Source organism: Tripterygium wilfordii, chromosome 23 (assembly GCF_013401445.1).
Source record: "Tripterygium wilfordii isolate XIE 37 chromosome 23, ASM1340144v1, whole genome shotgun sequence".
NCBI classification, from domain to species: domain Eukaryota; kingdom Viridiplantae; phylum Streptophyta; class Magnoliopsida; order Celastrales; family Celastraceae; genus Tripterygium; species Tripterygium wilfordii.
Genome location: NC_052254.1, coordinates 6,241,493 through 6,313,581, shown reverse-complemented (window position 1 = coordinate 6,313,581; position 72,089 = coordinate 6,241,493). Strand labels below are relative to the sequence as shown.

Sequence of the window (72,089 nt, the reverse complement as noted above, 5' to 3'; positions counted from 1 at the left end):
AACTTGACCATTTGGTGGAAGGATGATGGAGTTGCATGATCCTCATGAATCCATGGCATTTCCAACAAGCAGTTGTAACTAGATCGAATGTTCGTAACTATGATCATGACGGAGAAGGGTATGCTAGCTATTTTAATCATAATTTCTATTTTTCCAAGTGCATCCTTCTGAGTCCCATTAAAGGCTTTCGCAATCATTGTTGACCTACGTAAGGTAGACACATGAATTGACAATTTATCATAGTTCTCATTGGAAAACACATTCATGGATGATCCATTGTCCATCACAATGTTAGCTAACGCAAATCCATAGCATATAGCCAAAATATGTAGAGCTTGGTTATGTCTTGGATCATGCGATTGGGATTTCATTATCCGAGAAGGAGATAAGAGGCCATGATGTTTCCTACTTACTCGTCGAAGGACTTCACCGGTGGTGTTCTGTTTAGTTGATATACTATCGAGTACTGGCTCTGGCCAACAATCTCTTCTTCTGTAATTTCTCTCGGATTCTGTATTTCTACAAACTACCCTAATTCTGTTGTTACCTCTCTCATTTTCTCTTTCCCTTTATTTGTTCCTCTTTCTTTGTCCCCATTGCTTCTACTACTTTAACTTCTTTTTTCCATGTACTTTGTTCTCCTTCAATATTTCTATATTCGCTCTGCTTTTCTTGACTTTCCTCTACCTATTTGAAACTCTTGTTGTATACAGGCTCATAGCATTATCCAGTTCTTGTGAAACCACTAGGACCAGTTATGTTCCCAACTTGCTCCACTTAATAGTTCCGCATAACCATTCAATTGCCTCTAGATGTAATTGGAGTAGGAGGCAAATTGGAGAGTCTCGTCTCCTATTTCTTTGTAGGTTAATGGACTGTCCATCATACATGATTCAAGAATTAGTTCTAGGTAGTGTTTGAGGTCCCGCATTTAGTCATGAGCATTGGAGCTCTAGGATGCCAAGAAAAATCTTATGTTCACAACCTTCCACTAAGGATATTTGTGAGTTTCTTTGAACCATTCTTAGGGTTACTTTTCTAGAGTATTGAGCTGCATATTCAGTTTATCTAGTGAAGAATTCAGGTCGTGCATGGCTTTGCAATATTGGACCTGAGTGTGACTTAATTTTCCAACATTGTTGCATTATGCATGAAGATTTATTTGGACCATGTATAAGTTGAAATTTACTCAAGATTACTTCTAGTAGGTGTCTCTAACATTGGAGGGAAGAAATGAATCAATTTGATTTGGAAGGAAAAAGTGCAGAGCCAAAAGGCTTGGAAGAGAATGAGCCACATCAATTTTTACCTAAGATGGACCACCATGTGGGACCAACCTTGTACTCTCTACCAGAAAAGGTATGTTCTTTGTTTGGCTACATTTGATGAAGATTTTGAGTTACATGGAAGACTTAATTGGTGCAACTAACATGGCCTATGTTGGAGATATTATGGAGATTTCTTTGGAGCCAAAATTAATGGACAATATTGAGTAGTGCATGTCATTCTATGGTCAGAATTTAAGGAGTACTTTGATGGACCATATTTGAAGATTGATTTTAATCTAATGGTTAACATATGAAGTTCCAAATCTCTCTCATTGGAGACAAGCCCCAACGGCTACATGTTGTGTGACTAAGATTTTATGAAGTTATATCTTTCAAAGTCCAATAGTAGAAGCTACGTGGATGGTTAAGAAGAAGATTTGAAGAATATCCAATGATCAAGATTGAAGGAGAGTGTTTCTCTTAGAAGGGGTCTTTCTCTCATTGAAAACTTGGAGAAGTTATTGTGAAACTTTAAAAGACTACTCACTCTCATCTTTAACAAGCATTCAAGCCTACTTTATCCATTGATTCAAGCTTCTACCCGAGCCATACTCAAGGCTTTCTCATCAATTTGTTTTTACAAAGAGAGGGTGCTTCTCTACTTAGGCTCTACTTGTGATTTATCAAAACGCCTATTCCTCTTCACCATATATCCTACCCGTGATGTTGTATTTGAAATACTTGAGTATTCTTCACTGAAGTAACTTATTTCTACCTTCTCACCCATTTGGAAACACTTTGTGAAAGTCCCCTTGTTAGGGTATTGTAAACCTTGGAAGTTTGAGGGAGTTCTTAGAAACCCTTGGTGTATTGAGTTTTGTGGAGCTCTTAGCAAAACCACACCTTAGTTGAGTTGGAAAAGTCCTAGGTTGGTGAACGTCTGTATTGGATGTAGGAGAATGGTCTCTGAACCACTCTAAAATCAATTGTGTTGTCTTTGATTGTATGCTTGTTTACTTACTTTCAAAACTTGACTTTTGTCATTGTGGACCTTGCATCAAAACTTTATTTTCTACCTTTTTGTATTGAGCATGTGTGTGAGGTTATCTATATGCTTAGTGGAGATCCTTTGGATCACTAGGGTGAATACTTGATAGCTTTACTTGCCTTGTCATTGAACTTGTATAAAAAATCTACAATTACTTGTCACTCACAACCAAGCTGACTTTTGGTGTGATTCTTACCTCCATTTTGATATATATTGTTCATTATAGTGTTATTAGCTTGCACATCAAATTTTGTTGTATTTGGAGTTAATTTACTAGATGAATCAAAGTCTATCGGATTCTAGGTCTAGAATTATGCATTTGGTGATTGTTCCTAAATTGGTGACATTAGGTTGCTTAGACATTTAATTTGACATATCATATATTGTGTGAGTGACTTGGCATCATTTTTAATACCCTATGGTTTGAGCCCTAGTAAATCCGTGAGCATACTTGTCATTTTGGTGAAATTTGCATCTAAGTTAAATTGTGTTCTGAGTGTCGTTTTGGTGTATTAACTTGATTATCTTGACATTCCCTACATTTGGTATCACATACTTGCATTGATTGATATTGATTACGAAAATCACTAGAGACCAACCTTGAGTATGAATTGATTTTTGGTGATTATTTATTTAAATTGGACTAGGGGATTCCCATTTGAAATTTGGGGATACAATTCAACCACCTCCTGTGTTAGCCAAGATCCCTCAAACTACCCCTTATCGATTCTTTACGAGACCTACCCTTGGTTAAACATTGACTCTCAGTATGGCCTTTACAACAACACGAGTCCCCTTAGGCACTTGTATCTTTTTCTAGATGGGTCCCTTGGTCACATTCGCAATCTCTAAAGATTGAAAAGAGCTTAGTATTCCCTCTATTGGTGCATCAATATGGGGGTAGTATACGACTAGCCACTAGAGAGTCATTCTGGCTCTTTACAGTGTATACCTTTCCTCTATGCACGAACTTGACCATCCTGTGGAGGGATGATGGAATTGCCTAATCCTCGTGAATCCATGGCCTCCCCAACACGTAGTTCTAACTAAGTCGGATATCCATGACTATGACCGTGATGGAGAAGGTTATGTTGGCTATTTCAATCATAATTTCTATTTTTCCAAGCGCTTTCTTCTAAATCCCATTGAAGGTTTTCATAGTCATAGTTGACCAACGTAAAGCAGACATGTGAATTGGTAATTTATCAAATATGTCATTGGGAAGCACATTCAAGGATGATCTATTGTCAACCAGAATGCTAGCTAACTCAAATCCATGGCATATAGAAAAAAATAAGCAGAGCTTGGTTATGTCTTAGATAATTCGATTAGGATTTCATCATCCAAGAAGGAGGTGAGATTGGAGGCCATGATGTTTTCTACCAACCCGTCGAAGGACTTCACAGGTATCTTCTCTCTAACATATGCCTTTTTAAGCATCTCCAATAGGACCCTTCTATGAGCTTATGATTAAACACATGGTCAAAATCTTGGACTAACAATGCTCAGACATGCCTTAATCTCTTCTTTTATAACTTCTCTCGGATTCTATAGTTCTACAAACTGCCCCGAGTGTGATGTTGCTTCTCTCATTTTCTCTTTCCCTTTCTCTGTTTTTCATTTATTTGTCCTCATTGCTTCTTCTGCTTTAACTTATTCTTTTCATGTTATTTTGTTCTCCCTCAGTCTTTCTATATTAATTCCGCTTTTCTTCACTTTCCTCTGCCTATTTAGAACTCATGTTGTATTCGGGCACATAGCATCGTCCAGTCCTTATGAAACCACTAGGAATAGTTATGTTCATGGCTTGCTCCGTTTGATAGTTCCAGGACCGCTCTGTTGTCTCTGGCTATAATTGAAGTGAGAGGTCGAATAATCAATTGTTCCCAAATGAATCTGGACTTCAGAGGTTCGATGTTGAGTGGTCCTCTCGGGATACTCGCCACTAAAAACGAGAGTAGAAGCTCCACAAGACTAGAATTCGATTGCATTTACCCCTCCATCTTGGTGATTGGGCAGGGGATTTTTGTTGACATTTGGCTTAGAAAACTAACTAAAGTCTGGAGGCCCATCGTTACTCAAATGCTGTACTTTTCTCTTCAAACTTCGGCACTATTAAATTGAATGTCCGACCATGTTGTTGTGGTACTAACACGAAGCATTAGGATTACAGGCTCAACCGAAAAGAGGTTTTAGAACTCTACTTCGGAGGCGAACAATCACTTTGGCATTCACTAGCTATGGGCAAAGTTCTATATAGAAAATGGGAATATGAGCAAAGTATTAAAGTTCTCTCCTAGACCTGGGGTTATTATTTTAGAAGTTTTGCTATGGTGCTACTAGTTAATTTTGTGGTTGTGGTTGATAAGCTGGTGGTGATAGTGTTTAGTATGTGATTTAAGGTAGTCTAGGCTAATAAAGGGTTAAGGTGCTTTCGCTAGCAACCCAGCACTTTCACTTCCTTCTTCTTGGTTATCGTAGCCTTCCCAGTTGCACTGGTCATGAGGTTCTTTTTATTGTGGCATTCCACACTCTCTCTTGACTTGATCACCTTGTTTCTGGCCATCATGCTAGCATAAGAGTCGGATAAAGTTTCTAGAAAGATTTACATCAATTGGAACTTAAGGAATGGAGGCGTCAACTGGGAGACCAAGTGTAGTACTTGAATTTTGTTCGGGTCAATTTTTCATTAAGTATTTTTTTCCCTTCTGTACATATATATACATTATGTGATTTATATTGGTTCAATTTATACATTCAATTTTCTCTTAATTAAAGTCAAAGTAAAAAATCTAAAGCCCTTTCAATTTTAGACAAACCCAATTCCTTTTTTTCTTTTAAGCAAAAAATACCGAAAGCCCAAACCTCAAACCAAGCCCAATTCTCAAACAACAATACCCAAAACTCAATTCTTAAACCAAGTTCAATTCACAAACCCAAACCTAAGCCCAAGCCGAACCCACAAAGCCCACAACCCAAACCCTAAAATTTTGTCTAACCCAAGAGAATAAAAAAAGGGAGGCAGGTTGGAAATAAATGGGGCGCAGGCAGCAGCTACAGTAAGAAAGAAGATAAGAAAAACGTGAGAGAAGGAGAAATAAGAGAGAAAGAAGAAAGGAAGAAGGGAGAGTTTTATTGGTTTCAAGTGGGTGTCTCCTCTTCTGAGATTCTGTCTCCACATAGAGGAGATGCTCTTTCCATTTGTATCCGCCTTGGGACAAGTCTATTTAATACCATTTCTGAGAGATAATGCGTATGTTGTAGAGGTTTTCTATTGATTTTTTTTGTTATTCTGAAATACCTACTGGTCCATGGAATACCTATATATGTTGCGTCATTGTGCTCCATTTTAGCTTGAATTAAGGTTGAGATGAGACAAGAAAAGGGGTAGAAGAAAATCCAAGTTTGCTACGGTGTGGTTGTTAGGGAGAAGATAGGTGATTGGGTTAAGCTAAAGGAATTGGACTATGTTATCAAATGAGAAAAATAGATTTGCTCTCTTTTTGGACCGTGCTTCATGTTCACTTGGGCCAACATTTGATCTTGATCCAATATTCATTTTTTGGGCTTCTCTCTTCTTATGCCAATATTTGTTCTTTTATCCAGCATTCATATTTGGGCTTTCTATCATTTGTGCCAATATCTGGTTTTTGTCCAATATTTGTTGTTTTTTTTTCCCTCTTTTAGACCAACATTTAATTCAATAGATTTGGACACATTTGGTTATATATATATATATATATTTTTTATTTTTCTAAAATCGAGATAGCTGCCGTCCCAAATAAAAATGATTTCGACCTCCCATTTGAGAAATGATGATTTTAATCGAAATGATTATTGTCAAATTTGAAAGTGGGACATCAAAATAATTTTTCAAAAAACACTTTTTTTTAACAAAAGTTTGTGAACTCTTTCTTCAAGGTATTTTATACTCATGCAGGAGGAGTTTTCAAAATAATTTTTCAAAAATATACATTTTTACAAAAGTTTATAAGCTTCTTCTTCGTGGTATTATGTACCCATGTAGAAGGAGTTTCCAAAATATTTTCAATAAATTTTCAAAAAACCAAAAATTATTTTGGAAACTCCTCCTACACGGGTACATAATACCACATGAGCGGATGTTGTAGGGTGCTAACACCTTCTTTATACTCAATTAACCCCGAACCCAATTTTTTAATAGTAGGCCGGTATTTAAAAAGGTGGTCAATTGCCCCCCAATAACAATTGGTGGCGACTTCTTGGGGTTTAATGGTTTGTTCATTTTGTAGCATTTCATGGACATTTGTTGTATATAGATCTGGGCAACAGTATGGCAAAGGTTTGGTTGGTAAAACCTCTCGCACACATTGTGCACCTTTCTACCACACGTACACACATAGCCCCCCACCCAGGCTTCACTTTGGATAGGAAAGGATGAACTATTACCTTCGTGGCATTCTGTCCCCGCATAAGCAGTTGGTATAGTCTCACTGGCTAAACTCCCTCAATGCGTTGAGGGAGGAACTTTGTTACCTTACGGGACTACGTGGTACCTTGCCAGGACCTCGAGAGATTAGATAGAACCTTCATCGTACAATTTAGTGCTAGAACACCGAGAGGACATCTCTTACCCTTACTGTTACTCTCTCCATATTATTTTTGTCACATTTTATTTATTTATTGTTACCCGCTATATTGCCAAAATTTTCGTGTACTTCACTATACTTGATGACTGTTACTGACCACATTTGTTTCTTTGTGTTTTTTTTTTTCTATTTCACCATCCATACATATAGGCACGGACTCGCGGTTTGGTATCAGTATTATTGACATCACTTCTTTTAAAAAAAAAGGGAAAAAAATGACATTGTTTTTGAAAAATGACATTAATAGAAGGTTGTTTGTTACAATATTATTTTCAAACCACAAAGTCCAATAGAAAAAATTTATATCATGCACATGTGCATACCTATACATACATGTCATAGAAAAAAAAAGAAACAAGAAATAAAAAAGATAATAATGGTGAATGATGACCAACTAATAAACATTTTGTTCTCGTTACAGAAAATACATACATCATTGATCACCACAACCCATATTACCCACACCATACATGCTTGAGAACTAAAGTCATGGATGAGATGAATCAAAAAATGATACAGATGCAAGAATAAATGGAACGAGACAGATTGGCCCATGAGCAAATGGCAGTTAAGATGAGGGATCAAATAGAATCTTTGATTCGATAGCTGGCTGCGAAAGGGAAAGAGTTAATGGAAGAGCCTAGCTCTTTGAAGAAGCCATTGACCCAAAAGACCCCCTTTGGTATCCTAAGGACACCTCTGAACAATAACAACAGCCAACCAATGCACCACCTATTTATCCATGGGATCCACAAAAACTTTATGCCAACCTCTTCTACCAATCCTACTAGTACTCTACCTGTCCAGGCATTCCCATATGACAACGTGTACCATTCTAGGCTGCTCGTTCCAAGTCCGCGACTGACTTTCAACAACAAGGAATTTGAAAAGAAGAAAACTACATCACCAATGACAGAGGATCCACTAGAGGCTGTTAAAAAGTTAGAGAACAAGTTACGTTTCATTGATGGATTTGAGACATCCAAAGTGCTATACCCACAAAGTTTAAGCCTGGTGAAAGACCTGAAAATGCCAACAAAGTTCAAGATGCCAGATTTCCAAACATATGATGGAAGAAGAATGCCACTAGATCACCTTACCATGTATTGTTGGCGTATGCACCCATATCTTGACAATGAAAAGTTGCTAATCTATTGCTTTCAAGACAGTCTTGATGAGTCTTCAAGAAGATGGTTTAATAGTCTGGATCTAGCAAAAGTTAGCACTTGGGAAGGATTTGGCAGAGTCTCTCATGGCTAAATACAGGCACAACCAAGATGCAACACCCACCAAATTCTACTTGCAGAACACTATAATGAGGGAAAGAGAAGACTTCAGAGAATATGCCATACAGTGGACGAAGCTATCAGCACAAATAGTCCCCACCATACCTGAGAAAGAACTTGTCAATTTATTCATATGATTTTTAAAATAATAATAATAATAACAAAACAAAAAAAAAAGTAAATGGGTGAGGGCTGTGATGCGCCCTCACCCGATGCTCTTTTAAAAGAAAAGCTTAAAGCTTCGCTTCTTTTCTCTAACCACATACTCACACAGTAGAGGCTTTATCGAACGAAGCTCCAGCGAGTTTTCTGGCCAGCAAGGGTGCTCCAAAGTTGAAACCTGCACACACTTCATTGTTTACAAAAAGAGAAGGATTAAGGTAAATTCTTGGCTCTAGGGTTAGGAGTTAAATGGGTTTTGGGGCTTTTGATCCAATGAGAGTTTTATTTGTCCAATAACTCAAAATTAGGTTCTAATATTCTTATATTACTATATTCTTAAAATACACATATATTTTGCACGCAATGAAAATCTATCGAGTTTCAATTCCATTTGTCATATCATTCATTTTTTTGTTTCCTCTTCTAATATCATCAGCTTCTCCCCAAAACCAAAATTGATGACAACAAGAGTGATGAACTTGATGAACCAGACTTTGACACACTTATTAGTCATGTTGAACTTGACCATGACACTGATGAAGAATATGGCATCTCATCAGAATTATTAAGGCAAATCAATCAAGAAGGAAAGGTTGAATTGCTGCAAAAGTACAAAGATGGTGGTTGCATGGTCTTACCAATGACATGCCGACTCTTGATACAGATATAGTGGTCCACCATTTGTCGCTAATACCAGAATATACTTCAGTAAATCAGAAATCGAAGAGAATGAAGCCAGAATTATTGTTGGGAGTAAGGGTTGATATTAAAAAATAATTTGATGTTGAATTTTTGGCAGTGGCCCACTACTCCAAAAAAAAGAGAGAGAAAAGGAAAAAAAAAGTGTCATTCCAGCTCCAAAGAAAGATAGAAGGATCAAAGTATACGTCGACTACCACGATCTCAACAGGGTTGAAATCCCATCTCTCCGGGTTGCCATAGAAGCTGGTTGTCAATGCAGGATACGAGAAAATGAACTTGATCGAAGAACAGAGAATGGAAGCACTTGCAAAGGTCAATCATATCAGAGATGTATGATGAAAGCAAGTGACAAGAAAGTTCACCCCCGAAATTTTGAAGAAGGTGATTTGGTATTGAAAAGAATTCTCCCCCCCCCCCTCAAAAGAATTATTGTGGGAAATGGACAAAGAAGCTAACATCATGTACACCAAACACAAGTAGGATAACCACACCACACAAGATCCTAACTTCGCCCACCGACATCCCTATGTAAATCGGGATCCTAAACAGCCCAACGACATCATCGCATGGTGCTTCAAGCACATATGGAATCCTAACTCGAGCCACCGGCATTTCCGTACTCATAGGAACCCTAAATGGCCCAACGGCATTCCACATTTCACATCAATCACAACTAGGAGATATATGGGTTCATACTCGACATCTACTATGCAACTACAATGCATGTCCAACATGCTTATACAATAGGGTATATATATGCAACCTACATATATATATTACTACATGATGCATGTTCAAGAGTAATTCATGCTCAATGAAAGATTGAACAAGTAGGGTATGCAATATAACTCAAATCATACAACGAAGAGATCATAAAGTGGAGTTGCTCTCCCTTAGATGCAATTATGGCGAGAACGAATCATAATGAACAATGAGAAAGATAAATGTTCTTAATAGGAAAACATATTCAAAGAGAATAGCAAAGGGTGGAATTTCCCTACCTCGCACTTCAAAAACTAGTTATGTAAACCAATACTCAACCTTGAATTCTCCGGCCTCAATCAACCTATTATTCGGTAAGCCCATCCTCCAATCAATACAAAACAACTTCCATTTCATAAATCTAACACAAATTAACCCAATAAATCAAGAAACCATTACCTTCTCTTACCCAAAACTCTCCAAGTTGTTGAACTTCACCTACTCAAGCCTACTACTCCAATCAACATTAGAATCTAGAAATACAACCATAAATAAGTTTAAATCAACCTATTAAATCACTAATTTCAGCTAATTTAAAGATTTTCCCCCAAATCTACAAAACCCATAAAACCCTAGAATCCCAAATCACCCAATCTCTAGATATTAGCTTTTAGGTTTAAGAAAACTTACCAAGGTTGTAGAGACAAGTAAAATGAAGGGATTCAAGCTTCCTTTAGGCCTCAAATGATGTAGGAACTCATGGATTTGAATTTGGATTCAAACCTTGAAAGATTAGTACAAAGAGAGAAATTTAAGAATATGTAAGCTAGAGAGAAAAGTCATTAATCCAACTTGAAACAACTTGAAAGAGGACAATCTTACCTTGGTTGATGATCTTAGATTGATGAGAGGGAGGAAATTTGAGAGAAAATGGGGTTTAGGGTTTGTTTAGGTCGGGTATTTTAAGAGAAATTGCGAAATGGGTGTTTTAAAACCATTCTCAGCTGTTTTTTTGAAAGAGGTGTCTGGACACCTTGGAGGGCTGTCCGGACACCTCTACCTATTTGGTAGGTCTGCACCATTTTGTTGGACTAAGACTTAGTGTCTAGGTCAACATTGTGTTTTTGATGATTGTGTATGATTGTATACTAAAATGTGTGTGAGCATGCTTGACTTGAACATATCCTAAAATGCTAGAAAACATGCTTAAATGGTTATTTGGTTAATTGTTTAAAATCTTAATTGTGCATATACACTTAAATGAAGGCTTATGCATATCTCTATGTGAATTTGATATCTATATATTTTTGAGATAGTGCTGGAAATTAAGTTTTGAAAACAAACATACATGGACTAAGTTAGGGCATTAATCTTCTAATAATCATAATTTATCTTAACCAACTTAGGTCCAAATGACTTGAAACTTGAACCACATGCACATAAAGGTCTAATATATGTTCTAGGACTATAATCATGATAAATTAAGTGCATCACATATATATTTGGTCATATGCTTAAATTCCGCCAAAACTAGGTTTTACCTAATTTTGTGCATATGTGTTCTTTGTGAACGTGGTGAACCAAATGAACTCCGATTTAAATGAAATTTCGTGTGCATCTTAGTTTCATCACTATGAACATATTTGACTTAGTAAAGTTCAAGATAAAAGGTCATTTACACTGAGTTTGCAAAATAACATTGAATTTACACTTAGAATTTATCGGTTTCACTATTAGTGACTTATTTGCTTGGTTGAGTGACCAAACGATTTCCGATTGTTATGAAATTTTATATGGACATTCTAATATATATAAAATGATTTATCATGCAGTAATATGAATTTTCTGGGTTGTTTTTCTAATGTAATTAACCTATGCGCTGTATATGAAGCTCTTTGAGCTTACATGCAATTGGGGAGTTCTACCTCCTATTTCTTTGTAGGTTAATCATCATGAGGATGTTATATCACTCAGAATTCAGTTTGCTCAAGTGAATTGAAGTCCGGTTTTCAAGTATGAGCTTGGATCTCTAGAAAAACCAAGAAAAACCTATGTTCATCAACCTTCCACTAAGGTATTTTGATTGATGTTTGGAATTAGCCTTGGAACTGTATAATATAGATATATTGGTGCTGTCAAATTCAGAGTTTGAAGTCAAGATTCAGACATGGACATTAAATGTTACACAAGGTGTCCGATTTAAGCAATATATGCCATATGAAGACATTTGTGCATGAAGGCTATACGGACCAAGTATATGAAGTCTAGAGCAGTTGAAATTAATTGATTTAATGTTCTAGAAGATGTCTCAAGCTTTGGAAAATGTCTCTACACATTTGAAATCAAGAGACCAAGCTTGCTTAAAGATTGCAGGAAATGTTAAAGAGCTCATTTGAATTCAAGAGAGATACATGTTTAAATTTGCTTGGCTATGAAGTTGCCAACAAGGACTTTTCAAGAATGTTATTGCAAGCACGTGTGAAGGGTCAGCCTTGCTATTGGGACATATTTGGTCACGTGAAGGATCTCTTATCTTCATCAAACAAGATCTTGCACATGCTTCCTTTATTGAGGTCAATGATCAGATTTTTGTGAGAAGACAATTGATGAAGCTAAAGGACAAATGCAATGGTTGAAATTTGTAAGAGATGAGAAAGTATATTTTGCAACTAGACAAGACTTAGATTATGAAGATATTCTTGAAGACTACAAGCTCCAATGGTACACTAATCTATGGCTGAGATTGAATTGTTTTGAATTATGAATGGATCAGATTACAACAAGACTTGAAGGGTTAAGATGACCATTTAAAAGGTGAATCCAATGGTTGTGCATAAGACCATATTCTTGCTTGCAATTTTTGACTTAAAAGAAGATCTTACTTGATTTTTGGAGTCAAAGATGGTTGCAAGTTGCTACACATTTTGTAGGAAATCATTGGAGATACCAAGGCCAAGATTTGGTGTAAGATGACAAAATTGTTGGAGATACCAAGGTCAAGATTTGGTGCAAGTTTGATCAAATTGTCAAAGATGGCTGCAAGTGCACATGACAACTCAAATCTTGGAAAGTTAGACTTGGAAAATGATGCAAGTGCAACGGCTACATATTGCAAGGTTGAGATTTAATGATCTATTCATTCAATGGCCAAGATCTGCACATGTAATTGAAGGTCGAGATTTGAAGATAGAAAAAGATCCAATGGTGGAAATCATAAGAGCTTGGTAAATTATAAAGAGGGGTTCTTCCTCATTCCAACTTGGAGAAGCCAAAATTACATTGAAGAAATTCTTGCTCTCAAAGCTTTCAAGCTAGTTTGTGTCATTGAATCCAAGCTTCTACCCAAGCCACTCTAAAGGCTTTCTCACTATTTTGCTTTTGCAAAGAGAGAGTGCTTCTCATTTGGCTTCTTATTTTCAGATTCGAAAATCCTCATTATTCTTCATTTTCTATCCAACCCGTGAGGTGATATTGTGATTCTTGAGTGTTCCTCAACCCCATTTGCTTAGTGCAAACCTTGAGTGAACCATTTATACCGAACACTTGTAAAAGTCCCTTCATTGGGCAAAAACCTTGTTGAGGTTGAGTTTAAGGGAGTGCTTGAAACCCTTGGTTGTAAAGTTTGAAGATTATCTTGAAATCTTCAGTTTTAAGGGTGACCTAAAAACCCTTGTGAGTTTTGTGGAGCTCTTGAGAAAACCACATCCTTAGTGGAGGTTGGAAAATCCTAGGTTGGTGAACCTAGGTAGTAGATGTAGGAGAAGAGTCTCCGAACTACTATAAATTGCTGTGTGGACTTTCTTGATTGCATTGCTTGCTTGTTGATTGATTAAGTGTTTTGATTGCAGAATTTTCTGAACCACTAGTCTGTCCGTGCACTGTTCACATAGCTAAACTTTGAATTTTAATCTGAATTTTTGATATAGTATTCATTAGGGTGTTGTGATACTGCATACCAAATTTCATTGAATTCTGACTTGATTTGCTAGGTGAAATTTGAGTTGTAAAATCTGTGCGCAGTGTGTTGTTTAAAAAATCTGTTTTTGCAATTCCTTGATTATTTGATAATTGATCATTCACCATATTGTATCACATCTTGCATTGAAATAAATATTGATTAAGATAATCATTAGAGTCCAAATTTGTGTGCTAATTGTTAATTGACATTGATTTCCTTTTAAATTATAAAAAGAGATTCCTATCGGAATTTGGGGACACAATTCACCCCCCCCCCTCTTGTGTTAAGTACGATCCATCACATTTTACTCTGGCTATCCAAACATATTTAAAAAGCTGTCCAGACAGTCACACTTGTAACCCAATTTTCTAGTTTTTAAACCACTTGTATACTCCCAACTCACTCGGTATTTTCCCAACTCACTCGGTATTTTTTTCTAATGGTTTTATATCTATATACTCAACACACATTGATCCTACCTAGTTTCTAAAAGAAAAAGAAGTTCGGGGTATTACATCACTAGTGTTCCAGGTGTGGCTATTCGACAATTGGTATATGAATTTTATGTAAATTTGACAGTCAATGATAACCATTGTGTAGCATATGTTCATGGTAAGCAATTCTTTTTCAACCCAAGAAGGGTTTCATCTATATTAAGCTTACCCGAACTACTGAAGAAACTTAGTTTTAAATTTAGGGATTTTGGAACCTCAAATGCGAGTACTGTGTGGCTTGATTGGAGAATTGTGGTGGAGACTCTGACTGGGAATGTTAGTGATGAACCGAATAAGAATGTTATTTTATATGTTGATTTAATGCAGCCTATAGACTGTTATCCCGGATTGTGATCAGGAATGTGATACCTGTGACTCAACTCTCCACTGTCAATGCAAAATCTTGCTATTTGATGTATGCAATAGTCTGTGATATAGATTTTTGTATGGCCAGTACTATTTATGATCACATTGTCAGGGTAAAGTTGGACAACAAACCTGATGAGGTGCTGCCATTTGGGATGCTGATTACCACTTTATGTCTTGCTGAAAATGTGGAAAAGGAGCTGGGTGATGTGCAAGAAAGAAGGAAGGCAACTCTTAACAAATTCTGGTTTGAGAGAAGTGAGGTGTAGCTCATCAGACAGCAACAAAAAACTTATGGTACAACTGAGGAATCTCGAGTTCATAACACTGAAGAGGGGAATGATGGTGCAGGTCGTGGTAGTTTGGAAGAGAGATTGGAAGCTGTTGAGGAGAGAGTGGTTGATTTGGGATTTAAGGTTGAGCAAGTTGGAATTCTACAGGGGCAGGTGGTAACTGGGCTTGAGCATCTTGAGTCAACTGTTGAGTCACTTCAGATGAGTATTGGAACGCATATGCATGAGATGAATGAGGCTCAGTAGAGATTTGAAGCTCAACAGAAGGAAATGTTTGACATGATTCTTGATTGGACCTTACCCTGATTTTATTTGGTTGATAAACTGATGTTCTGACTAGGTGTAGTGATACTCTGACTTGTTATTTTGGAGGAGTGGAAGCTCTTGTTATTTTATTATGTTGGTTCGGTTAGATGGAGTTAGGATTAGTCTTATGATGGATGCCTATTTTTGAGACTTTGTGATATATAACATGATCAACACATGTTTTGTTTGAACCTGGCCTTTATCTAGCTTATGTTTTTTTTTCTTGAAGCTTATTCTTGTTGCATTGAACTTAATTGTGATTGTATTATGATGACTTTAGTTTGAATCCAGTTTATATTGATCTTATGCATTCTTGAGCCTTCCTTAGCCAATTTTCTTGTTTCCAATAAAGTCCTTCTAATTTATTGAATGAGAAGAAGTAAAGTTGGTGGACATGCGAGCATATGGCTATATGTTATGGGTTCATAAGAGAGTAAAAACTACCTGATGAAGACCAAGATTCTCATATATTTCAAGGAGATTGATATCTACTAGTATTATGAAACGTTTACAATTATCAAGTTATTAATAGAATATTTAGTTTCCTAGTTTGTTAATAATTGCCAAATATGAGGCTGAATTATAGGGTTAAGTTATATTATTTCTAGAAATAGGTATATAATTATTATTAGTATTAGTTTTGCTTGAAAAGCTATATAAGCCGTGGCTTTGTAGTTAGGAGGTATCAAACAAATTAATAAAAAAACTTGAGATTAATTCTTTCCCTCTTGTTTTCTTACGCAAGTTCGAGCAAGGGAAACCCTAGGTTTCATCATTGGTGATTTCATTGAGAGGCTCCTTTGAATGGCAACCGACGAGGAACAACTCGATTCATTGGAGAATAAGCTACAGGCTTTACGCCCGGAGTTTCAAACTAGAACTCGAGACATTCAACAATTGTTGGCTCACTTTGAAGAGGAGATCACTGCTAGCTACAAGGGACGACATCGACGTAAGAGTACCCACAGTAAAACCCGTCGTCACTCCCATGCCAGTTATTCTGGATCATCATATGATTCTCCAGTTCACTCTTCGTCAAGGAAAAAAGAGTTAAAAACTGACACTGCAATTGTCGATGTCGAGATCGCGGTGATCTCAACAAAGCATCTCAAAAAAGACAATAGCGTGGATTCCAACAAAGGTGATCATCCCAGCGATGTTAGCCAACCAAGGTCTACGTCGGATACATCAGAACAAGCATCAACTGAAGGTGAGGAGGATGATCTGAATAAATCATCGACCTCTATTTTCGATGAAAAAAAAGAGGAAGACTTGAACGTGAATTCTATTGATGTGGGAATAGATGAATTATCGGTTCCAATATTCGATGATTATCCGGATGAAGGAGATCTGTTGCTTCAAGAAGAGATCAAAGAAGAAATATTGGAGGAAAAATCAGACATTACTCAATTAGCAAATCCTAACAATATTATGGTGCTTTTTGAATATGTTGATTTTGTCATTCCCAACTGGTTTAGCAAGGTCAAAAATCCTTCAGTCTCTTTGATAGTTGAAGTTGAGGGTTCAATGAAGTATTGGTTGGAGACATGCTTCTTCACATCAATGATGTTATTCTCGACAAGGTTTTCTCTAATAAGGGAAGGCCGGTGCAGTTTCCTGATTTTGTCTTTGAGGACAAAGATGCTTTGAAGGGGATGGGAATGATGAAGACCAAGATTCTCATATATTTCAAGGAGATTGATATCTACTAGTATTATGAAACGTTTACAATTATCAAGTTATTAATAGAATATTTAGTTTCCTAGTTTGTTAATAATTGCCAAATATGAGGCTGAATTATAGGGTTAAGTTATATTATTTGTAGGAATATGTATATAATTATTATTAGTATTAGTTTTGCTTGACAAGCTATATAAGCCGTGGCTTTGTAGTTAGGAGGTATCAAACAAATTAATAAAAAAACTTGAGATTAATTCTTTCCCTCTTGTTTTCTTACGCAAGTTCGAGCAAGGGAAACCCTAGGTTTCATCACTACCCTTAAACACTTGAGTGAAAATTTGCTTCTATATATTATGTGAGTACCTTTGTGAGGGTGTGTGAAAATAAATGTGTAAACTAGAGTAGTTGTGAGGAGAGTTTAGGTTGTGCAATTCTCTACCGGACGTCAATGTTGCATTGCATCAATGAGAAAGTACTTGTGATGTCGACTTTTAATTGAAGTTTTCAAATGATACTTAATGTGGTTTTTCAATTTTTCTTGATTGCTTGCTTGAGGACAAGCAAGGTTTAAGTTTGGGGGATTTTGTTAGGTGTAAAATACACTTATTTTTCTAGGCTTAAAGTTGCTATTTTTCTATGTTGATTAGTGCAAAATACTGCCCATATTGGTGTTTATATGAACAGGTGCTGCTAGACAAGAAAGCTGACACTGGACAAACTTTGTAACCTGTTGCGGTTGCAGAATGCGGGAATCAATCTTGCATGTTTAAGTTGCTAACGTGGCATATATAGCTTGGCCATCTTAGGGTTTGTTAAAAATATATAAGCAGTATTATGCTAGAGAAAAAAGGGGACTTTTGGCTGCACGGTTGAAGACTGAAAATTGAATAGAGAGAGATGGCAAGAAGAGGAGGCACATCAAGCTTGGTAGTCCAAATCCTTCGGCAAACCTCAATTCTGCCATTGATTCGAACATTGATAATGAGTATTTTTGTGGTTTTTATTATGATTATGTGTAACTTAATTCTTTTCTAGCAAGGGTTTGGTAAGTTCTTCTACCAAAAACCTTGTGAATAGATTTGATTGACATTCAGACTAAGTTTAATTCTTTGACCTCTAGATTGATTGCTTATTTCCTATTGTTATGCATGTAATAACCCGAACTTCTTTTCTTGTAAAAATTAGGTAGGACCAACATGTGTTGAGTGTATAGGTATATTTAAAACCATTAGAAATAAAAACCAAGTGAATTGGGAGTATACAAGTGGTTTAAGAACTGAAAATTTGGGTTACAGGTGTAAGCTTTAATAAAATGGCACAGATCTGCCAAATAGGCAGAGGTGTCCGGACAGCCTTCTATAGGGTGTCTGGACACCTCTTTAAAAATCAATCCGTGAATTATTTTAAAAACATCCATTTTGCGATTTCTCTTAAAATATCCGACCTAAACAAACCCTAAACCCCATTTTCTCTCAAATTTCCTCCCTCCTATCAATCTAAGATCATCAACCAAGGTAAGATTGTCCTCTTTCAAGTTGTTTCAAGTTTTATTCATGACTTCTCTCTCTAGCTTACATATTCTTAAATTCCCCTCTTTGTTCTAATCTTTCAAGGTTTGAACCCAAACTCAAATCCATGAGTTCCTACATCATTTGAGGCCTAAAGGAAGCTTGAATCTCTTCCTTCTACTTGTTTCTACAACCTTGGTAAGTTTTCTTAAACCTAAAAGCTAGTATTTAGAGATTGAGTGATTTGGGATTCTAGGGTTTTATAGGTTTTGTAGATTTGGGGAAAATCTTTAAATTAGATGAAATTAGTGATTTAATAGGTTGATTTAGACTTATTTATGGTTGTATTGCTAGATTCTTTTGTTGATTGGAGTAGCAAGCTTGAGTAGGTGAAGTTCAAGAACTTGGAAAGTTTTGGGTAAGAGAAGGTAATGGGTTCTTGATTTATTGGAATAATTTGTATTAGATATGTGAAATTGAAGTTGTTTGTATATTGATTGAAGGATGGGCTTATCGAATAATAGGTTGGTTGAGCCCGGGAAAATTTAAGGTTGAGTATTGGTTTACATAGTTAATTTTTGGAGTGCGAGGTAGGGAAATTCCACCCTTTGCTATTCTCTTTGAATATGTCTTCCTATTAAGAACGTTTATCTTTCTCATTGTTCATTATAAATTGTTCTTGCCTTAATTGCACCTAAGGGAGAACAACCTCACTTTGTGATTTCTTTGTGGTATAATTTGAGTTATATTGCATACCCTACTTGTTCAATCTTCCATTGAGCATGAATTATTCCTGAACATGCATCATGTAGTATATATATATATATGTAGGTTGTATCTATATCCTATTGCATAGCCATGTTGGATATGCATTGTAGTTGCATGGTAGATGTCGGGTATGTACTCGTATATCTCCTAGTTGTGATTTATGTGGAATCTGGAATGTCGTTGGGCCGTTCAGGGTTCCTATAAGTACGGGAATGCTGGTGGGCCGAGTCAGGATTCCATATGTGTTCGAAACACCATGCGATGATGTCGTTGCGCTATTCAGGGTCCTGATATGTGTAGGGATGCTGGTGGGCCAAGTTAGGATCTCATATGGTGTGGTTATCTACTTGTGTTTTGGTGTATATGATGTTAGCTATCATATTGTTGCATTTGTGCATTTCTTTAGTATTTCAGCCTTATATGATTCATTTACTATTTATTATTCCCTACTGGGCCTTTCGCTCACCCTTTTCTTTCTCCTATTCCCTCCTCGCAAGTGAGTCTAGTTCTGGTACCAGGGTCACAGATCAGGAGGAGGGTGCGTGACATGGATGGACCCCTGGAGAGTGATAGGACTAGATGGTTCTAAACTTTGATTATGTTATTACTATTTTATCGTACTTATTTTCTTCGTTGGGACATATTGTGTGGTATTCCTATTTGATGGTGGGATGGACGGTTGGGAGGGTGCTCCGTGTTATCGGGACTCCCGAACCAGATTTGTGGACTTTGTGTCCTAATGATTTCTTATGTTTGTGGGATTGCTACTTGTGTTGGTTGTTGATTATACACGTATTGGTGTGTGGAGAAATTATGTGTGATTGTTAGGTGGCCTGAGGCCCTGCTTAGATGTGAAAATTGATTGAGGATATGATTTGTTAGATGGCCTGAGGCCCTGCTTAGACTTGAGAATTTAACTGTATTATGAATTGTTAGATGGTAGGAGGCCCTGCCTAGGTTGTGAATATATTTGTGATATTGCTGCGTGTTTACTCCAGGTTGGCATCCTCCGTATTATAGGGAGGTGCTGTCGAAATTTTCGATGATGTGATGATTGAATTAATTATGGTTTGAATTAGACAGTACCAAAAGTAACGCATTCCGGGTTGGGGCGTTACAATGCATGCCTGATCAATATCATAATTTTAGGAATTGTTAGCTGAACATATTTGGCTAACCATGACCCGGTGTTTGACAAAGTAACAAGAACTTGCGTAAGATCCAAGTCTTTGGGAACATAGGACATAGTTGATTGGGTAATAGACCATTATCCTAGATTGTGCAATTGTCGATTAGAAAGAAAGATCAAGCAGAGTTGATTAGAAAGAAAGATCAGCTCAAATGCACACCAATTGAGTGAATTAAGGATTGATATTGCCTAAGTGCTCAATATTTTCACATTTCAGGTGTCGAGGCATGCATTGAAGAAAAAAGGGAGCCAAATCGAGTTGACATCAAATGATTTCAGAGATAGAATTTTTCGGTCGATCAGACTTTTTCATCACTTATTAAATTTTGAAGACAAACCTTTTCGATTGATCTAAAAATTTCCCGATAGATCGAAACACTATTCACAACATTATGCAGATTTGGTGAAAAAACCCCCAAACTCAAGAGGGTCTGACCCAAAACAACCCCAACTACTTAGCTAAACGACACGAGGGTTTTAGGGGGTATAAAAGGGTAGAGATATAGTTTTATCTCATTCTTGGAGGCTAAGGATTGAAGACGCACAAGGGGACAGCCATTGGGGGGCTACTAGAAGTTGACGGGGATCCGGGGGTTAGCGCCCCCGCAAATTATTTTTAGGGTTATTTACAACATTACACCTATTTAACGCATAAAATAACCTTAAACGTTAGCATAAATTATTGAAGTTGATGCAACAAAAGACCATACACAAAATGAGATAATATCTATTAAAGTTGTGCCCAACAAGAATTTTAAGGAATAAAAATCATCTATTACTGAATCTAAATTGACTTTCTCAACAAATTCTCATTCAATGTAAGGAACCATGCAAGCTGCAAGAGCCTAGTCACGTAGCCATATTCCATAACCAATCAAGACATCAATTGATCAGTAAATCAATAATTCAATTCAATAGAAAATGAGGCTAAGAGCCTAAGATTACCCACTATCGTAACTCGCCCATAGCCCTAAAATTAGCAAATTAGGTATTTCATATTTCGACAATTGGACACTTACCAAGAGAGTGAGATACTGAGAGTTGAGACTTGAAAGTTGAAATGAAGAAACGAGGTTGTAATTGTGAACTAGCAAAGAAACAATTACTCGATTAGACTAAGGCATGATTCGTGCGCATGGTGCAGAGCCAAGTAGCCAATCACTAGACGAATTCGCACAAGACGAGAAAATTGGAAAGAGCTGTGATTGTGAAGGACTAAGATGGTCATGGGCCTTAGTTTATGGAGATATGTTAGTTGGGCAGTGGGCTTTAGTTTTACAAACAATTCATAAGTGTATGGGTAATGGCCAATGGGCCTATACCTTTTAGGCTTTTCTTTGTGTAATTGTATATGTGATTTTTATTTGTGTGTATGTATATATGCTAATATGCATATCAACAGATGAGTAAACCTATATATATATATATATATATATGCATAAGTATATATATATATTTTTTAAATCTGCATTGGGCTACAGCCCAGTGTAGTCCCACCCCTCCTCCTCCCTTGCTTGTATAAGAATGAGGTTTTCTCTATTTATTTCCTTTTCTTTTGGATTTACGACTGTTATTGATTCTCTTATTATGTATTTGAACTCTATGAAGATCTAATGGAGTCCCACCTATTGAGTAAACTTGATTTGTGATTCTTGATTCCTCTTTCTTGTTGATTATTTATGGATGTTCTTAATGCCTTTAGATGCTTAATCACCATCTAAATGATATTTTGCGTACATTTGAGTACTTTTTTATAGCTATTGCGTTGCCTGAACACAAAATGAGTTGTCTAAATAATAAATTTTTTGGAATAATGTTGTGCAATTAATTAATGCTCTTTTGAAAAACTTTTCCATGTTTGAGAAGGAGTATAAGCAACTTTAATATTAACAGTTCAACCACTAATTTTTTCTTGAATTGTAGGCAGCAAATTAATTGATGATGCTTAAGATGGAAGAATTGATAGAGACTATCTATTTTGTTGAATATTGATTGAGAAGATGATAAGACTATTGGTTGTTTTTGGACTTTCCCATCAAGGGTTTAAGACATGTTTGTCTTTTACAAATTATTGATAGAGATGATGGGGTAAGCTAGAGTACGGCAGAGTTGGTAGAAGACGCCCTATCATAACCTCCATACAAAGCTGCATAGCCATTGTAAATGTTGTTCAACTCTTGAAGCAAATCATATCTTACACTAGCCCATGAATTTTGCCCTTCATCCATTAGTAATAAGTTAGCAATAGCAAAAAAACCAAAATTTCCGTCTATAATAATATTTGTGACACATCTAATAAATGGTCAAACTCTTTTAAAATGTAATGTAATCCCGCAAATGAAACAAAACCTCTAAGTTCTCCGAATATCTACGGTTTGAAATCATATTGCACTACATTGATACTCTTCTCCAAAGAAGGTTTCATATCTGTGAATTGTCTCTCTAATAGATTATGAATGACTAACCATACATACTCAAATTGATTACTCCTTTTTAAAAGGTTGTCAACTTTATTTTTTTGGTTGTAAACGAATCATCCTAAAAAAAGAACCATCCTAAAAAAAGATACACGACCATGAATTATAAGAATTAACATAAAAAATATTTATATAATTTATAAACAAATTAATATTACCTCAAATGAACTGCTTGATAAACGATCTTCTACCCATTTTCTGATTTGGTTATCAATGACGAATTTTATGCACTCATTCCCTCACTTGCTTGACTGGCCTCTTGATATATAAAACGAAAAGATAAAGGTGAATAGCTAAATGACTTTCAAACCTATCGCTTAAAACATGTCATCTCAAACATGTATTGAGTCATTCAAACATGTATCAAAATTATTGTTGCAATGCATGTTTGCAGCAATTCAGAACAATAATGCATGTTTGCTACAAATAATTCACATCAGCTATTTCTCTAAAAAGACATATTTATAGGAATTCCAAGAAAAAGAATTATTGCTACACACATCTTTGAAAGATGGAGAATCTTCACCTTTTTAGGTGAATTGACGTAAAGTATTAAATAATGTTTAAAAAAAGAGAATAAAAGTGAGTTATTAAAGGTAAATCAAGGTAAATTTTGGGTATGCATGGAGTAATGTGAATCAGAAATCAAGATAATTTATCATATCAAAAATCAAGGTGGTTTTGTAATAAAAAACAGTCACACCCCGTTTTGGGTGAGGTCGTGAGATAGGAAAAACACATATACAAATTAGACAAACGTGGCGCAACTTTATAGAACAATGAGCGCCAGCCTGCACAACAATAAACAATTGTCCTAAAGAGGACTCCAATGGCATTAAACCTCCATAACACAATTTAATACTATCATACTAATTAAGACCTCAATGGTCCATATCGTAGCGGAAACAAAACAATAGCTCAAGTCAGAGGTGATTGAGTCATACATGACATTCAACAATTTAAACGTCTAACCATCCTAAATAAAAGTAAGGAAATAGACATCTAGTAAACACAGGCTCCACCGCACTGTCATGCCTCCGGCATTCGATCTTGAACATTTTCCTGACCTGAGGGGGGAAAAGGAAAACAAAGAAAAGGATGGCATGAGCGAAAGGCCCAGTAGGGAACTAAAAATAGAACGAAAAGGAACGAGGTATAAAAATACAATACCAGAAGGAACCGTACTAGATTCAGACCCCTATAAAGATTTACAGCGCTCAAAGTGCCAAGAGAGTATAAACATGGCACATAACAACAATGAATATGGATAAATGGTTACGGTACAATATCCAATATGCATCAATGAATGCAATTTACAACATATATATACACTTAAAATATTGTATATATATTTAAAACGACAAGTGCAACAATTGAGGCACACCGAACGCCGAAGCACTCGTTGACCAAGTGTATACAAGTACACGTAAGGTCACAATCACACACAAGGGATGATCCATTTAAGGAAAGTGTACTCCCAAACAACAAGGATATCGGGACACCTAAACCGGTAGTGGGTTGTACACCCCACACTGAACAATGTGATACAAGAACAACACAACCAACAATTGTCCACAAAACTTCGCTCAATATATGCCACATTACAATACAGTTCAAAACATTTACCAATGATGTAATTTTTATATCATTACAAGAATTTACTTTAACAGCAACAGTAGTTGTACCCAAAACAACTTACAATACAATTTTTTAAAATCCCATCTTGCGGTCCAATAAACTCGGGATCCTCCTATGAGTCGCACAATGTCCAGGCCGAAACCCCGCCGTCACTCTCGACCCCTCATTCATTGAACTCCACAAGGGTGTAAAATATGTAAATTATTGGTTTTGAATACATTTACAATTTTCCTCTTTAATGCATTAAAAGAATTTGATGCAATTAAAAGTATTTATGCAATATCTTTGTTACCAAAAATTCATAGTAAAACATGATGGATGCAAGACGGTCCACGCCCACAACAATGGCTTAAGCCACAACAACATGTCCATGGAGGAAGACAAAGAATGATAGAGGCTAACAATTATCCATGGACAACAATCAAACAATTGTAAGGACAAGGAATTTAAGAATTTAGGAAGTTCCTACAATAATTCAATACAAGGCATAAAAGAATTATCAAAGAGAATAGAAATTTTCCTAAAAGGATTAAATACAAGATATACAAAAGAATTATTAAAGAGGGTGATAGTTTCCCTACAATGAATTAACACAAGACATAGAAAGAATTATCAAGGAGGGTAGAAGTTTCCCCTACCTCTTATAGATACAAACTTCATCAGCTTAAGGAATATGCGTCAAATATTATCCAATGAGCCAACCTAATGATAAAATAACATATTATGACTTAATTTATCAAGTCTACAACAATTTAACAAAACCCCAAATTGGGTCAATAACCTTAGATTCAATCTTCACTAATCCTAACCAAAAATTCAATTACAAGATTATAGAAATCTTACCCAAGTTCCAAGGGACACAATAAAGAGATTTTTAATGTTAAATCCTCATTTGTTGCACCCCAAGAAAGATCAAGAGAGAGGTTCAAATCCCTTGCTTTAAGAACCAAAAGAAGACAAGGTGTTTAGTTGGAATTTGGGAGTGGCTGGCGGCAGTAGGCTGGATGAAAGTGGCTTGTCGGAGGTGGCTGGTTGGCGTGGAAGGCTGCTTGGTGTGAAGCGGAGGGGAGAAAAATGGTGAAGAAAACAAAAGAGGAAGAAGGAATAAAAGCAAAACCTGTTTCACGATATTTGACCTTTTTTTTTTTCAGATTTTATTCCCAAAAATCTGCTTTGTCAAAGGACCATTCTGTCCTTAAGTTCCCAGAATTTACAGTTGTGCCATCAGCAAAATTTACAGCTTTATTACTATATTTAATTGAATATTCTCTTATGATCTAAATTGATAACACTATATGGCTCAATGGATGGTATTACTAAGAACACTTGTCCGTTTTAATGGACCAAAAAATACGGGGTATTACAAAAACAATAAAAATAAAGTGCATCTGCATTGAGTAAATTTTTGGTCCTCATATAGACTTTCCATACACTTTATATTAGTTTCAAAATAAACTCTACCAAAACCCCATCATATAAGTTAATTTATAAACTCTAATAAACTCAAAAAAAAAAAAATTCCAAATTCAAATTTATTTTAGAGTTTGTGTTTATTTTTTTAAAGATAATATAATATTATAAAATTTTTTATTTTATGTTTAAATTAAATTTAAATAAATTTTTTTAGGGCTCATAAATTAACTTATGTTTGAGAATTTATTTTACGACTTATAAATTAAATTATTTTTGATAGCTTATATATAGACTAAATTATTCTCACAGCAAATACGATCTGTGAATTGCAGCCAGCCAGCCACTACCAGCACTACCAAGTTACGTGGAAGTAGAAGGACTAGCGCTGCCGTTCTATGAATGAGTGGTTATCTACTTATCTACTACCACTAGTTTCCCCTAATACCACCATCTTCCCCTCATTTCCTTGGTTGATCGGAGGTCAGATATATGTGAGTAATAATCCATCGACATCGTCGCATCGATATTCACTGAGTCACAATGGAGCTAACTCGGTGCGGTTCATGTATGCCCGACTCCCCGAACCTCGTCCCCCGAAAGTTTTTTCCCTTGAAGAAGACGATTCTTCGAGGGCAAAAGAGTTGCAATTTCAAACGATTGCCATCGTTGTTAGCTATTAAAGCAGCCAGAGAGGGGGGAGGGGCAGAGTTAGAGAATGCGTTGTTGGTTGAAGTGGAGAAGAAGTCCCGAAAATCGCAGCGATTTCGAGTGTCGGAGGGCCATCCTGCTCCATTTGGTGCCACAGTTCGTGACGGTGGAGTCAACTTCTCTATTTATTCGACAAATGCTGTGTCCGCTACTCTCTGCTTGATTCATCTCTCTGATTTGACTGAGGTTCAAATTAATTTTCTTCTTCCTTTTTTCTGATAGTGCAGCAGTGTTTGGAGTTGCTAATTTGGACATGAAAGTTGATTAATTTGTTACCCGATAATGCAATTCCACGCTTCTTTCTAATTTCGAAATCAGTTTTCTATGTCAGAATCTATTCATTGCAATCAGTATTTGCGGTGCTTTATCCCTAAGTGTGGCAATGGATTGGTTTATATTTAATCAATTGGTGATATCTCCTCCAATCAGTATGAGCAAATGCAGAAGTTGTTATGAATTTGAAAACCGGTTAGGCAGTAACTTTGTTTTCGCCATTCTTATTGGTAATCTACATGATTTTAGTTAGTGGTTCTGCATGCTTGACCTTAATGGTGGCTACTTTTGATATGTGGTGTCTGTACGTTTGCTTATTGCTGTTTTTCTGGTGCAGAATAGAGTGACAGAGGAGATTTCTCTTGATCCGTTGACTAATAAGACAGGAGATGTGTGGCATGTAAATATTAAAGGGGATTTCAAAGATATGCTTTATGGTTACAAATTTGATGGCAAGTTTTGCCCTGAAGAAGGGCACTTTTATGATTCTTCTCGAATTGTTTTGGATCCTTATGCAAAAGTAAGCTGCTTATATATTGTTTAGCCCATATTTAACAACTCTTTTTCCTTCTCACATCACCTCAATAATAGCCTCTTCGCATTGCGGGGTAAAGGCTACATGTACTTGCCTTTCCCAAACCCACCAACATTGTGGGAGTCTTGTGCACTGGGTGTGACTTTGTGACTTTTGATTTCAGATTAATACAGCATCCATGAGTGTAGCTTTACTTGGGTTTTCAGGTGCCATGAGAACTGATTTTTTATTCATCTGTCTAGGCAGTTATAAGCAGAGGAGAGTTTGGAGTTTTAGGACCTGATGGTAATTGCTGGGCTCCAATGGCCTGCATGATTCCCAATTCTGAAGAGGTACTTATTGTCTCTGTACTACTTATATTGAGGGCATGTGTCTGATATTTTATTTTGGTTAGTTCTATATCATTATGTATCATGATTTCAGTCTGCTATTTAATGGTGTGTGATGTAGACAAGATGCTTTACGATTAATGGGCCTAATAAGCTGTCCCTGCCTTTTCTTTTTCAAAAATGTATGTTGGTGCCAAATGCTTTTGATTCCTTAGGTTCAACTTGAGGTATTTGTTAGTAAGTATGTCTTTGTCTTGTAATTTGAGTTGTCTCTTCCTTTCCTTTTGTTTCAGTTTCTGTCCAAGATGTCAACCACATACATGTATTCAAAAGAGAAATATTAAAGGACTTTGAAGTCGTAAAACTCGAGAATATGGAACCAACATTACCCGAAGCTAAACTCTTAAATGAAATTTTTGTATATTGCCATTCAACACATTGCTTGGCTATTTCCCACAGCTGAGATAAAAGGATAAGACTTACTGAACTCTTCAGGTAAAGGTACCCTTTTCGTCAATGCCAACGTTCTTGAAGACCTGCCAGCTAAGCATATAAGGGTATGCCGTCATGTGAGGCCACAACATTACACTAATCTATGCATGAGGCCAATCTAATTTTTTCAATGAGCCTATAATGCCTCACCAACTTTTTATCAGATCAAATAAAAAAATGTTAATTGATATCCCAATGATTATAGTAACCTAGCAACGAATAAAAAAAATGGTGTGATCAAAATAGGAACAGTTTTGAGGTGGTTTCATATTGTGAGAATATGAAGTGGATATAAGTAGTAGAAATGGAAAGGGAATGCGAAACCTCAGTGCAACCAGTTGCTCAGAGAAGACTAATATTCTTATGAAAAGAGATAATTTTTTGCATTACATTTGTACATTATAAACGCTATTGGAAGTGCTAGCAGCTGAACTACTGAAAAAGGATATCCATTATTTTTATGTTCAATTAGTTGATAATGTCAAGTGATCCATTCAACATTTTCCGAACTACTTGTTAGGTAGGCCATAGGTTTGGCTTTCTGCTTCTTCTGATTAATCTTGCTCACTCTTCCTGTTCCTTGAAGCTTTTGTCCTTGCTAATTGATGTGTTTTTTTCTTTCTTGTGCTGCCATGTGTACTCCTTAGTAATTGATATTCACATTTGCTGTGTAACTTCCAAAGATAAAGGACTTTTTTGAAATTAGGTTGTCAATATTTTTCAGTTCAACCTGCATGTTTCTGAAATGTTACTTTCAATGTGTTTCCAAATTATTTGCGCTCTACCCAGTTGGTCACTGATTTTTGAACTTTATCCTTGTTGCTCAACTTCAATTTCCCCTCAGGATATCTGGCATATGGACAGAATCCTATTTTCATTATTTTCTTCTGATAAGTAGACGAAAGGACTGGTTATTTCTAGTTTTCTACATACATATTTAGTAGCTCTCGTACCTTGCTTCCATGGTTTGAAAAGTCGTTTGGTGTTGTACTTCCTTAATTTTGGTAGAATGATTACCAACGCATTGCTCCCCCCCCCCTCCTCCTGTGAAGGAAACAACAAACTTTTGAATTCTCATACTTGTGAATAATATCCTCGTTAATGGATTACACTTTCATTTCAACATACATTTTATTGATTGTTTGACCATTTGATGTGTCCAGTTTGACTGGGAAGGAGATTTACCGCTGAAATATCAGCAGAGCGATCTCATAATATATGAAATCCATGTAAGAGGTTTCACGAGACATGAATCAAGCAAAACTGAATTCCCTGGTACATACCTTGGTGTGGTGGAGAAACTTGATCACTTGAAGGTATGGTTTAGTTTAGTGCACTTCAGGGATAATCTATGACCCTTTATGGGGAGGTTAATATTTTTAGTATAGGATGGCTACCATATCTATTTTGCATATGTGAGCGGACCGTAGATTGCTCTGTGCTAAATATTTTCCACAATATTGGAAGAAAAAGTCATCCATCTGTTTGTTGATTACAACTTTTGTGGTTTCATCTGTTAGTACTGGGGATGGCAATTTGTGCCCGGCCCGCCCTGACCTGATCTGCACGGATTTTCCCCTATCAGAGGCTTGTGCGGAGCGGGGAAGGGGCAAAGAATCTCAACCCACATGCGGTGCTGGGCGGGGCAGGGCGGGGACGGGTTTGCCTCCCAACCTGACCCACACTCGCCTCGCTATACATGTATATATATATATATAAAATAATTATATATATATATATATATATATATATATATATATATATATAGACACTCCACATGCGTAAGATAGTTTTATTTTTAGATCTCATTTTAATAGTAATGGTTTTTTTAATACAATATATTCAATTATTGTGTTTCTTCAATAAAAAAGCATTAATTAGCTTAGTTGGTATGAGTACTAGTCATATACTTGAGAGGTCTCAAGTTCTATTCTTGATAAAAACATTTTAAAAAATTCATAGGCAGAGATTTCCGTGCGGGTCGGGGACCCGTGGGTTGTAACGGGGTGGAGACGGGAGTTAAATGTTGCCCCGACATGCGGGGTGGGGTGGGGCGGGTGCGGGGCACACCAGTGGAGGGGCGCGGGGGGGGGGAGGGTAGGGCAGCCATGATCCGCCCCTGCCCCGTTGCCATGTTTGGTGATGGTCCGAAGAGGCCCCGTTGCCATGTTTGTTGATGGCATGAAGAGGGCAGATTTGGTATAAACCCTAGGGAGGCTACACCCATATTTGGAAACTTATGTTTGAGGGGGAATGTTGGAACACTTGAGAGGTCTCAAGTTTTATTCTTGACAAAAACATTTTAAAAAATTCATAGGTAGAGATTTCCGTGCGGGCCGGGGACCCATGGGTTGTAACGGGGTGGGGACAGGAGTTAAATGTTGCCCCGACATGCGGGGTGGGGCGGGTGCGGGGCACACACTTGGAGGTGCCGGGGGGGGGGGGAGGGCGGCCATGATCCGCCCCCGCCCCGTTGCCATGTTTGGTGACGGTCTGAAGAGGCCCCATTGCCATGTTTGGTGATGGTATGAAGAGGGCAGATTTGGTATAAGCCCTAGGGAGGTTACACCCGTATTTGGAAACTTATGTTTGAGGGGGAATGTTGGAACATACCCACACAAAAGTTCGACATTGGAAAAATGTGGAATGATTGAGTGGTTTATAATACAATTGATTGGGCCTAGACTCTTGAGATCACTAACCATAGCCTCTTTATTACGAGCCAACCTAAAAGGGACTGTGATCTGATCTCTAGAAGAGCTTTATTAAATAGGCTAAGAGAAATGATATTGATAGAACCATAGCTATGATAAAGTCACAATTGCAAACAACCCAGAATATTGATAATAGATTCAAGGACTGATTTATATTGATAAAGGAAAACAAGGATAACAACCATAGCAATTCGGGGAGGTAGGAACCTCCCGTTCTTTTAATTTCCAGAATATTCAATACCCAAAACTATCGAAACCCTTAAAACCCAAACGTGAGAAAGCTATAGAAAACTTAAAACCAATAAGATTTAAACAAGTGCCCCAACTATCATCCTCCATGTGTCCCCCTTTTTGTATATTTCTTAATAACAACAGGCCTATCACTACTCCCCCCTATTTCAGCAACCTTGCCTTCAAGGTTGAATACAGGAAACTGAGACTTAATATCCTACAGCAGCTCCCAAATGCAGTCACAATAAGGGGAATCCTTTTATCCGTCCACTTGATTAAAACCTCTTGTTGGCGATTGACAAGCCTGCGCACCTTTTTAACGGATTCATGTATGGCAAACAGTTCCAAATCATCACTGACAGACACTGATAGGGGTTGGCTGATGACCATTGGAGATAAAGCTTTGCGCAACTGCGACACATGAAAAAGGGGTGGATAGAAGATGATGCAGGTAATTCTAAGCGATAAACAACTTCACCAACTCTGTCCAGAATAGCAAAGGGACCATAAAACCTTTGACTAAGTTTGTGATATGGGTGTTTTGCCAAAGAATGAAATTTATTTGGTTGAAGTTTCAGAAACACCTTATCTCCCTGTTGGAAAGTCACATCTCAACGCTTGCCATCAACATATTGCTTGATTCTATTTTGTGCCGTGGCTAAATTCTCCTTGAGTTGCTCTAACATATCATTGCGACTCTGCAGTAGCTTGTTTACCTCTTCAACTGTTGATGGTTCTCCAGAGAACTTGATAAGAGTGGGGGGAGGACTCCCATACAAAGCTTGGAATGGTGTCATGCCAGCTGAGTGATGGTATATGGTGTTATACCAATACTCAGCCCATAATACCCACGTAGGCCACTGCTTGGGATGACCACTGACCACTTGCAAAATATCTTAAATACTCTTCTAAACATCTGTTTACTACCTCGGATTGCCCATCGGTTTTTGGGTGATATGCGATACTCATCTTCAACATGGTACTAGAGAGTTTAAATAACCACTTCCAAAAATGACTTGCAAAGACCCTGTCCCTGTCAGACACAATCGAAACAGGGAACCCATGTAAACGAACCACCTCTGCCATGAATAATTTAGCTACCTCCTTAGCTGAATAAGGATGGCCTAGCTTCAAAAAGTGTGCGTACTTGGTCAGGCGGTCCACAACCACCAGAACTGTATCAACCCCATGCACTCGTGGTAAGCCCCCAATAAAAAATCCATTGTTAGGTCTTCCCATGATGCTGTGGGAATTGGTAGAGGCTGAAGGAGGCCTTGGGGGCTGAGGGTAGAATATTTATGCCTCTAACAAACTTCACATTTAGCTACAAAGTCCTTAACATCCTAACACATTCGATACCAATACAACACATGAGAAATCCTTTTCAAGGTGCGTAAATAACCAGAGTGGCCCCCTTGAGGGGTAGAATGAAACTTTTGCACTATCTCTGGAATGCGAGGAGAATCCTTGGGAAAAACCAAACGGTCATGGTGGAAAGTCAGCCCCCTTACAGAGAATAAGGGTGCTAGCTGGTTGGGGCCACTATTAGGTTCATTGGTCGAACAGACCAAAGCACTCTAAAATTTTTGTTGGACCAAAGACTCGTGCATGAGGGTCAACAGAAGTGGTTGATGAAGTTGATTGGATTTGATTTCGAAACCCAGTATAGGCCAGGTAATGGCAACAAGGCAGCAGATGCTTTCTCTAGGATAGAGGGATCCCATGCTATCAATTTTCAGAACACCTCTGGCAAGCTTTCTAATTGGGCGGAATCAACATAGTTGATTGCTTTGTCCATGACCTCCTACCTTGAGTTGAATGATCTATAGGAGGAAGTTATGCGAGATCTAAAATTGAAGGAAATTATTCAATCTCACCCTAAGAGATAGTGTCTCCATTTTATAGTTGCTAGAACAATGGCCATAAGTTCTCTTTCATACACAGACTTCACTTGGGCACCCAAGGATAGAGTTTGACGGAAATAGGCTATTGGATGTCCTTTCTGCATTAGCACTGCACCAACTCCCACTCCCGAAGCATCTGTTTCCACCACAAAAGTCTAAGAAAAATCCGGCAAAGCAAGGATTGGAACACTTACCATAGCAAGCTTTAGAGCTTCGAATGCTGATTGTGCTGTCTCTTCCCATCTAAAAGCATTTTTCTTCAGTAAAGATGTGAGGGGAGCAGCCAACTTGCCGTAGTGTTTTACAAACCGATGATAATAACCCGTAAGGCCAAGAAATCTCCTCAAGGATTTAATAGAAGTAGGCGGAGGCCAAGTGACCATGCTTCGCACATTAGTTGGGTCTGCTTCAACACCTGGTGTCGAGATTATATGCCCCAAATATTCTACTATTGATTGGGCAAAAGTGTACTTCTTAATCACAACCAAAAAATTATGACAGATGACTTCAAAAGTGGTTTTCAGGTGTAAAATGTGAGAATGGAAATCCTTATTGAAAACTAAAATATCATCAAAGAACATAAGAATGAACTTGCTTAAAAATGGCTTGAATATCTCATTCATCAATGATTGAAAAGTTGAAGGGGCATTTGTCAAACCAAAAGGCATAACGAGGAACTTGTAGTGCCCTTCATGAGTCTGAAAAGTTGTCTTTTTTGTGTCTTCTGCCTTGATCCATATATGATGATAGCCTTATTTCAAGTCTAATTTGGTAAAAATAGTAGCTCCCTTGAGCTTATCCAGAAATTCATTAATTATTGGGATGGGAAACTTATCAGGAATTGTCAGTTTGTTCAGAGCTCTATAGTCGACACACATACGCCAATTGTCGTCTTTCTTCTTCACGAGCAACACTGGACTAGAGTAGGGGCTAGTACTGGGTTTAATGATTCTTGCCTTCAACATTTCGCTTACTAGTTTCTCAATTTATGTTTTATGATAATGCAGATAGCGATAAGGTCTTATATTAGGGCTCCTTCCTTCAATCTGATAGAATGATTAGTAGGACGAGAAATAGGCAGGCCTTCTACTGGTTTAAAAACAACAGCAAACTCTGCTAGTAACCCATGTAACTCACTCGAAAAGTCCCCTGGTAAGTCCTTCAATGAATCAACCAACACGTTACACTCGAAAAGTCCCCCAGTAAGTCCTTCAATGAATCAGCCAACACTTGAGGACCTGTGAGTTGGTACTCACCAAATTCAATCATGAAACCCATTTCCTCAGTTCGCAACATCATCAGCGTTGTCTTTAGTGAAACAATGATTTTTGAGAGGGTTGGGTCCCCTTGCCATAGAACTTGTCTACCTTGCCAACTAAATCTCATTGTTAGGGTTTGGAAATTGGAAGCAATTTCACCCGACAACTGCAGCCAATTGATCCCCAAAATTAAATCAACGCAGCGCTGCCTAGTTCCTGAATGTGAAGATCCACCTTCAACTCAACCCTTGAATTACTACCCTGACATTATGGCACACCCCACTGCCCTTCACCATCTCGCCGTTACTCACCTGGACAACAAATCTTCGTTGAAAGTTCACTGGAATACTCAAGAGTTGCACAATTTCAGAAGAGATGAAATTGTGAGACGCACTGCTGTTAACCAACACAATAACCTCTGTACCCTTTAATTCCCCACCAAGCTTGAGAGTGCTCTTGGATGTGGAAAAACCCATAATAGAATTCATGGATAAGTCCAACTTCTGAGTCTCTTCAGCCACAATTGGAGGTTGTTCGGTGTGGGGTTGGAGTTCTAATCCTTCCCTTTCCTCTACAATATCGTCAGCAACAATTAACACCTGCGGGGAACGATGTTTGCAACGGTGGCCAGGATGGTATTTCTCGTCACAATTAAAGAGACCTTTTTTATGTCGTTGTTGAGCATCCTTCTAGGATAGACGGCGGAAAGTATTGCGCTTCATAGTGGGTGGAGAAAGAGTAGGTGGTTTGCTGTCTGTAGCATGACCTATATCTGAAGATCAACTAGAATAAGAGAGCTAAGCACGCGTATTACTGAAAGAAATTGGGGAAAGACGTGGTGCCTTGGGCTGGATTACCTTAGACAAGGCCTCGTTTCTCTCTTCCACTCTTTGGGTCAAATCCATGAGGCCTGCAAGGGTTAATGGTGGATTCAACCTAATTTCAGCCCGGATCTCTTCTTTAAGCCCATTCATAAAAATCCCATCCAACATCTCGTCATTGACATCTGGGAGGATGGTGGAGATATGCTCAAACGGCTCCTGGAATTCCTCGACGGTGTTGGTTTGATGTAAAGTCACCAAGCTTTCATAGTCACTACTTGCCTGAGAACCCCTAAAACGCTGTAACAACGCTGATCGAAACGCCTGCCACGTTGGAACAATGTTTTCAAAGGCGAAAACGCAAGGCGAGGCGTTATCGTCTCTTCAAGGCGAGGCGTAAGCCTTGATGCGTTAAGGCGTGGGTTTTTCGGGAAAAAAATTTTATACATTAAAAATAGAAAAATATAATAGAAAAATAGATAGAAATAATAAGAAGTCATTTTCATACTAGAAGTAGAAATCTTAGTTAAAGTCTTAAAGATTACATATTTCAAAATCCCAAGCAAAGTCTTTCTTTTGATCTCTTTTATCACCCATTTAGATATCCCTTCACAAATCAAGAAAGTAATAATCACTAATCAGAATCAGACACTAATTAAGTATTAGACACACTAAATACTAAATAGCTACAAATTAAACAATTTAAACTCACTTGAAGTCTTGTACATTACAATAATACTAGTATACTACAAGTCTACAATACACTGTAAAAAACTCACTTGTCCAGTTGCCCTAACTTCTAAATCACCAACAGAGTCAACAAATGAACAAACTAATTACCAAATTAATATCAGATCAAGAAAGACAAATTCACAGATTAATAGCAGTGAGAATCAAGCAGAAAAGCATATTGACAGAGAGGATGGCTAGCGGCATCAAGCAGCGAGATTGATAACCCGCAAGTAGAAAAGCAAGTTCGAAATAAACTGAAGAAAATGAAACATAACATCGCAACTCACCTGGGGTCGCAAATCGTCAAGGTGGAGGAGCAGACAACAGCCGATGGAGTTGTAGACAGCAGCCGATGTGTCGATGGAGTCACAGACAGCAGCTGCAGATGGTCTTCGACAGCAGACAGCAGTGGATGGTCTTCGACAACAGTCGGTGCGTCGATGTAACCTAATTTCGAGTTTCGGCAGAGCGTTTTGCCTTTGTTTTTAGTTGTGTTCTTGTTAAACGACGTAGTTTGGTTGGATTCTGGGTAAACACACGCCTCATGCGCTTCACGCTTCAACCTTTTTCATTGCGTTTTGTGGAGAAAGGCGTACGTTTAGTTAACAACGTTTTATTCATACATTTTAATACGTTTGCCCTAAAACACCCTAAAACGAGCTTTAAAGCGCAAGGCGAAAACGCCTTTGAAAACACTGCGTTGGAATGGTACGACGCGTATCTACCCATTAGAACCAACTCAAAGACTTTTCCTCAAGACACACCAATGTCGCCTCCATCTTCTCAGCCTCTTGAAACTGGTTAACAGAGAAACACCTCTCTGCTCTGAAAAGCCATGTTGTAGGATCGTCCTCAGAAAAAACAGGGAGTTCTAAATTCTTCCAAAATCCCAGTCACGCTAGTTCCGCTTTTCAATAGACTCGCCATGTCTGATGTCTATGGGAAGCTTCACCCACAACTTTTTCTTTGCCTTTGTAGGCAGCATCCTTTATTTGCCTCATCACCCGCATCTCGAAGAGACACTTCTTCATCGTTTCCATCTCCCGTAACACTGACATTACCCTCCATTGTATCCATTCTGCCTTCCATCTTGGATTTGGCCATATAAAGAACGATCGCTCCGATACCAGTGATAGAATCACAACTATGATAAAGTCACAACTGCAAACAACCCAGAATACTGATAATAGATTTAAGTACTGATTTGTATTGATAAAGGAAAACAATGATAACAACCATAGCAATTCGAGGAGCTAGGAACCTCCCATTCTTTTGACTTCCAGAATATTCAATACCTAAAACCTTGCTACAGAAACCCTTAAAACCCAATTGTGACAAAGCTATAGAAAACTTAAACCAATAAGACTTAAACAAGTGCCCCAACAATCACCGTCCACGTGTCCCCCTTTTTGTATATTTCTTAATAACAACAGCTCCATCAAATACCTAAACCACCTTCCTAGCTTTTGAGGACCATAGGACCTCCCAATCTTTCCCTTACCCAAAAGTCTCCCCCTCTCTTCTTGCCTCTCACCTAAGCTACAGTTGTAGAAATTACTAGAATAATAGGATACACTAATAGAAAAGCTACAAATGTTCCCCCTCCTAATCAGTCACGTGTCCCACCTTGTTGTTTAGGACCTCTCCCCTTATACATCTTAGTAATAGGTCTATCAGAGAGCTTCACGGAATCCTGATTCACTAGATGAAATTTCTTCCCAGCCTCACTATCACCCCATAAAAAATTCCGTTGAACTGATTCGAGCTTCATGGCAATAGAGGAGGGAATAGGAAACAAAAACATGTAGTACACGGGAAGATTCGATAGTTCGCTCTTAGTTAAAGTATGCGAGGCTTAGAGAGATGCTTTTTCTTCCACTCCGAGAGCTTATGCTCAAACATGTCCTACATTCCAAATACCTGTATGCTTGAGAGATGCTTTTTCTTCCACCCCGAGAGCTTATCCTCAAACATGTCCTACATTCCAAATACCTGTATGCTTGTACCTATCGTCGAGAGGCAGGCCCAGATAATGCATAGGAAAATTACCAATGCTACAACCTAGCATACCCGCTAACCCTCTTATAATCCATAGGGAGGCCAATGGCACAATCTGACTTTTTTTTTGTACTAAATTAACTTCAAGGCCTGACACTGCCTCATAACCGAGCTAAACAACCCGCAAATTCAAGATCTGATCTGCATCGGCCCCACAAAAACTAAAGTGTATTTGATAAGTGCAAACTATAAAATCTGCTATTGATATGGATTGAAGGAAAAGGAAACGACTTGAATACAGAAGAGAAAATATCCAAGAACCAACACCCACATAAACCCTAGCCTTAGAGGGGCGTAGGACCTCCCAGTCTTTTACAAAACCCTACCCAAAAGTCAGAATACCCAACACACTGCTGAAACAGTTGCTTAAAAGCATAAAACAAACAGAACTACAACTAATAAGAATAAACAGGTGTCCCCACTCAAGCTTTGCCACGCGTCCCCTTCTTTGCATTCTTCTTTGTAATCACGGGTCTATCATTACTCCCCCTTAATTGAGCAACCTTGTCCTCAAGGTTGAATGAAGGAAACTGAGACTGAATCATGTCATAGAGCTCCCAGGTACTATCACAATCGAGAGAGTCATGCCACTTAAGCACCTCTTGTTGTCCATTCACCAACTTGTGGACCTGCTTCACACATTCTGGAATAAGAGACAACTCTAGTCCTGCAGTAAGGGACAGAGGCAAGGGTTGGCTGAGCACCCTTGGATATAAAACCCTCCTTAACTGGGAAACATGAAAAATTGGATGGAGACTAGAGTGTGCAGGTAAGTCAAGACGATAAGTAACTTCTCCAATCTTCTCTAAAATGTTGAAAGGGCCATAAAAACGAGGGCTTAGCTTGTGGTATGGGTGTGTTGCTAAAGAGCAAAACTTGTAGGGCTATAATTTAAGAAATACCCGATCACCTGGGTTGAACGATACATCTATTCTTTTGCCATCCGTGTACTGTTTCATCCGGTTTTGTGCCTTGGTTAAATTTGTATGGAGCTGCTGAAGTATGGCATCACGATTTTGCATCAACAAATTCACTTCTTCCACAAGGGATGGGTTTCCAGAAAACTTAAGAAGTGCTGGGGGAGGTCTTCCATAGAGAGCCTGAAATGATGTCATTCCCGCGGAGTCGTGATAGGTAGTATTGTACCAATACTCCGCCCATGGTATCCACTTGGTCCATTACTTGGGTTGACCACTCACAAAACAACGCAAATACTCCTCCATACAACGGTTCACCACCTCCGTTTGACCATCGGTCTCGGGATGATACGCCTTACTCATTTTTAAAGTAGTGCCAGAGAGTTTAAATAGAGCTGTCCAAAATTGGCTTATGAACACTCTATTCCTATCGGACACAATAGTCATGGGAAAACCATGAAGTCGTACCACTTCCTTCAAGAACAAAGATGCCACATCCTTTGCCAAGTAAGGGTGTCCCAATAACACCAAATGTGCGTACTTGGTCAAGCGGTCAACAACCACTAAGACTGTGTCAAAACCATTAACCCTTGGTAGCCCGACCACGAAATCCATGGATAAATCTTCCCAAGATGCCTTAGGAATCGGTAGTGGTTGGAGAAGACCTTGAGGACTAAGATTGGAATACTTGTGCCTTTGACAAATCTCACATTGAGCTACAAATTTCTTAACATCTTCATGCATTCCCTGCCAATATAGCACATGAGAAAGCCTTCGCAAAGTTCTTAAACAACCAAAGTGTCCTCCTTGAGGAGTTGCATGAAACTCTTGCAAGAGTGTGGGAATCCATGGGGAATTTCTGGGTAAAACTAGCCTGCCATGATGCAAAAGGTAGCCTCCTTCCAGGAGTAAGGATACTTACTTTGAGGAGCAATAGTTAGAGTCTGGACAAGGTAGGATCCCGCATTACTTCATTTTGCGAATCGAGCAAGGAGGAGCAAGTAGTGACGGACAACACACCCAATTGGACAGAAGCATCAAGAGAAGGAGATTTACCCCCAACAATGTTGAAATTGAGGGCATGATACTCTTCTCGGCGGGATAAAGCATCCGCCACTTTGTTTCCAATACCGGGTCGATATTGAATCTCAAAGTCGAAGACGATTAACTTGGTGATCCATTTTTGCTGACCTTCGTGCACCAAATGCTGGTCCAATAGGAACTTAAGGCTGCTTTGGTCCGTGCGGACTATGAATCGTCGCCCAAGGAGGTAGTGCCTCCACTTGAGGGTAGCGAGAACAATTGCCATCAACTTTCTTTAGTACACTGATTTTACTTGTGCTCTAGGCGATAAAGATTGACTGAAGTATGCTATGGGGTGCCCATCCTACATGGGGACAGCTCCAACTCCAACACCCGACGCATCTGTTTCAAAAAACAAAATTCTTAGAAAAATCAGGTAAAGCCAAGACAGGGACACTCACCATGGCATGTTTGAGTGCTTCAAAAGCTTCCTTTGCTGTCTCATTCCAATGGAAAGAATTTGTCTTCAGTAATGCTGTGAGGGGAGCAACCATCTTCCCGTAATTGCGAACAAATCGACGGTTGTACCCGTCAATCCCAGGAATCCCCTCAATGATTTAATAGTGGTGGGCAGGGGCCAAGTAACCATAGATTGCACTTTGGCAGGATCCGCTTCAACACTTGCGGATGAGATAAAATGGCCTAGATATTCAATTCGCGATTGAAAAAAGGAACACTTCTTCTGATTAAGAACCAATTCATTTTCTTGGAGGACAGGTGTAGCATATGAGAGTCATAATCCTTGCTGAAAACTAGGATATCATCAAAGAAGACTAGAATAAACTTGCGCAAAAAGGGCTTAAAAATCTCATTCATCAAAGATTGGAAAGTGGAGGGGGCATTCGTCAACCCAAAAGGCATAACAAGAAATTCGTAGTGCCCTTCATGCGTCCGAAAAGCTGTTTTTTCAATATCCTCCTCCCTCACACGAATTTGGTGGTAGCCCGATTTCAAATCCAATTTAGAAAAAATACTTGCTCCATGAAGTTCATCTAAGAGTTCATCAATGATTGCGATGAGGAATTTATCCGGAATAGTAACCTTGTTAAGAGCGCGATAATCCACACACATGCACCACCCTCCGTCCTTTTTCTTAACTAACAACACCGGGCTGGAAAACGGGCTAATGCTGGGTTTGATTATGCCTGAAGCCAACATCTCCTTGACTAGATGTTCAATCTCATTCTTCTGGTAATGGGGGTACCGATAAGGGCGTATATTGGGAGGGTCCACCCCTTCTTGCAAACGTATGGCATGATCATGTGCCCTTGGAATGAGGAGTCTAGATTTTGCTGAAAAGATTGAAGCAAATTCAGCCAACAACTTCTGTAATTCCTGTGCCACAGCCTGCGGAAGCTCTTCCCCTGGACAAGTAACACTTTGCTGGTACTGCAGCTTATGAGTACCAAATTCAATTAAGAAACCCACTTCTTCATTTTTCAAGCGTTTCAACATAGACTTAAGGGAGACAATGGTTTTAGAGAGAGTCGGGTCTCCCTTCCAAAGCACCCTTCTCCCTGCCAAATTAAACTGCATAGTAAGCGTTTGATAATTGGAGGAAATTTCCCCCAAAGATTGTAACCACGCAATACCAAGGACCACATCAGCCTCCATTTCCAACCTGGACAACAAACTTTCTCCTCGTATCTACTGGAATGTTGAGCAATTGAACCACCTCTGATGACACAAAATTGTGCGACGCACCACTGTCAATGAGCACAATGACTTCCGTGTCTGCCATTAAACCTCGAATTTTAAGGGTGTTGTTGTTGGGCGAGAACCCAATAATCAAATTCATTGAAAGTGCAACATTAGTATCCCCTTCTTCCGGATCCTCCTCCACCACCTCTTGGACATCACTCTGTTTTGCATCTTCCACACTATCAGTCTCATCTGCGACAATTAAAACTTGTAAAACCTTGTTTTTACATCTATGACCGGGATGATATTTCTCATCACAATGAAAACAAAGCCCCTTTTCTCTCCTTTGTTATGCTTCTTTTTCAGAGAGACGTCGATACTAATCTCGTTTTGTTACTGCTGTGGTCGTGAAGGCCGATTTATAATCTCGAGGAGTTACCTTGTGCTCAGGTTGTTGTCTGGCAGCGTTGAGGGGCCTACCCAAACTGCTCGTAGAAACAACACCACAAGTTAACGAAGGAATAGATGAACTTGGAACAGACAGTGGCAGTTGGCCCTTAGTAAGGGCTTCGTTCCTCTCTTCAATTCTTTAGCTAATTCCATCAGGCCCGTGAGAGTAAGAGGGGCGTTCAACCTGATTTCAGCTTGAATATGTTCTTTGAGCCCATTAGTGAAAATCCCAGCTAACATTTCTTCAGATACGTCAGGTAATAAGGCTGACAGCTGTTCAAACCTCTCCCTGTACTCAGCAACGATGGTGATCTGTCGTACGACCAACAAGTTTTCATAATCGTTGCCCACTTGCGAATTTCTGAAACATCTCAACACGGCGGAACGAAACGTAGGCCAAGTCGGAATAGGAGACCGCACCTCCATCCATCGAAACCAATTGGGAGCCTTGCCCTCCGAGCAAACAATTGCAGCAGCTATTTTGTCCTAATCAAGCATTTGGTTGACCGTGAAGTAACGTTCGGCGTGGAATAACCAACCAGAGAGGTCCTCCCCTGAAAACACCGGTAACTCCAACCTTCTTCTGTTGTAGTCACCTTCACCAGAAGAGCGTTTATCGCCCTGAGGAATTTCTTCCTGTATGCGAGATGACTCTCCGTCAGTAGGCTCCTTACCCTTGTCTGAAACGCGAGCCTGCAACAGGTCCCTCAACTCTACCATGTACAGTTTCATCGTCTCCATATCAGATCTGAGACCACCCACTGTGCTTTGTAACTCACCCACATCTTTTTCCAGATTATCAGCTCTCCCCTCCATCCTGGACTTAACCATAGCAAGGAAAGAACTCCTCTGATACCAATGATAAGTGCAGACTATAAAATCTGCTATTGATATTGATTGAAGGCAAAGGAAACGACTTGAATACAAAAGAGAAAATATCCAAGAACCAACACCCACATAAACCCTAGCCTTAGAGGGGCGTAGGACCTCCCAGTCTTTTACAAAACCCTACCCAAAAGTCAGAATACCCAACACACTGCTGAAACAGTTGCTTAAAAGCATAAAACAAATAGAAATACAACTAATAAGAATAAAACAAGTGTCCCCACTCAAGCTTTGCCACGTGTCCCCTTCTTTGCATACTTCTTTGTAATCACGGGTCAATCAGTATTCTATGTAGAGAAGATTAGAGATGGAGATCTGACTACCCCCTTCACCTACGCATGCTGCTTTTATTTTACTCAATCCATGATCATATGTAGTCATGAAGGATTAATTCATGTGTTTGCTCACTAGGTGATGATCATTTGCTTTTTCAGGAATTGGGGGTCAATTGTATTGAGTTAATGCCGTGCCATGAGTTCAATGAGCTGGAATACTTCAGCTACAATAGTGTCTCGGGTGACTATAAGTATGTCAATCTTCCATTTGAAAGCAATTTGTACTCCTTGACATGCAAAGTTGTATAGATTTGTCAATATTTCGTTACCAGTTAATGCGTTAAGCTGCCCTCTTTTGTTCACATTTGTTGCATTTACATTTTGTCCAGTTTTGTTAAAGTTGTTGCTTGAACCTTGACTACTGTTATTGTAAGTAATAAAAGTAAATGTACATTTTCCTTAGTTTTGTTGTTAGAAAATGCTCTTCTATACTGTTTAACTACAATCTGCACGTAGTACAAGTAAATATGGTCAGATGACAACTAGGTTTGCATGGCTAAAGAAATCTTATACACAACCAGTGTAAATTCCCTTATGACCAAACTCTTGAATTATCATTTCGAGTGTTCTGCTCCAGATAAACCCTATTTCAATGTCAAACCTCAACCCTGACGTGGACAGCATAAAACTTGGACTCATGCGAAGCTCTTACTACTTTCTCAACAAAACTGTTCAATAAAACCCTTCTTTTTTAATTCACATCCTTAATGCGGAAGACAGTCACCAAGACAACAAAACACATACTTTTTCATCAAGTGTCATGTGCCGAATTTCCATTTGAGCAAACTGTTCATGTCAATATCACATGGAGCCATGGAGCACAATAATTAAATTAAACTTCAAATTTCTCCTCCAGTCGTCTGTCAAGCTCTAGTAGATGTAATGATCCTTGATTCCTTGTAGCAATCTGACATTCTGTTCTGCAGACAGGCATCGAAAAGTTATTCTCTATGGATAGGATCCACACCCATAAATAACCTGAAAAGTGGGATGCATTTAGATTTCCTATGTTCAATACCTCTTGAATAGTCCAAATAGTTTAGCATGGTTCCAATTATCATCTTCAACAAAAGAGCAACTCAAGAAACAATACCCTCAAAGGTTCCTTAGCACATGTCACCTTTCCAAAATAGAAAGCTGTCAACAATATCAAACTTGTGATGCACAGATATAGCAAAGGCCTCTTATATTTCTTATGTTTTTCGCATTCATGCTGTGAGACCCTCTGACACTGACATCATTCTACCCACCATACTTTCCCCATATTTCATGATTCATCTTCACTCATTTCATGGTCTTGTGCTTTCTCAATAACATATGAGCATAGGTTTCAGAATGGAAACACTTTTATGGGAGATGTATATAAATTTGTATACAATTGTTCTGAAATAATTTTTTATATGGTGTAAGTTTTCCAAGGATTGCAAAACTTTGGTTCTGCATAACTTGTAGTACTGCAAATTGTAGAGAAATGAAATGAACTTGTCATCGTTATTTCTCTCCCTTGCCGCCTCCCCTGCCGGTCCTTTTTTGTCAATCAAGATTAAAGAAACATAAAGTGACAAATTATAAGCAAGAAAAGTAAGCTGTTGAGTTTTATTATTCTGAAAATGTATTAATTGTCATTTTGGTACGTTGTTCTTAATCTTGTGTTGCTGCCACTTTTTTATAGGCTGAACTATTGGGGATATTCAACTGTCAATTTCTTTGCACCAATGATAAGATATTCATCTGCTGGTGCACGGAACTGTGGCCATGATGTAATAAATGAATTCAAGCTTCTTGTTAGGGAAGCACATAAACGAGGAATTGAGGTGACAGTTGCTTGCAGTATGATTTAGTGTTTGTTTTGCAAAATTTTGTCAAGCTGATCATTCAGCTTCTGCATTTATTGGTTTTGAATATTGTGATTTTACTTGAGCAGGTGATCATGGATGTTGTTTTCAATCACACAGCTGAAGGGAACGAGAAAGGTCCAATATTGTCCTTTAGAGGTGTTGATAATAGTGTCTACTACATGCTTGCCCCTAAGGTATAGCTCTTAGATTCATGGAAATATGAAAACCGAAAGGATTTCAGGAACTTTTGACCTTAGTTTACTTGTCACATGGCTCTCTTAAAGAAATATGCTCAATTCAACCATGTGAAAATTAAGCATTTCTGCATCTTTTTCCTTTGTGATGTTGTGCGGTCAATACATTTTATGGCAATGAGATTTCCTCTCAGCATGTTCAGCCACTGAATATGTTCTCCCCTTTAACCCTTTTAATTTACAAGGACATGTTGTTTCCCATCTGAGGTGAACAATTAAATGAGTTTTTGGTAAAAGATAAATTTACATTTTATCTCTGCTTTGATCATCATTTAGCTCAAGCAGCATACAGATGTAAAGAATACTGCGTCATTTTCAACTTATAATCAAGTAAATGAACAATTCTTATTGCATTTAAGATATTTACTCTTGTGAAATCATATTTAGTCTATTGTGATGGGAAACCAGACCCTGTAAGCTTTCATTTTCCAAGTAAATAATATCCTACCTTAGAACATTTTTACTTTCTTCAAAAGGTTGTGTTTTGCTTGTGATGTTTGCATCTTATCAATTAGAATAAAATCATTGGTAATTTTCATACTTAATCCCATCTACAGAAATAATGGTTACTGTCACTTGACCCACAAGACTAGTCCTTTACTGTTCTTCATGTTGGAAAACTCAATTGGATATTAGAGTTGATCTATGATTAATAAGATTTTGCATCCTGCCATTCCAGTTCATTCCACTATGTAATTCTAGCCATATTGTGTTTGACTATTACTGTTTGCAAATAAACAAAAAATTTCTACATGTTGTGGGATCCAGATCCCAGTTATGTCATTTTAAGCGGTTCATTCCGGATATTTAGTGTTCAAACTCTCTGGATTTGTCTGCTTTAATCTTCTTTTTTCTCTCTCAATCTCAATACCCCAATATATATATGCTTACTCCCTTAAAACTAAATTCTGTTTAATTATTTCGCAGGGAGAATTTTATAATTATTCAGGCTGTGGGAACACGTTCAATTGCAACCATCCTATAGTGCGTCAATTTGTTTTGGACAGCTTAAGGTAGATTTGCCATTATTGACATTCTGGATCTTCTTTGCAATTATTTATGTTTTAGTTAAATAAAAGAACTGTAAATCTATTTGATTCATTAAATCTTTTTAGTAAAATAGTTGTTACCTTTTTCCCACAGCATGTACTTGAATATTTTAGATGATAGATTTGTAATGATATTAAAAATCAGTGGCTTGTTTAAGCACATTAGGAATATTTTCAAATGAGCAACACTGTGCGTTAGGGATTTATTGACACTTAATATAGTGTTTTATGTCTTTGAGATTTTTTCGGATTTTAACTCAGTAGTTTTATTTTTTTATTGCTCAAATAGTGTTTATATAATAGGTTTGCACACAACAAATTTAGCATTTGTGCTGCTAGAATCAGCAGCGGAGATTTCTCTGAATCTCATTCTCTGCACTTAACTGTATAACGTGGCTCTTCTTTGGTGAAAATAACTTTATGGTGATGACTTCCTAAAAATTAAGGCATCTCAAGGGCAAGGAAATTGCAAGGATTTTCATCTCTATCTAGGGATCAAGATAAATTCATCTCTCACCCAATTCTCTCGTGTTTCAGTACTGGCAGTTAGGCTATAGCCATGTCAATTTTATTTTATTTTTCCTCTGTTTCTCTAACTTCAATACTGCTGACATGGCTTTTTAGTTTTTAATTACCACTTGATTTGTATTGGAGTAGAATTGGGAGAGATCTGATTGGAGAAGTCTCAATCCCTTTATCTTCTACAGACAGGGGTTCTAACCTTACTTTTATTTCTTCCTTGCGATCTTTTGTTTCTATTATTGTATGGGTTGTGAAGGCCTTTTATTTTTTTCTCGTGGAACAGATATTGGGTGACGGAAATGCATGTGGATGGCTTTCGCTTTGACCTTGCTTCTATTATGACTAGGAGTAGCAGGTTTTCTGCTAAAGATCTTGTGGTTTTATCTTTCCTTGTTAAGTTCAATTGTCATAAAGTTACTGAAAATAATTTTTGCGTTTTACTTGCCATTCTTTTTTCTCAAAGTCTTTGGGATGCAGCCAATGTATTTGGAAATCCAGTAGAAGGTGATTTGTTGACAACTGGCACTCCTCTCAGCAGCCCTCCATTGATTGATATGATTAGTAATGATCCGATACTCAGTGGAGTGAAGGTATATCTTTAGGATCCGTTCATTCTTAAACAAGCTACAGATGTGTTGAACCTTGTGACCGCATGGACATTCAAACTATTAGCAACTAATGGATTTTTGGAGTAACAAAAAATAGTCAAATGTACTAAGTTAGTTTAGCGAACTCATGGGTCATTATGTAAGACTTGCACACTCCATTACAAAGAGAAAAAATAATCTATTTTTGCTAATTTTTGAATTTCCATGCTGTCTCAATGTTCACCAGCACACGCATGGAGCTTATTTAAGTAAGTTTCGTTGACTTGGCACACTCAATTGAAACATTTCGATTTTAGACTTTACATGGGTAGTAAATGTTCTATATCAATTTAGCGAACTCATGGGTCAATATGTAATACTTACATGTATTGTTACAATGAGTTGATAACCTTGTACTCGTGTTTGTATAATGGTATGTATGCTGTCTGTCATTGTTTTGATCCTTTATAAAATTGTTTATAGAGACTCATTCACATTGTCTTATAGACTTATTCCCAAAATGTATGCTATTAAGAATATAGCCTCATAATCATCATTGAAGCTTTAGTCTCTAATATGTTGTCGGGTTCTTCTGTTTTGATCAAGCCCACATATTTGGAATTAGTCTAGCTGATGGTGATGATGCAACTATTAGGAGTAACATGTATTTCACTTGTCATTACTTCAGGACGCTGAAATAAGTTACTATACCTTGTTTTTACTAGTTATTTTAAGTAGTAATCTGCTTAAAAATTCACAAAAGACCTTTTCCTGTCTTTCTAATAGCTTATTGCTGAAGCATGGGACACTGGTGGGTTATATCAAGTCGGCATGTTTCCCCACTGGGGTATTTGGTCGGAATGGAATGGAAAGGTCTGTGTGCAACTTTGTAGCTATCATTTCAATCATTCCTGCAGAACCATTGTACCTAGAAGATATGAACCCTGGAAATATAGACAGCCTAAATAACTGAAACCTTGTGTTACATTTTTCCTTGGCTATAATCCTGAACTTGTGAGCAGATTTGAAATTGTTTTTGTTGATCTACAAATATGATTCATAGCTTTGACAAATACGCACGGCCTCTTGCACCTGTTCATGTGCATGTATTTATGCCTGCAGTGCCAGTACCTTACATTCCACATTTGTCTGCTTCCCAAACGCAGCTTAAAAGAAAGAAAAAAGACATACAAATTGGCAAAAATGTCCGACTCTCATTTGCTTGGGGATAATAACCAAAACCTAGAAAATTTTCCTCAACCTATTTAGATGTGAACGAGTTTATCTTTTCCTTTTTTTAGCTTCTTGCTACTGCCAGTTTTGCTGTGATCTATAAAATCCTCGTGCATTAGTAGTGGTCGTCTGTGGCACCCTGAGTTATTCTTGTGGACAATTTTGAAAGTAACATATATACTGGTTTAATGGTGGCATAATGCTAAGACTATTTGTTTCAATTTATGTTGGTAGCATATATGCGATTTAAAATGCTATGGCAAATTACGTATAGGGGTATTATGCATTTTACCTTAAACATAAACAATTAAATATCTAATTGTTCCATAATTCAAGTAATTCTTGCACAGTCTAAATTCTTACATATTTACATTACAAAATATATTACATATTTAAAATAAAATAAAATAAAATATTTATTATTTAATGATTTATTTATTTTTTTACAGCCGTCAAATTAATTTATTTAATGATTTATTATGCCTGTCAAATTAATGATTTATTCATTTATTTAACGTGAAAATGAGGGTATTTTCGTCAATTCAATCAAAATTGTTCATTTCGGGACCATTTCAGAATGCTACTAAAATGTTCCCAAAATGCTACTCGAAATTGTCTAGCATTATTTGGTGTTTGATGGACCAAAGAGACTCATAATCTTGCAGTGATAGCAATCGCTGTAATCCCCCGAAAATTCTTACCACTTAATGGCATTCCCTCTTCCTCTTGGATGATGTGTTTGGTGGAATTGCACTTTAATGTGTGACTCGTATTTATAGCTTGGAGGGGGCCTTTTCTTTTTCATATATGGTTATTTAGCTTTTCAAGTAGTTAATTATAACCTCACTCTTTGTTTCTTCACTTCTTCTTCTGGACCTTCTCATGTCCTGATGGACCACATAATTGTGAATGATACGGTCTCATAGAAATATCAAACTTCCGCATAATATGCATGTCACCTTTTATGTAAGTTGTTGACTTCTTGGTATGTATTGATTTGAATGTCTGTCAATTTCAGTACCGTGATATAGCGCGGCAGTTTATCAAGGGCACAGATGGTTTTTCTGGGGCATTTGCTGAATGCTTATGTGGCAGCCCTAGTTTATATCGGGTAAATATTTTTGTCTTTTTAATGCTTATCAGCATCAAAGCTTGTATTTAAAGGTATTTATTTTTCTCTTTTGTTGTTGTAAATCCATGCACGTTGTTGTGGCTATGTTCTTTAGCTATGAAATATTCGGTTTTTATATTTTCCTGTAATTGGTAGCATGCCATAAATTAGTTTGTTCTAGACATTCTTGGATATGAGTTTTCTTTCGTTTACCTCACTGCATCGTCATATCAGGAAGGAGGACGGAAGCCATGGAACAGCATCAACTTTGTATGCGCACATGATGGTTTTAGTTTGGGAGATTTGGTGACCTATAACAACAAACACAACTTGGCAAATGGAGAAGACAACAATGATGGAGAGAGTCATAATAATAGTTGGAACTGTGGAGAGGTACTATGAACTAAAAACTGTACTTCGATTCTTGTTTCTAGCCTTATGTTGATGAATTGTCTCATTGAAATTGATGTGGTTTTTAACCTGCATGTCAAATGTCTGAAATTGATAATGCATGCAAGGTGGAAGCACAATTTCCTTGACAATTCCCGAATGTGTTGAAAAAGTTGGCTATATGCTGTACATGTTCTTAATGTGTGCTCCAAATGAAATTTTAAGGAAAAAAACATGACTTACGTGATTAGTTGTTTTCTGGGTTTGCTCCACTGATGAAAATTCCCTAGTGTGTTGAAAGTTGGCTATATGATAATACATTTCCTTGATGTCTGCCACAAATGGAGCTTAAGGAAAAAACATGTCTTAGGTGATTAGTTGTTTCTGGGTGTGGCCCCACCCAACAGTGATGAATTTATTGTATTTCTTTAATATATGAAGTCTTAAAATTTGGTACGAGCTTCGAAATGTAATTTTGCATGCGGCTTGTATTCATTGTGTTCGCATGAAGTGTCCTTCTGGTACACCAATTAAAATTTGACAATGCCAATAAGACTAGCAAGGTCCCTGTAGATGAATGACATGTAGAAAATATATTATCCCCATTAATTTTTCTGCTGTGTTTTACTCATTGAGCTTGACACACACTTGTTTGGACTTTCTATAATATGTTGGAAAGTGGAGGTTTTGCTTGAAATTTCATCTTTACAGTGGTGCGGTGCTTCTTATTCAAGCTTTACCGATTGAGAGTCAACATATTCAATACTATTTGCTTAGCACTGATGATATTAGTTTCCTTTTATTGAATACTTTTCACCGAGATTGCAACTTTTTTAGAGGCATCAAGGTCTTAGAATTTTGCTCACTAAAAGAGGCTTGCACCGTAAATTGTACTTATTAAGCATAAATATGCAGATGGGAATAGTTTCTAATTCTGAAACATCTCATAAAATTGTAATTTCCTGCATGATTTGAATTATGACATCTATTGTGGAGTTTCGACATTCATTTCCTTTATTATCACTTGTAGATGCAAGTCTTGAGTATTTTTCATTTGATTAATTACTTAGGAGGGAGAGTTTGCCAGCATATCTGTTAAGAAATTGCGGAAAAGACAATTACAGAATTTCTTTCTTTGTCTTATGGTTTCCCAAGTAAGTATTCATTATCGAACTTCTGCCCTGCAGTTTTTCATATTAAGATGGTGAAGTTTTCCAATTGGTGCATATAAATGGGCCAGGGCCATTGACCTCAGCCCTGTGTGTAGATAGTGCTGAAATTGCAATGTGGTCTGATTGCTGACTTTGAATCTTTCTCCAGGGTGTCCCAATGATACACATGGGTGATGAATACGGTCACACAAAAGGAGGGAACAACAATACATATTGCCATGACAATTATGTGATCTTCCATGCCCAGAGATTTATTGCACTACAGTTGAACCCATATACCGAATAGTTGGCCTGCTGACTGATTGCAAACTTCTTGCAGATTAACTATTTCCGCTGGGATAAAAAAGATGAGAGTTCAGTGGACTTCTTCAGATTCTGTAGCCTAATGTCCAATTTCCGACGGTAAACTACCTATCCCTTTGGTGACCATACTCGCACTATTAGCCTTCTCATTGATCTTTCCACTTCCTTCATTTGATTGCACCTATGGTGTCACAGGGAATGTGAGTCACTTGGCTTAAATGACTTTCCAACATCTGAGAGGCTACAGTGGCATGGTCACATTCCTCTGGTTCCTGACTGGTCTGACACCAGCCGCTTTGTAGCCTTTACTTTGGTATGCTTTCACATTCCATCTTCTGCAGGATACTTGCAGCTAACCAAACAAGCTCATTTCTATAAGACATATCACCTAGAAAGATAAAAACGAGAATTTTGGCGCATTTGTAAACTTACAATCTATGCATCATAAATACAAACCTCGAAGACAGTCTTTGCAAGGGGTTAACCTAAACCTACCTTTCCCGAACCGCACCACCATTGTGGTTGCCTTGTGCATTGGTTGTTGTTTCCTTTCCTTGTTGTTCAAAAAATAACTTGTTGAGAATGCATACAATTGTTTGGAGTTTCTGTTGAAACAGGGATAAGAACCCATAGTAGGACATATGTGAACATTTATCTACTTTAATAGAGCTGTAATGTCAATTGAGCACTCTCATCAAGCACTCATTACATACTTGGTGCATTATTGTTAGTGGTATCGGTTTTGTGTATGCATTTCCTGTTGAAACATAACTGGTTATGTCGATGAGCTGCGAGCCGAGTTGACTCTTGGGTTTTTGACCTAAGAAAGCACTTCAACTGGATGACCTGCCTCCCTCTCCTTCTCTGTGTGCGTGCGTGTGTCTATTAAGTATGCAAGTCTGACTTAAGTTGGAGAGAGAGAGCCAGAGAGGTAAGGGAAGGCAAAAAAGACAACAGCTGTAATGAAATTCATCAGTGCATGTTCTGTTAAAACTAAAAAGCTCTCGGTTGGCAAAGAGATCTTTGTGAGGCACCTAAATATATGTGTACTTTCCTGGGGACCCACTTGCTAAGATTTAGTAATTTGCTGAAGTATCTCTCATTTTTTTTGGGATAAGGCTTTGATGATGATGATGATCTCTCATTTTCGTTTTAGATGATGTGATCTCAACCTTTTGTTATGTTTATAATCTTATTGCTCGACATTCAGTACCAACACAGCATTGGCATTTTCAGCAGTTTGATTGATTTTTTTTTGGTGTTGGGCTTGCTTCCAGACCGACTCAGTGAAGGGAGAAATATATGTTGCCTTCAACGCTACTCATTTACCTGTTACTGTGACACTACCGGAACGTCCTGGATACAGATGGGAGCCATTGGTTGACACTAGCAAACCGTCACCCTTTGACTTCCTTACAAGTAATCTACCAGAAAGGGAGACTGCAGTAAAGCAATATTCTCAATTTCTTGATGCTAACCTTTACCCTATGCTTAGTTATTCTTCCATCATTCTTACTCTCTCTCTAGATATTTATGCTTAATATGTTGAACACAAAATTTGCATTTAACATGTAGCACACACGCTTAGTTCAGGTATGTCAATGGTGGAATAAGCATTTACATTTGCAGGGCCCGAGAAGCAATTTATCTTGGTACAAAATGTTTGGAATCTATATATAATATGTTGAAAGTGAGGTGATATGACAATAATTTAGTGCACGTTTTTTCTTTCTTGTTTATTTCTTATCGGCTGATATACCCACTGTTTGTGTATGTCGTTTATGTAAAAATTGCAATGCCAAAAAGATAAATGTTTGGAAGCATCAAATAAGGAAAGCAGACAATGCTGTAAAGTCTTAACACAGTGTGAATAAGCTTTCTCAGTGCAATATGTAGAGGTATGCAATTAGTTCCATCCATTCTCTGTATGATCAAGTTAGCATCTGCATTTGTGGTTCATGGATATGTGTGAATGTGACTCGATTAAGCACATAAACCTCGACTTTACTGGCTATTCGACTATTATAAATGCAATAGGGTAGATTTTCAACACATATTATAAATTAGGTTGGTATTGGGCAAGGAATCATTTGCATTGGTTCATCCATCTGACTCAGAACATATATAATGAGTTCATTGGCAAATGGAACAAGAATGGTTACAAAGTGAGAATGGAATGAAAATGGAGTTTCCAAACATGGTTTCGCCGCAAACACAAACCTGAACATGGTAGCCATTGAATCTAAATCAGGAATTCTTATGTTTTTTTCATCAGGAATGCTTGCAACAAATCACCATGTTTCACCACAATTAAGGAAAAAATTCACCCTAAAAATATGTTTGGCGTGTAACAGTATATAACTCTGCAGACCTACTTTACACTAACTGTAAATCACATAAGCTATTACTTCTGACCTAGTCTGATGATTGATACTTTCTTGGCATTCAAAAGTAGCTATGAGTAGTAATAACCAAGGAGCTGACAATTTACATCGGTCTGGTACATCGACCTCAATGGCAGTAAGCCGCTGCATCAACTTTAATACCTGAAATTTTAACATTCCTGTCCTGGACATCAAGCAAGTACTCCTACTCCTACCTCATAGTCTGAAAATGGGTCTTTTAAGCACCAGCAGCAGCAGCATTTGAATATCAAACCTGAGAGTTGTAACAAAAGGATGCTTTGAGAAGAAAAATTCTTACAAGATGCTTCTCATGAGCCCAAGGGTCAACACCAGAAACCAACACATGAAAATGACAAAAAACCCCTCATCCCTACTAAACTTCTCTAATCATCTATGGCAACCCTTATCGGAACCATGTAATGGGAGTTGATATGTTCTTAGGAAGCTGTGGTGTCATGCAATGTTGCTCCTGCCACTGGTGCAAGCCATCCCTTCCCCTTACTCCACCAAAAGAATCATTCATGTAACCCAGCTCTGCACTTGCATTACTGTCTTCAATCTCCATAGCTGCTTCCCCCATTTCCTCATCTTCCATCAACTCTAGAGGTGCTTCCGCTGAAGGAATATTCAAATCCACTGTACGTAGACACTGAGAGGGCACCCAAGGAACAACTGCCATACATTCCTTTGCATTGACATTGTCCTCGTTATCTTCCTCAACCTCAGCTATTTTCAGATGGCTTCCATGGTTGCGAAACCAAGGAAATTGATCTGCAGAAGGTACACGCACGATAGTTAAGAACTTCAGCTCTATTATGGCCAAGTATCACCATACTATCAAAGGTGGAAGTCCCAGTTTTACAATCAATGTCTTAGCACACCAGACAATGAAGAGAAGACATGCAAATATGTCAAGATTTATGAAGATATTGTAAAGAGTTCAGTTCCCAATTCTACTACTCATTCTCGGCAGAGTGCAATGACCATAGAAAGGGAACAAACAACTGTAACAAAATTGTTAAGAATCAGGAACGGGTATGCCCCAAAAGATGATTCCGAAGGGCAAAAAAAAAAAAAAAAAATCTTCCAAAATCGTTCACCGTAATCAGTAATTAAACACACGAAATTAAGCAATTAAACAAAGCTGAATCGAAATTAGGGTTTGGGCACATACTCTTAAGGCCTGAAATTATATCTGAATCCACCGAGAAATTAGGTGCCAAAGAAGAAGGGTGGGTTAATAGATGACTGTTAACGGGCTTGAACAGAACAAGAGCCCTCTCTTCGTTCTGATTCGTAAAGGGCAATTCGTCTTCAAACACGTGATCAACTATCGGAGCCTGAGGTAGCTGCGGCACCGCCTCCTCTTCCTCCATAATCGGCGGCAAATCCGCATCCTAAATTATTCCCAAAATCGAACAAATTAATTACGTTAAAATTGAACATCATAACAATAATATATATAATAGAAAAAGAAATAGAGAAATCCAAAGCGGAAAGAAACAGTACCAAACGACGAATCTTTCTGGCGGGAGAAGACAGAGAGAAATCGGAGAAATCTTCGTTGACTTGTTCGAGGTCCTTCCTCTTCAACCTCATAGGCATATACGCAGTCGCCATTACAGTTAAATCAAAACAGTCTCTCTCACTCGAGTTTCTTTAATCACTGATTTCCGTAAGCTTCAACGGCAGAAAGAAGGAGAAGTAGCCAAAGATTGTGATTTTGGTTGTTCAAATAAAAGGACAAGGATATGCGAAGTGGAAGTAGAGAGAGGTTTCTTGGTTTCTCTAGAGAAATCGCGAAAGCGGTTGATACTTGCTTAACTTTCTACTCTGTATTTTAATTTTTTTTATATATTAAAAAAATAGAAAGTTAGTACTTAATACTTAATAGAGATACTCGCTCGCACACCCTGAAGCGTGTGAGAAATAGTTTGTTACTTTGACATATTTTTAATCGGAAATACTCAAAAGAATTTGTGGTTTTGGCAAGTATGTCCAAAATTCAACTGTTGAGAATAGGAGTGTTGAGATTATGGATAATATGTGTTTAGATGTGTCATGACTTGTTGTTAGTTCAAAGGTTTTGATGAAGGTTTGTACCAAGTTTGATCTTGTCATTAGAAGGATTGTGTGTAGATAAAAAACACAAAACTACTAGCTTGAGGCTACCTTTCATGTCGTGTCAATATGAAAAAAAGCAAGAGACAAAAGACTATCACCGAAAGAGAGAACTTCTAATGAAATGAAAAACAACACATTGCTGTAATCAATAACGAATTTCACTGAAAATGATATATCTTGGGACGTATTTAGGCGTGCTTTACAAGCTAAATATGATGATGTACGAAATAGAAAGTTTGTAATTAAAAAAATAGAAAGTAATTAATAGTACTTAATAGAGATACCTGCTTTGAAGCGTGTGAGAAAGTGTGTTTGGCAGAGCTGTTGTATTGATTTTCAACGCTAGCTGTTAAGCTGTGGAAAAAACACTGAGCTTAAAGTTATAAAATAAATTGTGAGGTGTTTGGTAGAGCAATGAACTGTTGTTAGCGATTAAGTTGTCTAAAAAATATTTTGTTTATATTTTTTAAATTTAAATATTTTTTAGACAAATTTAATATACTAAAATGATTTTTAAATATTTTTTACAAATTTAATTTTAAATATTTTTTAATTTATAATATTTGTATACAATATGTATAATATTAATATACTAAAATGAATAAAATAATGTGTTATAATATTTGTATATATATTATTCATATATAAATATAAAATAACTAATGTAAAAACTTTAATTTACATTAAGTAATAGTTTTATTTTTTTAATTACTTAAATATGTGGGACCCATGCCCAAAAAGATTAAAAAAAACTAAAAGCTGCCGCTTATATGGGTCGTTTATCGAGGCGGTCCCGCACCGCTATCGGTTATCACTATGCGAACCACCTCACCAAAAAGAGCCAAATAGTTTGTTGTTTTGACATAATTTTAATTGGAAATACTCAAAAGAATTTGTGGCTTCTCTCTTCAGTGTGTCTTCTACATTGGACATGAGATATCAAAATGCAGGTGTGCAAGGACTTGCTGTCAGTCCAAAGGTTTTGATAATGTGTTACAGTAAGTTTGAACTCTTCACCAAACGGATTGTGTGCAGTTAGAGAACACAAAGTTGCTTGCTTGAGGTTTGTCTTCCAGGAAAATGACTTAAAATTCTTGTAGTGTGAAATTAAAAAAAAAAAAGCAAGAGACAGAAGACTATCACAGGAATGAAAAGACTTCTAATGGAAAGAAATAAAAAACAATAAATTCTTGAAATGCATCTGGAATTTCATTGAAAAAAGGTACATCCTAAGATGTAACAAGACATGCTTTACAAGCTAAATTAAAGACATAGCAGCGAAGGCTTTTTGGAAAAGAAAATGAAAAAATCTATAATTACTGGGCCTGAACCATGCTAATTGAAAAGATAAGTGATCAGAGTCATTGCCTAAGTAAGCAGTAAAGATTTGAAGACGCTAGGTTTGTGGTTGACACAGGGTGTCTGTAAACTTCTCTTCTTTCTTCTTTTGTAGTGCTCATGGTGATGTCTCTTCTCTTGTTTCTCTGGCACTTACTGCACGTACTCTATCATGGGGCATCATGAGGATGGTGGTAAAATCACCTTCTTGTTGCTTGCTGGAGTGATTGGTTCAGTGGGTTTTATAACCGCAACCTTCTCCTAGACATGGGGACGATGATGGCATCTCTCTAATTGTGCTCCTTCTTCAAGATGGGTGTATCTATTCTAGGAAACCGCAGTGTATTCCACCTTCCTGATTGGTAGGCTTTATGCTTGAGATTATGGAAACATGGTTAAAGATCGCCATTCTGTTGATGCGTATGAACGAAAGATCGTGGAAAATGTCTTCTTGCCTTAGATGCAGGATGCACGTGGCTCTGACTTCACTGTGTTGTGTTTCAATTGGAAACATGTTTGAGAAAAATTAGGGACATAAGGCTAATGACTCAGATTTCTCCTGGACTCTTTTTGAGATAATCTTGTTGAAATCTCGGTTGGTCCTTAGCAAACCAACTTTGAAGAGGATAAACCGTTAAGACCAAAATCTCCTCATTTATAGCCTTTTGGACACTAGATTTTAGACAATCCTGATTTGTAGTAACTGATCCCTGGATCTCAGGTAAGCAAATCACCCTAAAAACCTAGAAAATGAACAAATATCAATAATAAAAATATCATGTCCTTGTCACGTGCTGGGGGTTATTTTCAGTACAAACAATGCCTCCTTCAAACCTTCCTCTTGAAAAAAGAAGGATTTGAATTTGAATTTCTTGATTTTTGAAACCAACATTAATCTCGTACCTTTTGGAATTTCGAAACCACCTCAATTAGCCAATTACTGATGAGTCATGTTGTTAGATACTTTTTTCTACAGAAGCTTCACCTCCACAAGAAGTCTGACAAAGGTAAATGTTTTCACTCTTCTCCAATCTTACTGCTTCCACTTTTCTCCCAAAACCCTATCTTCCACTACCTTCTTATCTACCCTGGTCTCCAAGGTCAGAATCATTGTGAAGGGGTGTATACCCATCAATGCTCTTCCTCACCTTTGTTAAAGTCAATGTTTATTTCTCCTATTTAATATTGTCTTTTGTCTCTTATTAAAAACGACTCTTGTTACTATCATTTAAGTCTGTCCTAATCTTTATGTTGTTTCTTCTAGGGTTTGGTTGTAATCAACGAATTTATTGCTCTCTAAAATCCATATTGCTCTGTCTGAGCCTCTTTCCTTGTGATTTATTCTTGCGTACTGTGATTCATGCATATTGAGTTGAAAACAACATTTAGATATCTATTCCCGTTTTCAATCCACAACACCATTGCTTAGCTCTCTCATTTGTTGGTTCTTTTCCTTAGTCAGCCTTTCTACCCTCTTTGCCGTCAAAGACTCCCTTTCACCCATCCTCAGGTGTGGAATACATACTTCAAAACTTCTCCAATCCGACTCTAGCCCACTAAAGACCCATGATATGGAGCGTGGCTGGGTCAACTATATACCCAAAAAGAAAACTTGTGGAGGAAATTAAGCATCCATGATTTCTTACAGATTAGCAAACAGAAGAATCATGTAGACAAAACTCTTCTCTGTGCAACGGCTCAATTCTGGAATGTGGGACCAACTGATTCCACTTTTCGGTTGAATTCATGAGTCCCACTTTGAAAGATTTAGCCTTCATTCTTGGGCTACGCTTCACAAGACCTGAGGCCAACAATGCTCTGGAATCACCCAAAGGTGTCTCTTTCTCCTATCCCAAAGTCATGGATATGCCCTACTATTTCTAACTAAAAACCTTTGCAGAAACAAAGAAACAGTCTTTGATGAAGAGCATACCAGGTTTTTGATCTTCTGGTTGAACAAATTTGTCTTTTGTGTCAATTCCTCCAAGATAACCCAAGATGTCACCAGACTTGCTCTTTGCAGACTACGAATCACTACCCTCATCATTCAACTTGGTCCTTAACTCCACCGAGTTCAAAGATGATTTAACATCGACCAATTTCATCGAATCCCATCCATAAAGCATGGAATTAACAAAGGAACTATATGATGTAGGCAGTGAACATAATAAAATAAGAGCTTGGTCCTCCTCGTCTACCTTAACTTCAATATTCTTCAATTCCAAGACAATTTGATTAAAATTATCAAGGTGTTTAAGCACAGACATACCTAGATCCATCTTAAGAGTATAAAACCGTTGTTTCAAATACAACTGGTTAGTGAGAGACTTCATCATATACAAGGTCACAAGCTTGTCCCACAGCCCTTTGGCTTTCCCTTTGTCTAAGACCTCCCTGAGCACCACATCTACAAGAGACAACTGGATCAAGCTGTGAGCTCTTTCCTCCATCTCCGCTACTTACTCCTTGGTCAACTTGGCTGCCTCTGCCGCATCCAAAATCTTTGCACACCCTTGTTGTCTCAAAAGCGCATGCATCTTCACACGTCATAAACTAAACCCATTATCTCCATCAAACTTTGCTACGTCAAATTTAGTAAGAGTCATCGATTTGTTGTGAATAATGATGGCTCAATTCTACGAAACAATAATGCGGAAACAAAATAGAGAAAAAGAACAAGAGACAAGTTTAACGAGGTTCGACAAATTGTCTAATCCTCAAGCGAAGCCAACGAAAGTTCCACTTATATGAACGAAAAGATTACAAAGAAATTCCAAGAGATTAGTTCTCTATGCCAAGAACTACCCAAAATCTCTCCTAGAATAACAATCAATTCTCTCACACTCTTCCCAAACAAAACGGTGAACAAAACCTCAAAGTTGTCGAGTGGTTGCCGCAAAGAATATGTCTAACTTTGTTGTGTGTTCTCTCTTTCAAAACCTAAAAGAACTAAAACCTATATGGAATAGTTTAGATCATCCCAAAACCTAAAAGAACTAAACAACCCAAAACCAAATTGGAATAGAACTCATCAAAACTATTGCTGCATGTCAACTGTCCAGACAGCCACTTTAGGTGTCCGAACAGCTAAGTTAAAAACCTGCCTGAGACTGTTATTCCATCGACTGTCTGGACAGGCACATGAGCCGTCCGGACAGGTACACCCTACAACACCTATTTTGATCTTTTTCACACTATTTTCAACAGATTGAAAATAATAGGGTGCAAATAAAGCTCACCAATTTTTTATCTTAAAAATAGGTTTCGAGTCGGGCCCAGTGATCAAGCCCATTAAAATCACAAAGCTTCTAACAAGAGATCGAGCCCCAGGAACAAGGTTAAAGCCTGACAGAAAAGGCCTAATTTGAGGAAAGAGATAGGCCGAAGAAAAGTTCACAATGATGGCCCATGAAGGATTCATGGAATTAAAGGCCAAGTCAAAATGGTCATTGAAAACGTGTTCAAGGAATAGCTGCTAACAATTGTTGGATTAAGAATAAAGGATGTGATACTTGTTAGGAGAAATAAGGATGAAAATGAGACTAAACCCTATCATTAATGCAACGATTAGTTTGGGAGAGTCTGCGGAGTTACTAAATTATCCCCAAACATATATGATCCATGTAAAATCCTCCAAAGTTTATTTATTGAATTCAAAACAAATAAATGTATTTAAAAATTCATTGAGACATAATTTAATAAGTTTGTAAGAAATAAATATGTGGAAGTTCAAATCAATAAATCCTATATTGCCCATAACCCACAATCGTATCTAGGGCATATCGCTACAATGCGGGAGGCTGGTCGCCATCTGCGTACTCACTTGAAAAGGAGATAAATATAGAGGATGAGTAAAATAGCCCAGTAGGGATATAATACCCAATAAGAATCTGGATATCCATGAGGTGGATACTTGAGTGAACAAACCACAACAATAATCATATGTGATATAGAAAGGGTAGAACTAGTTTGGAGATACATCAATCAACTCAAGATTGATGCAAAAGAATGAGTAGAAACATTAAGCACATGATCATGTCTCAATCTCCATCCAATATGCATATATATAATCATGTAAATTTATATGTGACTACACACATCACAACACATGGCATAACGTCACAAATCATCCGCAACCAATCAACATCATATGGTAGTCCGGATCCACCATTGGAGGCCATGGCACTCAAATATCTCATATCATCACGCGGGTAACAGAAAAGAAGATATAACAACTGCCCATACAACTTCCAGTCACAACAAGTCCTTCCAAACACACAGTCAATCATTATATCATGATGCATATGCTTAATTGAGTTGGTCTCTCTGGCTCTGATGGTCCTCCATTGGCCTTGGATCCTGGTTCTAGGTGTACTACAACTGACATGATTGGGGCTTCGCGAAAGAGGGCAATAAGTTTCTCATGCACCCATAAACAATTCAAAACTCGTTTAGAAAAATAATTCTTTTAAAAATATTATGCAAGGCTCTATAAAGAGTCCTATTCATATCAACACTTTCAAATTGATTTAAATCCTTCAAAATATTTTATGTTATTTTAATCGATCGAAATAAATATTTTTGTAAATTTGATCATAAACTAATTCTGGCACTTGTGTGTCCTATGTACAATATTAAAGGTGAGTCGCTCACTTGAATTTGATCACTTTTATGATAATGTAAAAATAGTATAGACTTCCCGATCACCACCTGTCACCTAAATTCCTTAGACTTCAATAAAAAGAAAACAAAACATCAAACCAATGCTCATATGAAATCATCTGACAATTACATAGATAAAATCACCTTTAGTCACCCAATAACTTCATTTCTGGTGATGTCTTCCAACGCACGGGGTTGGAATTGATTTAGTTTCTCCTGGGCGGCTGCCAATGTACGTATTTTAGGTTTTGTATAAAGGAAAAGGTGAAGAGGTGTATTTATACCATAAATTAAGTTTAGGTATTTGGTATTGGATTTCCACTTTTACCCCAATTTCCTTTAATTTGTTCATTTATCCCGAAAGATTTTTATTTAAATTAAATTGTATCCCTACAAAAATAAGGTTTGGATTTTTTATTCTCCCCCTTAATTATAATTTCGTCCTCGAAATTTAATTCGTACTTGAATCGTCGAATAACGTCGAGTAGTTTTCCCACACCTTTGACTCTAACTCCTAGGTCGCATCCTCCAGACTATGATATTGCCATAGGACTTTCACTAGCGGAATCGTATTTCTACACAAAAAATTTTTCTGTCAATCTATAATTTGTACTATTAGTTCCGCAAAAGTGGCATTCTCACCCATACTAATCATTAACCAATTGAAAGCATTTGTAGGGTCAAATTCATATTTCCTTAACAAGAAAACATGTAATAAGTTATGCACCGTTGCTATGGTGATGCCAATCTCTAAGGCATTATTCTAACTTGCTACAAAATGTCAAATGGTCCACTAAATCTTGGAGTCAACTTTTTCTGCTTATTGAACTGCTGTTTCCCTCTGTTTTGAGAGATTTCAGGAACAAGTTTGTTAGTAGTATGCCCTAAAAGTCAATGGTACAAACAATGTACTTCTTTAGTATATACATGTGATTATATATGTGTTTTGATAAATATTCATTGAACATAAGTTTACTGAAACTTGATCTCAATGATTGAGATTGAATAATTAAGATTCATTTAGCCACATAATTATTAATTGGACAATAATGATTCGGATAGGCTGGTACATGTCATGCACATTTTTTATTAGATAAAAAGATGATGAGTTTTCAACCATTAGTGTAAGGACACCAAAGCTAACATATAGGTTCTTTTTGGAGAACAAGTAAACTGAACGGAACCATCTCGAGAACTTTACATGGAGTATTAGCCACATATCAAGTAAAGTTTTCAATTGTTATGGTTGTGCATCTATTCCTTAGACCTGAGGCATCATGTCAAGTAAAGTTCTCAACGGTTATGGTTGCACAAAGTATGCAAGCTCAAACAGCCTATTTATAGCCTAAAACAAACATCTAGGCAATAGAACCTCAAATTTGATCGAGCTATCTTAAAAGATGTTATGATGATGGATGAAAATCATTGTGTATATGTTAAAACTTCCAAGAATGGTTTGGTCATTTTATCATTGTATGTGATGATATTTTTAGTTGAAAATAACAAAGAATTTATTACAACAACCAAAATGTGGTTGTCATGAAATTTTAAAATAAATATATGGATATATGGATGAGACCAATTATGTTTTAGGAGTACAAATCCTAAGAGATTGGTTAAAAATATTTTTGGATTTATCTAAAAATACTTACATATAAAGGTGTTAGAACGATTCAACATGCATAACTACAAACTCATCAATACTACTTATGAAAGTAATATAAAATATGAGCCCTAGGACCTCATATGAGAAAGGTAGAATGCCAAAATGTCATGTTCTAGTGCCATTGAAAGTCTGATATATGAAATGATGTGTACTCGACCAGACATCAGCTATGTCGTTAGCCTATTCAATCGAATTTAGGGCTTGAGCAATGGAAAGCAATCACGAGGATACTGAGGTACTTGAAAGGAACAATGGACTATATATTGGTTTATCGAGTGGAGAATTTGCGTTTAGTCGACTACTCTGATGTAAACACGAACAATATATAAATGAATACAAATCAACCTCATGGAGTAGTAAAAAGCAATAATGCATTGCCTTATCAACCATGAAAGCTTAGTGCATTCCATGTTGTTCAGTTGTTCAAGAGGTAGTATGATTTAGAATATTTCTTCATCATTTATCAATTGTTAAATGTGAATTACAAGCTACCACAATTTGGTGTGATAGTATAACGACAATGATATATGCTAATGATCCTAAGTACCATGGAAAAATCAAACATATATAACTGAAATATTATTGTATTAGAGATATGATTGCACAAAATGAGGTATTCCTAAAACACATCTATACAAGTTTAATGCAACTAATCCATTGACTAAACCAATACTTAAGAATTCTTTTCTTGCATGTGTTAGATCTCTAGGATTATGGCTTCTTTGGTGGATAATTTCATCAGTAGCCTATGTGGTAGCATATATTGTGGTAGCAAATATGGTGGTAGCGGATATGATTTTTGAAATGTTGGTAGTGTTTGGTTCAACTTTTGTTGATAACATATATACTGTCTAATATTCTGTGACAAATTACATGCAAGGGGATTATACATTTTTGTTGTAACATATTCAAATAAAGGCAAAAATAAACAACAATTAAATTATAAATAAAAATAATTAATTAGATTACTTAAATATATGTGAACTTAGCTATCTCACAATTTTTAAAATTAAAAATAATAATATTAAAAATATTATGCAAATAAATTCATACATATTTGTTTCATGTTATAAAAATGAAAAACAAATTTGCATTAAGCGCTCAATAGTTGGGGTGAGAAGATGACCATTCGTGAACTAGTTTAGAGGATGAGAACCATAGAAATCAAGTTGGAGTATTTTAGTCAGTTCATTATTAACATGATATAATAGGAAATAAATGTTTAATTGTTACAAAATTGTTCTTAGCCGGACAATTTTGAAAGTACAATAATTGTTGCAAAATTGTTGTAGAATGGTTATACCATATATGGTTGTTTGTTTGGCTTCACCAATATATTGTTTGGAGCACAATATATTATTCAATATATTGTGCACCAAACGAAGCCTATATAAAATGTGATTATTTTTAATTGATAGAACATTATCTTTTACAGACCCATTATCTTATAATTCTTTTATAGATATGGTTAAGTCAACTTTTGACCACTAAAAGATACTCAAAGTTTCACTTTAATCACCCAAAGATAAAACGTTCTAAGTTGGTCATCTAAATATTTTTTTTGATACAGTTTGGTCACTCGGGATAGATTTGGTGAAATTTAGGGCAGTCAAATGCTGATCTGATGCTTTGATTGTTAAAGCATCGTTTGATATCGCATAGTTGGCATGACGCCGTCAAAAATTCTTGAAATTTCAATTGAAGTAAATAATTACATAAAATAGAAAAATAAATCACAAAATTTTAAAGGAAAAAATAGAAAAATCCTTGAGATCTCTCAGTTTACAAACCCAGACAAATCCGCATAATAACATTTATGAAAAAATAATAATAATTAAAAATTTTTTTACCACATCAGCACTGTGAACTGAATCATCATGCCACGTAAGCAAAAGAACAGTTTCATTTAACGGTCAAAGTGTTAAATCAGCATTTGACTGCCCTAAATTTCACCAAATCTGTCCGAGTGGCCAAACTATATCAAAAAAAATTTTGGATAACCAACTTGGAACATTTTATCTTTGGGTGATCAAAGTGAAACTTTGAGTATCTTTTAGTGGCCAAAAGTTGACTTTACCCTTTATGGATATGATTATTCATTTTATCACTTCATGATTTGAATTCGCTAGTAGGACATGTAAAAAAAGGTAAAATTCACCTTTGGCGTAGTGGGAGTGGTAGAGACTAGACTACTTTGAACTTGAACACTAGTAAGGGACCAACGTGATTGATTTTCAGTCTTTCAAGAGCTTATTAGTAAAGTCATGTGTGAAAATTCTTTTGCCACTACATGAAGCAAGAAAGTTGAGATTTCAAGTTGTTGGAATGGTGTCAAAAAATTATACCACCTATGATACAATTATGAAATTTATGGATAAATATTTTATTATTGGATTTGTGTTTTAAATATTTTATTTATTATATGATTGTTCCATTATTGTCTAGGGATGTTAGATATATGAATATTGGATACTCAGACACACTTTGAAGTGTGAGTATAGATAGACACAAGATTCACTACTGTATCATTTTGGTCATCGAAAGATATGGCTCGTTTCAAATCAGTCAGTGAATTTTCAAATTTTCACTAGTGATTGATCGAATTGAGAAATTTGAAAATCCCATGATTGATTTGAAATGATCCATATCTTTTGGTCAAAAATGATATTTACTCGGTGAGTTAATTCATTGGTACTTGTGCTGTGGTAGTTTTTTTTTTTTTTTTGAAAAGAAGGTCGTAGATCTCATTGTATTAGGTTACCCAATAAATTGAGTAACTGAGGCTCGAAGGCACACGGGGTCACCATAAAGGTGGAATACAACCTAAAGACTAAAAAATAAGAACAAAGTAATAAAACACAAACACTAAACCGAACATCGTCAGACATTGCCCGATGACACCAGATTACACCAAACATCACAAAACCAAGTCTTGTACATGATTCTCAGCTTGAAGTGATTCTACCCAAGTATAATATTTTCTAAAAATATTATGTTAACGTATACTATTATAAAAATTGGTTCATATTAATTACATAAAAACCCATGCTTGACCACCATTGATGTTGAAGTTCTTCAGCCTTCCAAAGAACATGATACATACAAGGATTAATTTTCCCTTGTAACTCCACCTTCCAGCAAATCCATACCATGCATCTTTGCAGGAGCCGTCAGGTTTAAGCTGCCGTTCACAGCTATAGCCAGTGGACAACCCAACATTTCCATATGCACTGTGATTTTCAAAATGTAATTAATCAGGCCAATTCACAAAAAAAAAAAAATTCACAAATATATATATATATATTAAGAACTTCTTCTTGTTACCTTCATAAGTTTACCTTATAACTTCAAAGGTGATGTTTAACACATTAAAGTTGAGGGGATCATTCTTCATCTTGTCTCTTTCCATAATACAAATGAGAATAATAAAGATGACCAAATAGGAGAGCTGTGAGAACAAAACACACTCCACAAATCCCCCTCTCTGACTGGGATCATCTGTCTGTTGTTTGGTTGGCAAAAACAAAGTATATGGAGGGAGATACCTATAAAAACATGTTATTAGGATTTAAAATGGTTGATTCAACATTTTAAAAAAAATCATATAGATCTTTTACTAATTCCAATTTTTAACTTCTTAATTAACAATGCTTAGATTCAACATTAAAATAGATAAAAGAAGACAGGAGCGATCGAGTTGGCTGGAGATAAATCCCTCAAACTGGAAGATCCATATTCAACACCTCATATTGACACCATATGATTTCTCTAAATACTTAGAAAGAGCGTGATGATTCAAATAGTTGGGTTTTAAAAAAGAAAAGGTCTTTAGTTTTATATAGTCTATTATAAGATTAAGGGCCCAAGCCCAACATATCATAAGATTGAATGGAGACCAAATTTTTTTGAACAGATGCAAATTAAGCCTATTCAATGACAGAGACATTATTAACTTGTTAAAAAATTAAATAATATTTATTTGTAAGCATATCTCACTAAGAATAGAAATGTCTTTCTGGAGGTATTTGAGGACCAGAGAGAAATTAGTGTTTCTAATCAAACGAGTCAAAATTTCTTAGCAAAGACTTCTAATCATAATTAGCTCAAATTAGTGTTTCTAGAATCCAAGGAATTTACCTTTACCTTTATCATTTATAGTAAATTGTATATGGATAATGGTTTTGACCCAATTTACCTTGTTGTCAAGTAAGAAATTTTTGTGCAAGTAGGCCAATGACCCGATTTTAGGCGTATATTGGATATTCAAAGGATAAACTTATATGATATCGTTCTCGGTTACAATTGTATAAAAATCGGTTTTACACCTTTTTTTTAGGAAATATGATGGGGGATCTGAACCCATGAGATCTTAGTCATGAGTTTTAAAACTGTGTTTGGATTGAGAGATTTGAGGAAGGGAAGATAAGGGAAAGTAAAGGGGGAGAAGGAAAGAGAAAGAAAGATAGGTAGAATACTTTTCCCTCTCTCATTTGTGGATAAATAAAAAAAAAAGGAAAGAAAATTACTTTAATTTTTTTTAAACTATCCAAACAAGAGAATTCGAAGAAAACTCTCCTAGAATTGGTTATTGGATTTACTTTTGAATAGGTTTTGTGCTTAATGGAATCATCTTTCGAGCAGATAAAATTTCTAGAAATTTAGTTGCAGATTCCAGGAAAAGAATTTTTTTCTAAAAATTAACAACTCTCAGAGAATTGGTTATTTGACTTACTTTTTAATAGGTTTTATGCTTAACAGAATCATCTTTCGAGTAGATAAAATTTCCAAGAGTTTAGTTGCAGATTACAGGAAAAGAATTTTTTTTCTAAAAATTAACAAAAGATACTAACTGTCCTTTAAGAATCTAATTACTTAAAAATGGAAGTGAGTTAAATAAACAACTTACATCATGACCACATAGAGCACCAAGATTGCTGAAGAAATGGTTGAGAGATCAACAACATATTCCCCAGCATGCCTTGAATTGACAGTCTGAAACAGAGCCCCCACAAACTTCTGATACCCGTTTAGACCAGCCATGGCTTCCGAGTCCCACTCCAGGATACAAAACAGTACAAATTGTACCAAAACAAACCCAAACACTGTAACTACCATAAATGAAGAATGGAGAGTTGGAAAGAGATGTGAATAACCCATCTGTTTAGTGTTCTTTAATATGTAACTATACTCAGTTCTCTTTGTAATTTTTTCCAGAACCCATATCAGAAATCTTAGGCAGGGATGGTATAATGTGTTGCCTAGAAGTATTTGTGCTATTAGTAGAAGTAGGAGACCTGAATTCCTTTTGAAAACTATCATGTTTTCATTGGTTGGGACAAACCCACAGTTGCCAAAACTAGACACTATTGTGAACACTGAAAATGTTTGTGCATGAATTCCTCTGTTGTTCAGTAGTTCTCTGGCAGTATCTATGACACTTACATACAAAAGAACTAAACCAGACCCAACTATTTGAACCACTAAAAGGTAACCCAAAACAACATTTCCTAAGCACCTCAATGAACCTTTCTTGATCAAGATATCATTATTGAAGCTTTGGGGATCAAAATTCGAACTGGGTTCTTCAGAACTAACCAAACCCAACTCAGTTGGATCAACAGAGTTGGAGGAAGTCTGTTTAGGGAAGTTTAATTTGAGGAATTGGAGGCCAAGCAAGGAAGTGAAGACCTCTCCACCAACAAACATTAAAACAGTGATGATGATTAGTTGGGTATTTGAGAAAATCTCCATTTCAAGAGTGGACATGCTTGAAACAGTAGAGGCAGAAACAGATGTAAAGAAGACATCAAAGTCTTTTGGAGCCACTGAGTTACTTGATTTTGGCTTTGAGAGCTTCAGAGACAAATACCCAGCAAAAGACACAATGATAAAATAAAAAAATTGAATCCAGAATGGGTTACCTCTGAAGACCAAATAATTGAAACATAATTTGAGGACTCTGAAGGTTTTGCACGAGAATATGATACAGAAATGTCGAAGTTTCCTACCAAAAGAAGTGAAATGCCACTCCATGATGTTTACTACTCTATTTGGTGCTTCTCTCGATGTGAAATGGGAGGGAGCTTCTTCTTGTGTTTAAATTGGGCAAACAAGTCTCATTTGGCTCAATAGAAAATAGACACGTGAGTATTTCCAACACACTTAGAGTGTGTTTGGATTGAGGGATTTGGGAGGAAGGAAAGGGAAGAGAAGAGAAAGGGAAGGAATAATACTTTCATTCTCCCATGTTTGATATATATAAAAAGAAGGGGAAGAAAATTAGTTTAATTTACAAATTTATCCTTATTTTTATGTTGAAGTGTTATGTACAAGGGATAAAATAGATTTTTAACTTATAAATAAATTAAATAGTCATCCTTTCCCTCCAAATGACTCCATTTTTGGGAAAAAAAATTTTGATAAAAATTTAATGAAATCTTCCTCCCAAATCCTCTCAAATCCTTCCCTTAATTTTTTTATAAACTATCCAAACAAGGAAATTGAAAGGAAACCACGTTTCCTTTCTCTTCTCTTCCCCCCAAATCCCTCAATTCAAACACACTATTAATGGAATTAATAAGATGACAGTGACAACGCTTTCAAACAAAGTTTAAACAATGTTGTTAAAATTCCTAAATTAAATTATAGCTGAAGGCAGAGAAAATCATTGTAAATGTGATTCTAACTTGATTTTATAAAAAATGATAATTGTGATTTGATATTGGAATAATGTTGTCCCTCATGGTGGGTTGCTGTAAGAGTCTACCCCTCCGCACCAGTAACATTTTGTCCCATTTGGACCAGTCCACACTAGCCAGCACGACTTTGTCTTTCATGCCCAACACCAATCCATACTAGTTTGTGCCAAAGATAAATGTTTGTTATTAGTTTGAAAGTTTGACTTATTATATTTTGTACTTCACATCTTTTCCTAGGTGATTGAACCTCTAAATTGAGTTTCCACTATGCTTTAATTAGGGTGTTTTAGTAGCTAGTTAATGTGTTTGTGTGTGTTTTAGCTTAATTGTACACTTAAAAGCATTTTTCATTGGTTTTGTAGGATATTGGAGCAAAAGCGAACAAAGTCCCCCCATTTGGAGCTAAGCATGTAGTAGGTTAGTGGGACAAAGGTTCAACTTTTCAGACATCCACTATTACCATCTAGACAGCCTTGCTAGAAGTAAAAATAGATAGAGAAGATGTTGTCTGGACAGCCTACCATGGTGTGCAGATAGCAGAACAATTCCATAAGTCAAACAATGTTCCCATAATTTTTAGACAGAAGAGAGCTCTTCGGACACCCTCCTTTGGCGTCCGGATAGCAAACATGATATTAGAATTGACACAAAAGATGGCCTGTCTGGATAGCCTCCTTGATGTCTGGACAGGTGTCACAAACTTACAATTTGAGAACGAGATTTTTAGGGGTTTTTTGGGCATTTATCATTTGTAACCAATGAGAATTGACTTTATAAGGGTAAATAGGCATTTTAGACTATAGGAGAGAAGGTAAAACCTATTCTAAGTAGGGGTTGTTAGGGTAATGGTTACCGTTACCAAACACGAAAAACTGTTACCATACCGATCACTTCGATGACTCAAATAATGAAACCATTATCATTATCGGTAGAATCGATGAACCGTTGATCATTATACCGATCAAATGGTAACGGTGAACGGTAATTTACCAATTACACAAACAGCACGACCAAAAGCTTTCTATTACAAATGATCATATGACTCATTCAGTAAGAGGCATAAGCTTTCTATTAAACATGAAACTAAGGGCTTGTCCGTTTAGGGTATTGGGAGGTGTTAGATTGGGAGGTGTTGGGAAGTGTTTGTATCAACGGTTCCGAGCACCTCAAACAGTCAAGGGTTGGGAGGTGTTCGGGACGAACCCAACCCTCCCCAACACCTCTCAACACCCTAAACGGGCAAGCCCTAAGTTGCTAGTGACAGAACATCCCGATAACTAGTCAATTGCCCTTACACTCTGATACGAACATCTCACATTGCTTAGATGTGGGAGTTGTGATCTATTGATAAGGAGGGCAAATGCCTTCCTTAATAAGCCAACATATTTTCTAGATAAGTAGCCCATTGGGCCTATTGGTTACAACCATCCCATGTATGGGTAGTGGTTGGTTGAGGATGATATGGGCTTGCTGGGTGCGTGTAT

The 72,089-nt window shown here is 37.1% G+C and overlaps 3 protein-coding genes and 1 long non-coding RNA gene across 8 annotated transcripts; 1 reads left to right on the top strand and 3 right to left on the bottom strand.

Moving 5' to 3' along the window:
- Nucleotides 1-23,583: 23,583 nt before the first annotated feature.
- LOC119993650 lies at nt 23,584-25,605 on the bottom strand. Its single transcript, XR_005466554.1, has 3 exons — nt 25,317-25,605; nt 25,112-25,175; nt 23,584-23,902 (listed from the first exon to the last, which is right to left on the bottom strand). It is a non-coding gene; the product is annotated as an uncharacterized LOC119993650 (long non-coding RNA).
- A 595-nt stretch (nt 25,606-26,200) lies between these two features.
- Nucleotides 26,201-53,440, top strand: LOC119993317 (isoamylase 1, chloroplastic). 4 transcript variants are annotated; one of them, XM_038840389.1, is made up of 18 exons: nt 26,201-26,780; nt 27,205-27,387; nt 27,645-27,734; nt 29,387-29,539; nt 43,353-43,444; nt 44,926-45,067; nt 45,178-45,285; nt 46,273-46,358; nt 47,200-47,271; nt 47,380-47,506; nt 48,290-48,376; nt 49,755-49,847; nt 50,082-50,240; nt 51,308-51,391; nt 51,558-51,638; nt 51,729-51,811; nt 51,908-52,025; nt 52,990-53,440. In XM_038840389.1, exons 1-18 carry the CDS (start codon nt 26,427-26,429, stop codon nt 53,251-53,253), a joined length of 2,376 nt encoding a protein of 791 aa, XP_038696317.1. In that variant the 5' UTR covers nt 26,201-26,426; the 3' UTR covers nt 53,254-53,440. The 4 variants fall into 4 exon arrangements, with proteins under 4 accessions (XP_038696317.1, XP_038696319.1, XP_038696320.1 ...); XM_038840392.1 differs by having other exon boundaries at nt 26,643-26,780; nt 27,210-27,387; XM_038840390.1 differs by lacking the exon at nt 26,201-26,780 and adding an exon at nt 26,962-27,062 and having other exon boundaries at nt 27,210-27,387.
- A 550-nt stretch (nt 53,441-53,990) lies between these two features.
- LOC119992538 lies at nt 53,991-55,936 on the bottom strand. Its single transcript, XM_038839275.1, has 3 exons — nt 55,627-55,936; nt 55,292-55,514; nt 53,991-54,888 (listed from the first exon to the last, which is right to left on the bottom strand). The coding sequence occupies exons 1-3, from the start codon at nt 55,735-55,737 to the stop codon at nt 54,521-54,523; spliced, it is 702 nt and encodes a 233-aa protein (XP_038695203.1). The 5' UTR covers nt 55,738-55,936; the 3' UTR covers nt 53,991-54,520.
- A 10,771-nt stretch (nt 55,937-66,707) lies between these two features.
- On the bottom strand, nt 66,708-69,957 carry LOC119993751 (sodium transporter HKT1-like). 2 transcript variants are annotated; one of them, XM_038840972.1, is made up of 3 exons: nt 68,814-69,957; nt 67,246-67,452; nt 66,708-67,137 (listed from the first exon to the last, which is right to left on the bottom strand). In XM_038840972.1, exons 1-3 carry the CDS (start codon nt 69,938-69,940, stop codon nt 66,939-66,941), a joined length of 1,533 nt encoding a protein of 510 aa, XP_038696900.1. In that variant the 5' UTR covers nt 69,941-69,957; the 3' UTR covers nt 66,708-66,938. The 2 variants fall into 2 exon arrangements, with proteins under 2 accessions (XP_038696900.1, XP_038696901.1); XM_038840973.1 differs by having other exon boundaries at nt 66,998-67,137; nt 67,232-67,452.
- Between the last annotated feature and the right edge of the window lie 2,132 nt (nt 69,958-72,089).

Bases quoted from the DNA above. Each gene is read 5' to 3' on its own strand.
- LOC119993751 (XM_038840972.1), bottom strand. From the start codon at position 69,940: ATGGAGTGGCATTTCACTTCTTTTGGTAGGAAACTTCGACATTTCTGT. The intron at 67,453-68,813 runs GTAAGTTGTTTA...ATGTTTTTATAG, and splicing joins GTGCTCTATGTGGTCATGAT to GTATCTCCCTCCATATACTT. The intron at 67,138-67,245 runs GTAAACTTATGA...TGAAAATCACAG, and splicing joins ATCACCTTTGAAGTTATAAG to TGCATATGGAAATGTTGGGT.
- LOC119993317 (XM_038840389.1), top strand. From the start codon at position 26,427: ATGGAGCTAACTCGGTGCGGTTCATGTATGCCCGACTCCCCGAACCTC. The intron at 27,735-29,386 runs GTACTTATTGTC...TGATGTGTCCAG, and splicing joins TGATTCCCAATTCTGAAGAG to TTTGACTGGGAAGGAGATTT. The intron at 46,359-47,199 runs GTAGATTTGCCA...CTCGTGGAACAG, and splicing joins TTTGTTTTGGACAGCTTAAG to ATATTGGGTGACGGAAATGC.
- LOC119992538 (XM_038839275.1), bottom strand. From the start codon at position 55,737: ATGGCGACTGCGTATATGCCTATGAGGTTGAAGAGGAAGGACCTCGAA. The intron at 55,515-55,626 runs GTACTGTTTCTT...GGAATAATTTAG, and splicing joins CCAGAAAGATTCGTCGTTTG to GATGCGGATTTGCCGCCGAT. The intron at 54,889-55,291 runs GTATGTGCCCAA...TACCTTCTGCAG, and splicing joins TATAATTTCAGGCCTTAAGA to ATCAATTTCCTTGGTTTCGC.